This window comes from Pongo abelii, chromosome 22 (genome assembly GCF_028885655.2).
Source record: "Pongo abelii isolate AG06213 chromosome 22, NHGRI_mPonAbe1-v2.0_pri, whole genome shotgun sequence".
Lineage (NCBI taxonomy): Eukaryota > Metazoa > Chordata > Mammalia > Primates > Hominidae > Pongo > Pongo abelii.
This window is the reverse complement of record NC_072007.2, coordinates 23,119,340-23,191,211: the sequence shown is the minus strand read 5'-3', so window position 1 is coordinate 23,191,211 and position 71,872 is coordinate 23,119,340. Positions and strand designations below refer to the sequence as shown.

The window sequence follows — 71,872 nt, the reverse complement described above, 5'->3', positions numbered from 1 at the left end:
GAAGTTTTGTCTCAGAGGAGTACCCAGCTATGTGAGGTGTCAGTCTGCCCCTACTGGGGAGTGCCTCCCAGTTAGGCTGCTTGGGGGTCAAGGACCCACTTGAGGAGGCAGTCTGCCCATTCTCAGATCTCCAGCTGTGTGCTGGGAGAACCACTACTCTCTTCAAAGCTGTCAGACAGGGACATTTAAGTCTGCAGAGGTTACTGCTGTCTTTTTGTTTGTCTGTGCCCTGCCCCCGGAGGTGGAGCCTACAGAGGCAGGCAGGCCTCCTTGAGCTGTGGTGGGCTCCACCCTGTTCGAGCTTCCCGGCTGCTTTGTTTACCTAATCAAGCCTGGGCAATGGCAGGCCCCCCTCCCCCAGCCTCACTGCCGCCTTGCAGTTTGATCTCAGATTGCTGTGCTAGCAATCAGCAAGACTCCATGGGCGTAGGACCCTCTGAGCCAGGTGCGGGATATAATCTCCTGGTGTGCCATTTTTTAAGCCCATTGGAAAAGCGCAGTATTAGGGTGGGAGTGACCCGATTTTCCAGGTGCCGTCTGTCACCCATTTCTTTGACTAGGAAAGGGAACTCCCTGACCCCTTGCACTTCTCGAGTGAGGCAGTCCCTCGCCCTGCTTTGGCTCTTGCACAGTGCGCTGCACCCACTGTCCTGCACCTACTGTTTGGCACTCCCTAGTGAGATGAACCTGGTACCTCAGATGGAAATGCAGAAATCACCCGTCTTCTGCGTCGCTCACGCTGGGAGCTGTAGACCGGAGCTGTTCCTATTCTGCCATCTTGGCTCCACCCTCAGGGGATTTAATTCTTTTAAAATTCAATTCTGTTGAAATATTTACTTCAAGAAGCAATGCGTTTTTAAGAGCTAATCCTGATATATTCAAATCTTAACGACTTAAGTTGATGAAGTGGACTTCTTTAAATTAGTGATTCCCTAATTTGCCTGACTGTTGGAATTTCCAGGGCATATTGAAAGTACAGATTATCCAGACTCTTACCTCTGCAGATGTATTTAGTGGTTCTAAAATGGCACCCAGGAGTCTGGATTTTTCCCAGGGGCCATGTGTAATTCACATTGGTGAACAGGAAGTTTGGGAAATAGTGCCTTAAGGAGATTTTTCATTAAGCAGTCTTCATTTGAAATGAGGATCATTTATCTTCTAATACCCCATGCTTCCTCTGTCTCCTGCCTTCCTCACCTCCTGTTGTCATTCAGTTCCTAGAAGCTTTAATTGCATGAAAGGTCCTAGTAGATCTGTACCTACTAAAAACCACACTTCTGAAGCTGCGTGGCCACCAGAAGACACAGCTAATCTGCCATGTAAAAAAGGAAAGGTGGCATGTGCCCTGAGGGTGCAGGGGTGAGAGGCAGGGAAATGGAGACCCCCACAGCCAGCAGCAGTGGCCCTCATCACAGCCCTCTGGGAGATATGAAAGGAGGTCAGACGTTGGACAGTAGTCTTGCCTTCCTGCTATAGAACACATTGTTAACACCAAAAAAGCTGATCTCTTCTAGGGGAATTGTGAAAGCTGACTCTACAACTTGTGCTTTTAATTTCAGGAAGGCACAGCTTCTAAATGGCATCTAAGTTGCTGATATAAAAATGAAAATTCTGTGTGCTTTGATATTAGCAGGCTTTAAATACAAACCAGAATAAGATTAAATTGTTTCTTAATCAAATCGAATAATTTTCGCACTGGCAGTCCATTCGGCATCTGGCTCACATTTGGGCTAGGCTGAGTAGTCCGTGAAAGTCTGGAGGGAAATACAGAGGCCAATTCTCCATAAGCATTAGGCTCAGAAATACGCTGCTTCCCCGTGAAAAGTTTAAATTGGTTTGACACCACCTTCACCAAACCGAGGTTGGTCAACACTTTTCACCACTGCCACTGGACACTTTGACTTCCAATTTTGCTTCCTGCTCTATGAAGATACCCCCTTCCGTCCTTTCCCACATTCTCCCTATAACCTCATCTTCCTTTCATCCACTCTCTCTCATTATTGTCCATCTCTGCTTCCCAAAACCTTATATAGTACAGAAATTGACCAATCAAGATTACCATGTGGAAGAGCATCCATTTGCTAAATAAGGCAGCTGGCTCCTGGGGGCAGAAAAGTGATTGGACACAGAGATAAAAATCATAATCCCTGCTCTCCTGGACCCACTGTCCAGTGGGGAGACAGACACATAAACAAATACAACTTGATAACTACAACAATCAAGTGAACTATATAATTTAGACCGGAGAAAGAGAGAGCAAACGTTATCATAAGACAGTGTGTCCACTACTTACTGTGTAACAGATTTCCTCATAAACCACTAGGCTTGCCAACTTGTTGCATAAGAAAATTGGAGGGTCAGGGGATGGGAAATACATATGCCTCTTGGCATTTCATTCCGTAAATACATAAATAATGTAACTATTAATGATATCATCATGTTGATTCAATAAGTTTGAAACCAAAATTGATAGTAATCTTTAGAAGAAATTGTGTATGTGTCTATGCATGTACACACATAGACATACATATTGCTTTCTGAAATTTTCAATGACTTTATGCTTCTTCTGAAGCAATTCGAGTTTAGAATTTGAGACCCATGGGTCAAAACATCTTCTTGAGTATACTGAAGAACATTTGGATTAATTTCAGACATGTATTTTGGTTTATATAGTGTTTTTTATCCATGGTAACTTATTTACTGTTTAAAAACATACTGAGAACAAACAACAGCAGCAACCCTGAATTGAGTGAAAGTCCTGAGAAGGGCTTTGCCCAATCAGTGCATGTGCGTGTTTAAACTAATCTCCTGTCTGAACCTAGGAAGCAGCTGAATGAGCTAGCAGATGGTCTGTCTGGCTGTATTATAAATGATAATTTATTTTTATTTGTTTTATTAATTCATTCATTCATTCATTTATTTTGAGACAGGGTCTCACTCTTTCACCCTGGCTGGAGTAGGGTGGCAGAATCACAGCTCACCGCAGCCTTCAACTCCCAGGCTCAAGCAATCCTCCTGCCTCAGCCTCCTAACTAGGACTACAGGTGCACACCACCATGCCCAGCTAAGTTTTAAAAACTCTTTTTGTAGAGACAGGGTCTTATTATGTTGTCCAGGCTGGTCTCAAACTCCTGGACTCAAGCGATCCTCCTTCCTTGGCCTCTCAAAGTGCTGGGATTATAGGTTTGAGCCACCACACCTGGCTAGAAACGACATTTTAAAACCAAATATTAGCTACACAGATGTATGATTCTCCCTTGTTGTTTTATTTAAAAATAGGAATGCCTTAGGTTTTTGGCTCATTTTGTTTTATCAAAGATCTTAAATGCAGTTGAGAATATTTTTGTTTACCCTCATAATAGCCTGAGAATTTAGGATGAATATAATTATTGCTATTTTCACAAGTAAAATTGGAATGAGAAGATAAAACAGTGGAATACAGGTTTAACTAAGAACAGCAGAGGCAAGCCATCTATAGAATATTAAAATTTCTTGCATGTGTGTTACCAACATTTTCTCACGCCTGAAATCCCAGCACTTTGGGAGGCCGAGGTGGGTGGATCACCTGAGGTCAGTAGTTGGAGACTAGCCTGGCCAACATAGTAAAACCCTGTGTCTACTAAAAGTACAAAAATTAGCCAGGCGTGGTGGCAGCCACCTATAATCCCAGCTACTCACAAGGCTGAGGCAGGAGAATTGCTTGAACCTGGGAGGCAGAGGTTGCAGTGAACCGAGATCGCACCATTGCACTCCAGCCTGAGGACCAAGAGCGAGACTCCATTTCAAAAAAAAAAACAAAACAAAAAAACCTAAATAAACCAAACCAAACCAAAACAACAACAACCAAAAACAACATTTTCTAAGACAAGCAAACCTACTAAGCTTTATAAGGCCCCCATCACCCCAAGTATTATCCTTTCCATGTACCCCAACATTAATGACAGCAACTGGTACTAGCCATGTGACATACAATCCCAGCACATTGTTGGGCTCTGACGTTTTCTAGGAATTTTTTCTTTACAGCCTTATTGATATTAAGGTCTATTTTCTCAAGACCTGGTTTTTATAAACTGTATGTTTTTGCAGTTGAGAGAAAATGATCTCAGGTCAGTCAATCCACTGTTGACCCACAAATGAAATGAGGTAGGATTATTGTTAAGATGGAGAGGTGTCTGCGTCGTCCTACACTTTTTCCCAGCCTCCAGGTGACCATATAATTAAAATATCCTTGATTTTTCTATGTAGTTTAAGTTGCTTTTAATTCTAGAAGCCCTCAATCTTTCTCCATTCAATTTAAATGAAAAGGCATTTGAGTATCCAGAACACACTCAGCACTCACAGAAGCAAAGCAAGAAAAATGGAAACATTATACTCAATGCCCATGTTCTACCCCAGAATCAAATGAGGCATTAATACTGAGAGTTGTGATTCTGAATAAGTCTTAACCTTGTGCACATCGTAGTTGTTCAAAAATGTGTCATATCAGCAAGGTGGTAACAGTGAAGATTTTCTACAATCAAAATAGTATCATTATGTTCTGTTGTATAAAATAGAAATAAATGTACCACATTGATCAGAAAAATCACCCTAGAATATTCTGGCAGCTTAATTTTTTTATTATTATACTTTAAGTTCTAGGGCACATGTGCACAACGTGCAGGTTTGTTACATAGGTATACATCTGCCATGTTGGTTTCCTGCACCCATTAACTCGTCATTTACATTAGGTACTTTTAATGCTATCCCTCCCCTAGCCTCCAAGCTAGGACAGGCCCCCGTGTGTGATGTTCCCTGCCCTGTGTCCAAGTGTTCTCATTGTTCAGTTCCCACCTATGAGTGAGAACATGTGGTGTTTGGTTTTCTGTCCTTATGATAGTTTGCTGAGAATGATGGTTTCCATCTTCATCCATGTCCCTGCAAAGGACACAAACTCATCCTTTTTTGTGGCTGCATAGTATTCCATGGTGTATATGTGCCACATTTTTTCTTTCTTTCTTTCTTTCTTTTGTTTTTGTTTTGTTTTATGGAATAAAAGTTCGGCCTTTTTACTGCATGAAACTAAAATTGGGAAAGGTGGGCGTGGATGGGGTGGGAGGGGGTTGAGGGGAGCAGGAGATGCCCTCCCCACAAGCACCTGGATAATGACACCTCACTTCTTGCGTAATTTCTGGCATCTTCCCGCCTGCAATGCCGGCTGTCTCAGCGTCTTGGAGAAGGGGAGAATCACACACTCATCGTCATGCTTGGAGAATAATTGTCATTCTGAAAGGAGTGGAGGAAGTTCCCTCCTAGCTTGCCGTCATCTCGAGGGGTGCCTGGAAGATTGCTAATACTATTTACGTTGTTAGGAGAATTTTTTGGAAGTCATCTATGTCGCCTGATCCTAACAATCCGTTCATGTAGTGTGGCTCCATGCCGCCCATGCTGCCCATTGGACCATCCGAGCCGGGACCCATCGGGAAGTTGGACCGGCTGCCTCCAGGCGGCACTGGATTAATCATTGTGTAGATGTTGTCGCTGGAATTTGTTGAATCTGAGGGACTGGGCATAGTGGGTGTTCCTGGAGGGCCGCCACCACCAGAGGGTCCCACATAGGTACCAGGTGATGAGGAGGAGTATGGAATTGAGTTAGCACTGTTAGGATTGGACCAGGGTCTGCCGGCTCCCAGGCCCATGTTAATCCCAGGCATGGCGGGGCCGAGGGAATTGGGTGGTGGTCTCATGCTGCTGCCGTAATTCTGTGGGCTGGGACCCATGGGCCCCATGCCTCGGTGAGGGTTCATTCTCTGCATTGATCCTCCCATGTGGGGGTGGCCTTGTTGTCGTGCGGGATCCATGGAATTGGGCAGCAGGGGCTGTGTCCCAGGAACTCCTCCCGGAGGCTGGTTTCCCATTCTGATCGGGGGGCCTGGAGCCGCCTGCGTATCTCGGTGACATAAAAGGCTGACTGTGGGGTCCCATTGTGCTGCTAGGATTGTGAGGTGGAGGCTGTGCGTGCGGCGAGGGCAGTGACCCCGGAGGAGCCTGAAAGAAACCTGGCGGGACTCGGCCTCCCGGCATCCGATCGTTGGGGGGAATGTTGCCAAGCACGGGGCTCGGGGCAGCTGCTGCACTATAATCAGGAAAGGCTTTTGCTTCACTTGAATGTTCACAAGTGTCTCTCCTTTTAGGAGCTGCACAGTAAAGGTCCTAAAATACACACCACCACGAGTGCAAAAACCCAGGCGGTTCTCCCAACGTGATGTTTTTTCCCAGCGAATCTCGGATAAGAAGGTCTGTGCAGATTTCTGTGCTCCTACCTGCAGTAAATATTCGTAGACGTATAAAGCTAACTTTTCCCCAGCCTGCTCGTCCGAGGGCACCAAGGAGCCTTTGCCTTTGGCAAACATGGTTTGCAGGGAAGAGGGCGCCAAACCTCGCCACAGCCGCCACGCCCCGGCTCTCCGGAGCTGCCCCTCGCTCCCTGCCCCCTCCCAGGCGCTCGCTCGCTCTCTCGCTAGCTGGAGCTCTCCTCGCCGCGCTCCTCTCCCTCCCGACCAGGCGCTGGCTCCGCGCTCTTTCCAGCTGTCAAAGCATCAGCCCGGGCGGTGGCCCCATTGCCCTGGAACTCCTCCCGTGCCAGCTCCGCCTGGGATGTCGCCACCACCTCCCGCAAGACCGCCCGCTCTCCGCTTGCTCGCGGGCTCGCCGGGCTCCGCCTGCGGCGCCCTCTGCGCCTCCAGCACCGCTGCCGCTGGTCTCATGTGTCACATTTTCTTAATCCAGTCTGTCGTTGATGGACATTTGGGTTGGTTCCAAGTTTTTGCTATTGTGAATAGTGCCGCAGTAAACATATGTGTGCATGTGTCTTTATAGTAGCATGATTTATAATCCTTTGGGTATATACCAAGTAATGGAATTGCTGGGTCAAATGGTATTTCTAGTTCTAGATCCTTGAGGAATCGCCACACTGTCTTCCACAAGGGTTGAACTAGTTTACACTCCCACCAACAGTGTAAAAGCGTTCCTATGTCAAGCAATGGCAACAAAAGCCAAAACAGACAAATGGGATCTAATTAAACTAAAGAGCTTCTGCACAGCAAAAAAAAAAACTACCATCAGAGTGAACAGGCAACCTACAGAATGGGAGAACATTTTTGCAATCTACCCTTCTGACAAAGGGCTAATACCCAGAATCTACAAAGAACTTAAACAAACTTACAAGAAAAAAAACAAACAACCCCATCAAAAAGTGGGCAAAGGATATGAACAGACACTTCTCAAAAGAAGACATTTATGCAGCCAGCAGACACACGAAAAAATGCTCACCATCATTGGCCATCAGAGAAACACAAATCAAAACCACAATGAGATACCATCTCACACCAGGTATAATGGAAGCTTAATTTTTAAAGCGCTATATCAATAATTTAAGCACATAGATCTGTCAGCTAGAATAAATGTTACATATTTAGTTGACAATAATTTTTTGTTCTCTTAGAGACGTGTAGATAGACTTTGGGTTTATCAAATGGTTCTTTTTTTTTTTTTTTTTTTGAGATGGAGTCTCACTCTGTCACCAGGCTGGTGTGCAGTGGTGCGATCCTGGTTAATTACAACCTCCAACTCCTGGGTTCAAGCGATTCTCCTGCCTCAGCATCTCAAGTAGCTGGGATTACAGGCATGTGCCTCCACGCCCAGCTAATTTTTGTATTTTTAGTAGAGATGGGGTTTCACCATGTTGGCCAGGATGGTCTCGATTTCCTGACCTGAAGATCCGCCCACCTTGGCCTCCCAAAGTGCTGGGATTACAGGTGTGAGCCACTCCGCCAGGCCAGTTCTGACATATTTTTAAGAAAGATTAGGCTGATGCTATGATAACTCATTTATTCATGATACATGTCATATTATAAGTAGGAGAATTCAATATTCATGATTTTGAAGCAATTTCAGAGTACTATAATCACCCCAATTCACAGACTTCAGAATTCATTGGAAATCTCTGGAAATAATTAGCAAGTTATTAGCACAGACTCTAAACAGACCTTCGAAATGCATTACATAGATTTGCTAAAAGAGATTGTCAGTCTGCCAAAAGTAGTCACTTCGGTTTGATTTGCATTGAATGAAAATTTTAAAATGTAAAGCTAAAGTCTTCAGGATCACTGCACTGGGCTTCTATGGGACAACACTGAACAGGGCTGCCACTGAAATGCCTTGGATGAGAGCCTCAAACTTCCTGAACATTGCATCCAGCACACTACTGGGAGAATGACTGAGACTCAAAAATGTGTGCAATGAATGTACTTACGAGCTTCTTGGAGAGGAAGTAAACAGGTTGTATGTAATTACCTCAAATTAGCACTACTACAGATAAAGTCATAATATTGATAAAGTAATTGATAAAGTAATAGTAGTGCTAAAGTCATACTAATAAAGTAGTACTAATAGCCCTATACTAGTAGTAATAATAAAGTGGTATTGCTATTGATTCTATTGGTCTATCTACCTGCCTATCTCTCTAGATGGGAGGGCATAGGGTTTGGCTGAAGAGATTGGGCTTAGCAGTGAAGAGCAAAGAGCTCATGCACGCTTTGAACAGGTATGCCCTCAAACTTGGTATCGTGTGACTGTTCTGAATTCCAGAACCAAGGCTAAAAGGTGGAAGTTTTGTTTGACTATTTGTGTGTCACATTTTCCTTTTAGTCTATTGTCTAACATGTGGTGCTAGAATTCTTTTCATTCTGACTACCTTTTAGGTGGTTAGATGACGCTGTTATTGACGAGATCACACCCAAGCTGATCAGAGATCCGCCCAATTCTTGCACCTACAGCAAGGCCCTGGGAGCAATGGTGGTGCAGCAGGAGAGCAGAAACCTAACCATCACCATCATAAGGCCCTCCATTGTGGGAGCAACGTGGAGCGAGCCTTTCCCAGTAAGCCCACTCACCAGGATTCTGTGTTTTGCTTCCAAATTAAAGTTCTTCTAGCCCAATTACTTTCTGATGTCATTTCTCCCCCTCCTCCTCCTTCTCTTCCTTCTTCTTCTTTCTTCCTCTTCCTCTTCTTCCTCTTCCCCTTCCCTTCCTCCTCCTCCTCCTCTTCCTCCTCCTCAGGATTTATAGCTAAATGCAGCCAATCAAATATGAACCCATTATACTAGGGCAAAATTCCACTTTGGGATCAGGATTTACCCAGCATGCAGCTTCTCTGGCAGTTACCCTGACTGTCCTAGAGTTGGATGGAGATCTTAAATTAGCTTCTAATTACTCTAGCCTCAAAATTCCCATGGGTGATGGTTTCATATCTTGGCTTTCCCACTATAGTTTAAACATACCGAATGTTCTTAATGGTCAAATTGGTAGTATTGCAACTGCCAGGGTAAACAAGCGTTACAAAGTGCACAGAAGGATCTCAGTTTGATAATACTATTTTTTCTAACCTCAGTATAGTGCTATGTCCTTTTGAAAGTACTTTGAATTATACTATCTTCTTTTTTTTATTATACTTTAAGTTCTAGGGTACATGTGCACAACGTGCAGGTTTGTTACATATGTATACATGTGCCGTGTTGGTTTGCTGCACCCATTAACTCGTCATTTACATTAGGTATTTCTCCTAATGCTATCCCTCCCCCATCCCCCCACCCCATGACAGGCCCTGGTGTGTGATGTTCCCCGCCTTGTGTCCAAATGTTCTCATTGTTCAGTTCCCACCTATAAGTGAGAATATGCAGTGTTTGGTTTGGTTTTCTGTCCTTGCGGTAGTTTGCTCAGAATGATGGTTTCCAGTTTCATCCATGTCGCTACAAAGGATATGAACTCATCCTTTTTTATGGCTGCATAGTTCTCCATGGTGTATATGTGCCACATTTTCTTAATCCAGTCTATCATTGATAGAGATTTGAGTTGGTTCCAAGTCGTTGCTGTTGTGAATAGTGCTGCAATAAACATATGTGTGCATGTGTCTTTATAGCAGCATGATTTATAATCCTTTGGGTATATACCCAGTAATAGGATCACTGGATCAAATGGTATTTCTAGTTCTAGATCCTTGAGGAATCACCACAATGTCTTCTACAATGATTGAACTAGTTTACAGTCCCACCAACAGTGTAAAAGTGTTCCTATTTCTCCGCATCCTCTCCAGCACCTGTTGTTTCCTGACTCTTTAATGATCGCCATTCTAACTGGTGTGAGATAGAATTATACCACCTTCTTTAAAGCAAGTCTGTGAAGCTTTGGGGCAGATAAATTCCAGCTCCACCACTTACTGACAATGCAATATTTTGGGGTTGTCCCTTCCATAAAACAGGAGGGATACTATTTTGGAGAGCTGGTTTAATAAGACAATGTATGAGGAGTGCTCAGTCTCTAGTAAAAGGCAGGTCCTTACTAATAGGCTCATGGATATTAATCCCTTCATCTTCTCCTCCCACCTCTCTCCTCTCCCATTATACACACACATTTTGACTTTTACACTATGAGGCAAACAGACATAATAAGGTCAGCTGAATGGCTTAGGGTTTAGGAAACAAACTCAAAAAGACATTTCCCTCTAACTGTTCTTAAACATAATCTTCCCTGTAACATCTTTAAGCAAGTCAACACACACACACACACACACACACAACATATACACACACATATATGTGTATCTGGCATGGACTCTATAGCTGGTCAAAAATGTCAAGAAATGGGCCATTACTACCAATCATGTCTCCAGTATTCTCCTGAGGAGGCTAAAGTCAGGACTGAGGTGGAGAAGTACGGTTGGTGAATTGCTTAGCAGATCATGATAAAAGAACGAGGTTCAATGTAGCCCTTAAGATGTCATAAAACACCACAAAACCATTCATGACTCCTGCTACGAACCACGATCCTGGCAAAATTTTAATTCTTGCATAGTCAAAATGCAGAAAATAGCCAATACTTTGCCACTGATCTTTTGGATCTTAATAATACTGAATTAGATATTTCTATTGGCTGGGGTCTCAGTGCTCTTGTTTGAAATTTATTAAGATGAGACTGCAGATGTTCCAAAGATACAACGATCTTCTGAAATGTGTAACCAATAGAAATCTTCTTTCTTTTAGGGTTGGGCTGATAATCTAAATGGACCTAGCAGACTCATTATTGTGGTATGTTTAAGGAAGAAGAAATAACTCTCTAAAATGCAGTGGAGGAATAGTAATAAAATTCTTAGTGCTGGCTTAGCCTCACTGATCCCAAAACATAAATGTTACTTTACTAACAATTGAAGCATATTATTTCAATTATGCTGATTGTAATACAGAGGCAGGAAGAAATGATTTTTATTCTTCAAGGATTTTTATCAGAAAAACCAAGGTAATGTACTATCAATTACCATTCAGGAATTCTTCTTTAAAAAACTTTTTTTAATTAAAAATATTAGTCTTAATTGAGTGTGGATAATAGAAATCCCATAATTATCTTATTTTTATTAGATACCTTCTCAAAGTAGTTTACACTACTTTATTCTCCTTTTGTAGTTTATAATATAATAAATGTGTCTAAAACAGTATGTACAACAGACTAATAAATGGTTCTGTTTAGCTAAGTCTACTCTAGTTATACCATGAAAATGTTGGGTCTAAATTTCTAAACATTACAAACAACAATTTTTTGAAGTGCTCTGATTTTCCTAAGAATACAATACTCCTGACTCTCTTAAGTTTACACATGTAAACGAGAAGGAACTATATATGAAAATATCATACCTCTTCTTTAGCTATTAGAATTTTTCATCTGAGGTTTTATATCATCACCAATTTAGTGTCACTCCTTTGCTCTGCAAACTTCAGCTGTCAATATAGAGTTAACACTTTTATTTTCCGGAGATTTTTAGACTTTAAAGAACTCATTCAAGATTGTTTAAGAAACAAAGCAGGGAATGAATTGAAGACTTTCATTTTAAAAGTAAGTGCAGCAAAATTATGAAGCTTAAGTCTGATGAATATGAAAGGCAGACAGCACCAAATGCTGGTGATGCTGGTAGGAATGCAAATGTTACACCACTTACGAAAACAGTTGGTCAGCTTTTTACAAAACTAAGCAAACTCTTATCACATAATGCAGCAATAATGCTCCTTAGTATTTACCTAAAGAAATTGAAAACATGTCCACACAAAAACCTGCACAATAATGTTTATAGCAGCTTAATTCATAATTGCCAAACTTGGAAGATGTCCTTCATTAGGTAAATGGATAAACTGTAATACATCCAAATAATGAAATATTATTCAGCATTAAGAAGAAATGACCTATCAAGCCATGAAAAGACATAAAGGAATCTCAATTACATATTTCTGAGTGAAGCCAATCAGGAAATGCTACATACTGTATGACTCCAGCTACATGACATTCTGGGAAAGGCAAAACTATGGAGACAGTTAAAAAGAATCAGTGGTTGCCAGGAGCTATGGGGGACAGAGGGACGTGCAGATGGAGCACAGAGGAATTTTAGGGCAGTGAAATTCTTCTGTATAATACTATAATTATGGATATTATGTTCAGATTTTTAAATAAATAAAACTGAAATTTAAAATAGAATAAGAGGGAAACAGGTTGATTTCTTTCAACTGAAATTCATGATCACAAAGCTCATGTCTTTATGTTTTCCAGAAAAAAATATTCCCTGCTCCATTCACTCTCATCCTTTCCCAGAGTAACAGTTCATATTTATTTTCTCTCCTTTCCATCTTCACTCTTTGCTGATGAGTTTATTTTCTATTTCACTTGTAAAAAAAAAGTGATTATTTGACAAGAATTTCAAAATCTCCAGTCTCTACATCTGCTCATCTTTATATATCTATACCTACATTCTGTTATCTCTCCTTTTCATATGGGTGAACTGTCTTTGCTTCTAAATAATGTCCACCCCTCTTACTGTGACTAGGTGCTGTGTCTTGTTGTATTAGGATTCTCTAGGGGGACAGGACTAATAGGATAAATGTATATATAAAACGAGTTATTAAAGAGTATTGACACACACAATCACAAGGTGAAGTTGCACGATAAGCTATCTGCAAGCTGAGGAGCAAGAAAGCCAATCTGAGTCCCCAAATCCCAAAAGTAGGGAAGCCAACCGGGCAGCCTTCAGTCTGTGGCAGAATGCCTGAGGGCCCCTGGCAAACCCCTGGTGTAGGTCCAAGAGTCCAAAAGCTGAAAGAACTTGGAGTTTGATGTTTGAGGGCAGGATGCAACCAGCAGGGGAGAAAGGTGGAGCCAGTCCAGCCCTTCCATATTCCTCTACCTGCTTTTATCTTAGCTGCGCTGGCAGCTGATTAGAGGGTGACCACCCAGACTGAGGGTCGGTCTGCATCTCCCAGTTCACTGACTCAACTGTTAATCTCCTTTGGTGACACCCTCACAGACACACCCAGGAACAATACTTTGCATCCTTCAATCCAATCAAGGTGACACTTAGTATTAACCATCACACCTGTTATCTACTCATGCCTGTCATTTCAGCAATTTTCTTGCTTCTTTTTCTGCATCTGAAATTTTAATTTCTCCACCAAGTTCTTCACATCAAAAAACAAAAAAATGAAGTTATTTCATTTAACCTGAAAAAAACCAAAAACTCATAAAGAGCTAATGAATAAATTTATCTCAAACATTTGATAACTTTAATTATAACTTTAATATTCACAAGTTATATCTATCAATAGATTGTCTTAGGAAAAGAAAAAGACTTCCCATAAACTAGAAGAAAATGTAAAATATAACCAATATATAAACAGCAATGTGTTAAAGAATAATATATAAAGAATACAAATAACACAATTAAATAATGAACAAAGGATATAGACATTATACAAAATATGAAAACATGAATAGACAATATATAATGCTTAATATTGGTAATCAGGGAAATGCTATTAAACATAAAACAGGATGATGTTTTACATTAGCCAGCTTGACAAAAATTGAAAATTTCAATCACAACTGTCAGAGAAGTTACAGAACAAAGGAGACTCTTATACATGACTTGTAAGTAATGAGATGGGGAAGGGGACATAGAAGTCACTGCCTCACAATCAATGGCGGTTACTTAATTCACTAGTCAGTAATGTGTGCTGTAAGTTTCACAATCATTTTGTGCTTTTTGTGAGAGTAATAGTTTAACAAAAGTATAATTTTTATTAATCTCACAATAAATTTGACCTAACATTTTATGTGATTGAATTCCTTTACACCCCATTATTTTATTATGGCTAGTTTCCTGTGTTTTATTTTATAGATACATATAATAACTCTAAAAGACGGAAAGATTTTGTTACATCAGTTACTTCTGGGAATGAAAGTGGGAGGAATTTTTTTTTTTACTATGTATTACTTACCTTTTAAATTTTACACTAGGATAATGTATTACTATATTCTGTAACAAAATTAAAATATAACATTTTAAAAAGTTTTAAATTAAAGTAAAAAGTTCAGTAGATGAGAGATTCTGTCTCTAATCAGGGGCTAATGACTGATTCCACTATAAACAATTAGAAAACTAGACAAACTATATAAAACAATCATTTTCAAACATTAGACAATCAGCAACTAAGGACTGTTTTTCTCCAGTTGACAAGAGAAACAAACAATGTAAGCCCTACAATAGCCCCTTATTTCTGCCTGGGGATACTTACTGGACAACACCATTGACAGCAGAACCCAGACATTTCTTGGAGAAATCCCTGAGTTGAAGAGAGAGAAATATTATTTTAGGAGGGCTAAGTGAGCATCTCAAATTTAAAGTAATGAACTATACAAAGAAAGAGCTCCAGAAATCAGCATAGGTTTCCCCTGAGTGACCCAGGGACTGGCTAATTGAGTGAGCATCCAGCCCTGGATCTCATGTCTAATTTCCCCTTCTGAATGTCCAGGATCACTACCTTGAGCTGTCTTCATATCTGCAAATGACAGATTCATCTCTGCCCCTCAGGACTGCATAAACCTGTGCAAATACTTTCTACTTTTTATGAAAAGCACACATGATTTCACAAGCAAATAGCATTTCCTGTGTTTTGGAGCATTAGCTCAAACTTTGGAATTCAGAGTTATGGGTTAGACCCTTTACTCACTTCACCTTTCTCTGCATACTTGTGCCGGATTTTTCCTCTTTTTTATTTTTATTTTTGTTTGAGACAGAATCTCACTCTGTCACCCAGGCTGGAGTGCAATGGCCTGATCTTGGCTCACTGCAACCTCCTCCTCCCGGGTTCAAGAGATTTATAAAAGAGCAATATAAATTCCTGTGGAATTCCCCTTTTACTTAAGAATTAAATATCAGCAAATTAGTTTAACAAGGCTGTTTTGTAAGAGACTGCAGTTGCATTCAAAAATTGGAATGGGAACAACGACTTGTAAAAATTCAACATTTTATTTATTTATTTATTTGAGAGGGAGTCTCACTCTGTCACCCAGGCTGGAGTGCAGTGGTGTGATCTTGGCTTACTGCAACGTGGGCCTCCTGGGTTCAAGGGATTCTTCTCCCTCAGCCTCCCAAGTAGCTGGGATACAGAAATGCACCACCACGCCCAGCTAATTTTTGTAGGTTTCACCATGTTGGCCAGGCTGGTCTTGAACTCCCCACCTCAGGTGATCCACCCACCTCAGCCTTCTAAACTGCTGGGATTACAGGCGTGAGCCACCACACCGGACCAAAAGTCAACATTTGAAACTACCACCTGTTATATTTACTGTGTCTATGATTGGACATATCTTTTTTGGTGGCCAAAAAATTATAAAACGGACACAGAATAGTCTCTTCAAAAAATTAAGGATGTTCTTTCTTCTTAAAAAGATTATAAGGCCGGACACGGTGTCTCACACCTGTAATCCCAGCACTTTGGGTGGCCGAGGTGGGCAGGTCACCTGAGGTCAGGAGTTCAAGACCAGCCTGATCAACATGTTTAAACTCCGCCTCTACTAAAAATAAAAAAATTAGTCGGGCCTGATGGTGGGCGCCTGTAATCCCAGCTACTAGGGAGGCTGAGACAGGACACTCGTTTGAACCTGGGAGGCGGAGGTTGTGGTGAGCCAAGATTGCACCACTGCACTCCAGCCTGGGCAACAAGAGCAAAACTCCATATAAAAAAAAAAGGTGTGTGTGGGGGGGAGGATTATAAGTATAATTCGAACTGGCATCTAAATTAATTTGGTCGGTATGTGTGTGCGCGTTGTGTGTGTGGATGTGTGGATGTAAATGGCAGTAAAAGGTAAAAAGGGAAGGCGGTAAAAATGGAGATGGTCTAATATTTTCAATACATTTTTTATTTTTGTTTTCTTTAGTGTTTTATTTATATATTTTTGGCAGCAAAATTGTGTTTACTAAAAAAAAATCTGGACTATGAACACACTTCACTGCTTTGAAGAACTCCAAGACAAATAAAAAGACCAATCAATATTAAAAGCAGTATAACTGCTTACTTTCTTAAAAACACATAAAAAGAATCAAATGCAACAGTGTAGGAAGACAATCACTCCCATGTCAGAAGTCACGACTTCTTCCAAATAAAGAATATGACCCATCTGCCATAGTGAATCAATATTTATTTCAGGACATGCCATGTCAAAATAAAATAGAGTCAACCCTTGCCTTTAGCAATTATATTGTGTTATAAAAGCACTTTATAACTCCATCCCATCTTTAAGTATAAGTTACTGGTATGTGGGCTAATGATTATCTGTAAGCATTTCTCTATTCAGATCCATAATCCAAGTGCTCTCTGAATATTACAAGGTGACAATAAGTGGGAAGTGGAGGAGGAAGAGGAAAGAGAGGGGACTAAGGTTCTCCCAGTTTAAGGTTTTGTTGCAATGAGGGCATGAGGATGTATGAAGATATTTTTGTTGTCTTTTCATCTTTATACTGTGTTAAGTAACGTTTACAACATAAATTCAGCAGGCTTTTCCTGACCTGTAACTGGAAGTTTTCTTCCTGCAAACAATGTATTTACAAATGTGTTTATTAGCTTACACAGCAATCTCACAATAACTAGTAAAGATTAAAAGGGCACACTTCTAGTATATTTGTTTGCAGTGTTTTAAGGGAAATACATATTGCCATGGTGAAGCTCTAAATAGAGTCAACAAAACATCTAAAAATTGAAAGTTGTTAAAAAAAAGCAAAGAAATATCACCAAAGAAAAAAGATTAATCGTAGCTTAAATATAAAACTAAATCACTAGTTAATTAAACTATACAGATCTAATACAAACCAAAACCAGCCTGAAAGACCCAACCTTAAAACATGCTAAAAAATAAGGCATAAATCTGCATAATATTGAGTTTTATTTCCATTCTCTCCTTTCCCTCTAGTATGTATGCTTTACCTGATCTGCCTCTAGGGACTTACAAGAAAACGGTTTCCGGTTTCCGTCTTCAATTTGACCCTCAAATGTCCTGAGCAAAGTTTTTGCTATTCTGCTGAGGGTTCTTTTGTTGGTAAGCTTTAGGTATCATTATTTCTGCTAATTCAGTAGTTTTGATCGTAGGGCCAAATTTAAATTCTTCCACTGGTTCTTCTGGAAGGAATTAAATTTTTACAGTGTCTTGCCTGATAGTATTATTTTTTTAAAAAAGAAAACCCAAGCAAAATCTGTTGCTTAAAGAGGTTTCTTATTTCTTAAACAAACAGAATAACTCTTAACAATTTTAAAACCTTGGGAGAAATAGTTCATTAGAACTTCATTATCTTACCATGAAGAATTAAATACTAAAAACCTATTATTCATGAAGCACTTGGTTACTTTTCTCTCCCAGAATCTAATAAAGCACATGTGAAAGGACCATTTGTTTTAGTCAGAAATACATTTTATGTTCTGCTACTTGTAAGTACTCAGTATGTTCTTTAGGACTCATTTTGAAGATGCACCAGGAGGCTTTTCTCATTCAAGCACTGCCTACCATGATCGCTGAATTTTGACCTCAAAGAAGATCTAAATAATTTATATCAGTGCTCAAGAATAATTCTGAACATCTTGGCCCATAGCCTACAGCAAGTGGTATCTGTAAAATTAAAGGATAATTCCAGTGGGCTTGGTCGGACTGCTGCTTTGCCATCTCTTGTTTGTTTTGAGGAAGTGGGGGGAGGCTAGGTAAGAACAGGGAAATAGGGAATGGGGTAAGGGAGAGGTGAGAAAAGCAAGGAGAGATAAAGCAGGCTGTGAACATGCTGCTCGTTAACCAAGCCATACTCATACTGTAAAGATTTCCATCATTTTGAAGTACATTATCATAACATTAAAAAAGAAAAAAATGTTAAGAAAATGTATGTAATTTTTAAAGTTATCACTAGAATATGCTGAAATATTTTGGCTTTTTGTAAAATATAAATAATGAAGACGCTGACTTTTTTTGTGCTTGTGAAGCTAATAGATCATCTCCACGAGACAGGCAGCAATGATGAATTGCAAAACGTTATTACTGAAGGGAAAAGGTTCAAGCCAATATTCACACTGCAGTCAATGAAAGAGTAAGGGGGCTTCTGAGGAAGGGTTGAAGATGACATGGGAGAGTAGCAGGAACAGCCTCTTTCGCTGACTGGTTGCTCCTGAGGCTTTTCCAGTTTTATGTCACTCATGTCTTCTCTGCTTCCGTCCTGTGTGCTTTCCATTCCCGGCAAAACTGCTGCTACACGTCGAAAGAGCTGCTTTACATTGTATCCAGCTTTTGCACTAGTTTCAATAAACATAACATTCAGCTGTTTGGCTTTCCTCTCTCCCTCCTCAATTGACACTTGCCTCTTGTCAGCAAGATCTGTTTTATTTCCTACTAGCGTGATGATAACATCACTTCCTCTTTCTGTTCTGACATCATCAATCCACTTTGTAGTTTGCTGGAATGAGTTAACATTTGTGATACCGTAAACTACTACAGCTGCAGCAGAATCACGGATGTAACTGGGAATGAGGCTACGGAGACGTTCCTGACCCGCAGTATCCCACAGCGGAAGCCTGATTGTTCCATCCTCCAAGTACATAGTTTTTGATAAAAAGTCAATGCCAATCGTTGCCTGATAGGTGTTGTCAAAACTGTCATACATGAATCTGGTGATCAAAGATGTCTTTGCAACGCTTTGCTCCCCCAGGAACACCAGCTTGAATTTCGTCAGCGGATTCCCGAAGTCTCCGCCCGCGGACATGGTGGAACTAGAGGAGCTGGCGCCGCCGCAGCCCAGAGACCTCCCAGACCGATGCTGCTCCGGCCGGCTGACGAAAAAGGCGCGCGGAAGGGCGGGCGCCGAGCTCTCTCGGCCCCTGCAAGGCCCGGTGGAGGAGCCCGGCTGGAGGAGCCCGGCTGGAGGAGCCCGGCTGGAGGGCAGCAGGACTCTCCACAGACTGGCAGCCGCCGTCGCCTCCCGGCAGAGTAGCCTAGCACCGAGCGAGGCCGGCGGCTGGGAAGGGAAGGAGGGCAGTGTCGGCAGGAGCCAGGGGTGTGCTCTGGCTTCCCAAGGCTAGGGCCGTTCCCTCCTTCCGCACCCGGCTCCAAGACTTGCGGGAGAATGGCGTAGGGTGGCGGAGCAGGAACCGCAGACGTATCTGGGACCTCTCACGAGCGGCGCCTCGGCTTCCACAGCCGCCGCCGCCGCTGCAGCCCAGCCTGCTGAGTGCGCCAGCCTCTGGCGCGGCGCGGGGCGAGCCAGGGCGCCTCAACACATTTTTTTAAATACACAAAACATATGTACTAAAAACAATGGGGCGGTGAAAACAAAATATTGCAAACTAGAAAAAAGACAAAATTGACATTTTAAATACTTTATTATGTATTATTAAATATATATTAAATAGAAATGTTATAAATTGTAGCGTCCCTATCTCCCAGTCTCTGTGAGAGGTCAGAAACCTAACTTTCCTAAGGCGCAATTAAGCAAACACTTGTGGCCTAATCACATGGACCAGCCTGTCTCCTGACATCATGCAGGAAGTTTCAGTAGCTCCTGCAAAACTCTCCCACCTTGCATTTGAACAGATATGTCAACTGGTACAATTACACAAGAATTGTATAAGATATTAGACTGAATCTCACAATCACACTCAGCCTGATTAACCCTTCTCCTGCATCTTGCTCACCTAAATGTATCTACATTTTCTATGAACTGAATAGCTTAGAAATGTATGTCGTCCATGTAGTATAGTGTAAGTTATTGTAATATAGAAATATGGACTGTCTTTAACTCCCATTTTCTGCCTAGGAAATGCCAATATTTTTTGAGTATGGCAAGTGTTTCCAAGCATTCAGAAGTGGAGAGTGTAGCATATCCACTGCAGAATGAGGTCTGCTTGTCATCCTCTTAGTCTCCACTGCTATCCCTCCCTCATCTCTCTGTTTCATTGATGAGTATAGAAGATCAGTCACTTTTATATGAAATGAAAATTGGTGAAACTAAGGTGTTGATTTGATTATCCAACCAACCATTTATTGAGTGTTCATTACAAGTCAAATTTTGTTCTGGAGAACAGCTCAGGAAATGAATGTTTGACATCGATGTACATAACAGAGATACGAACATACCATTAAAAAAATCAGACCTCTTATGACAATCCAGATTCTCATGCAACTTTTGTGAAGCTCTTTCAAGATGAGAATGTAACAATTCAAACAAAATTATTTAAACAAGTCATTCTTGAGACAGAAAAATGGAATTAGAAGATCATATATGGCTATTTCACTAGCTGAAATCTTAAGTACTGTTTTTAGTCAATTGACAGCCATATAATTCTTAGTTTTATATACTGATATTCACCAGAAATTAAAAACTTTAAAAAGTATTCCTGTCTCATTCTACTAATTTTAAAATTTCATTTATTTGGTTATATTTCTTCATTTTACCTGGCCTTTAATACTTCTTTCCTGCCCAGCATTGTTTAATTAATATCTAATTTGTTTACTTGGTTTAGTTACTTTTGACCATGCTTGGTACACTTCTTATGGGGCAGGCATGTAGAAATGTTTACAAGTTTATGGTCCTCACTATTCCAAACCCCTAATGGCGGCACCTAACAGACACATACCACAATGTAAACACATACACACACACCCCTGCACACCCATACTCACCCACCTACACACACACACCCGCACACACCCATACTCACCTACACACAGACACACACCCATACTCACCCACCTACACCCAGACACACCTGCACTCAGCCACACACACCCAGACTCACCCACACACACCTGTAGTCCCCAGCTACTCCCAAGGCTGAGGCGGGAGATGCTTGAATCTGAGAGGCAGAGATTGCAGTGAGCCAAGATCATGCCTCTGCACTCCAGCCTGCACGACAGAGCAAAACCCTGTCTCAAAAAAAAAAAAAAAATTAGACAATTGTGGTAGCCCATGCCTGTATTCTCAGCTACCTGGGGGAGCTGAGTTGGGGGGATCACTTGAGCCAGGGAAGTCGAGGCTACAGTGAGCCGTGGTCATGCCACTGCACTCCAGCCTGGGTGACAAAGCGAGATCCCTTCTCTACAAAGAAAAAAAAATAAAGAAGTTATCCACCATGGGCACTGAGTCCAGTGATAACCACATACTTTCCTCAGCATAAATCTCCCAGTAGAGTTGCTTTTAGAAAATAGATGTCATCCCAGCACAGTGGCTCATGCTGTAATCCCAGCACTTTGGGAAGCCAAGGTGGGAGAACTGCTTGAGCCCTGGAGTTGGAGACCATCCTGGGCAACGTAATGAGACCCCATCTCTACATACAATTTTAAAAAGTAGCTCCCTCACCCACAGCTGAGTTTTAACCCCATCCTCCCACTCCCCACCCCTCCCCCCACCCTCCAGGACCAGGCCCTGTACTCACCTCTCCCGTTCTGTCCGGGGAAGCCCTGAGGGCCAGGAAGACCCTGATCCCCATTCTCTCCCTGCTCCCCCAGGGGGCCCAATCAGTCCAGTGAGACCTGAGTGGCCCCTAGAGAAGGGAGCAGGTGGTCGGGGAACACAGGAAGAGTCACGTGGATGGGGGAGAAAGGCCAAGACACAGAGAATGCCCTGGGCACAGGGTCTGTGGGTGGCCCTCACTGAGCACAGACCCCAGGGCCTGGCAGCTGGGGGCTTGGAGCAGAGCAGGCCCCTCAGAGTCAGTCCCACAGGCTTCAGGGCTGAGGGTGATGGGAGACACACCTGGCCATGTGTCTGTCACTCACCTTCTCTTCCTCGGCTCCAGCATCGCTCCCGAAGCCAGGAAGCCCTGGGGGTCCCTTTGGGGAGACAGGAAGTCCCTCTCTCCAGAGAGAGGAGGAAACTTGATTCTCCCATCGCCTCCCACTTCCTGCAGGGCCTTAGCTGGCTGCCCCAGGGTGCCCACCCTCACCCCTCACCAGCCCCATCCCAGTCACTCACCACAGGACTGGAAGGCCCAGACTGGCCTGTGGCTCCAGGTTGGCCTTGCTGACCCTGCAGATTTGAGGGGACCTCAGGGATGGGGAGGAGCACCCCACATTGCACTCCTCCCCGGGCTTTTCACCCTCCTCCCCAAGCCCAGCCCTTGCCTGCAGTGACTCACACTGAGCCCCAGAGCCCCTCAGACCATCAGCACCAGCTGGGCCTGTGGAACCCAAGGCACCCACAGCACCTGGAGGCCCTGAAACGCACACAAGGAATGTGTCCTGAAAGGCAGCGGAGGGGATGTGAATTGGAGCAGGGGATCAAAGTGGAAGGGGTGAGGCAGGGAGGAGGGCCCGAAGCCTGGGAGCCCCAGGGCAGCAACAACTATAGGAAACCCCTGTCCCCAGGAGGAGTCAACATGGGATACGTGGTTGGGGGTGGGTAGACATCTGGAGACAGAGGCACCTGAGGGGCAGGAAGGCAGAGAGGAGGCTCCAGCACCCAGGGGCAGCCTCTCTTTCACCTAGGCTTTACTCCTCATCGGCCCTGGGGACCAGGCATGCCAGCGGGACCCTGCAAATGGGACAGGAAGGGAGAGAACATGAGGCCTGGGCAGCCAGGCACCACTCTTCCCCTTCCTGTGCTACACACACACACACACACACACACACAGACACTGCACACATGCACATACTATAGACACATTGCAGACACTGCACACACATGGCACACACACACAGATGCAGAGGTCCTGTTGTGAAAACGCAGAGGCATCTGTGCATTTGGGGAAGAGCCAGTCGCCCACACCCCACCTGGTGGCCCAGGTTAACCTCTAGCCCAGCAGAAAAGCTGGCCCGTCCCTCCTCCAGTATCATTGATTGGTCAGTAAACATGACCACCGCTGTTGAGAACATGTTCACCAAACCTCAAGAACAACATACCCAGGATGTCACAGACTCATAAACCCATGTGCTCATGTCCCTGCCCCCCCATGCACACATCAGGGACAGCACAGATACCAGGCATCTCCCTGCCCGCCCCACAAGCCATTGCCCAATCTCTACCACATGGCCCAGGGACTGCCTCCCAAGGTCCCAGAGCCCACCTCACTCACCCACTTGACTAGTGGCCCAGGGGGTCTATTCTCCCCAGCAGGACCAGGGAATGCCTAGGAAGAGAAGAATTGGGATGGGTGCGTGTTTGGCCTCCAGCCAAGGGACCTCTCAGGAATGGGATATAGAAGAAGGCTAAGGGGCTGAAGGCTGGGGCTCAGTGGGGGTGGTGGAGTCACTGGTCATTCACAGATTGTCCTGGTTTGCCATCCTTGCCACAGTCACCCTTAGCACTGTCCTGGCCCTGCAGGGGTGAAGCCAGGCCAGAGGAGGCCACAACCTGTCTGGCATCACCCCTAAAACTGCCAATCCTCCCATCCCCCTGCCTCTCCTGCCGTGTCTCCAGCTTCCCAGTACCCAAGCCCATTAGCCACACGGAGGTTCCTCATAGAAGCCCCATCCTCTTTTCCCTTTCCCCCTCCCTAAGACACCTGAGTCACCTTCTCCAGGGGGGTCAGGGTCTCCAGAAAAACCAAGACCCTGATCCAAAGAGAGAACAAGAATCAAGGTCACAGCCCCTTAAGCCCATTCAACACAGACTACCACAGGCACACGCCACCCTCTCCCTCTGTACAGACAGTGCCTGCTGCCTTGCCAGATCTGTCACACAGACCCTGGCTGATGGATGAAATGAGTACTCAGACACAGGTATGCAGTGTAAGGCAGCTAGGTGACTGCCTGGCTCCAGTGGCCAGAGAGCAGCTGTGAGAAGCTGGAGCTGCTTGCTTTTATTCCGTGCAGGCACGATGGTGAAAACCTGGAGCCAGCACAACCTGTAGGTAATTAACATTTATTGTTCCCCTTTCAGGTAACATCAGGCGCACAGATGATCAAAGGTCAGTTCCTGGTTGATGTAAGTGAACAATCTTGTTTAAGAAAAATTCCCCCACACTCCCTTGTAGCTACTCCTTGCCCTCTACCTCAGGGTTATAGAACAGCTGCCTTCAGCTAATCTCCTCCTGGGGCTCTGTAGAACCTTCCGACCTTTCAGAAGGTTTGTGTCCTTTCCCTATAGTTTTTCCCACCACTCTGACCAGTCCCCCACACCGCCTCCCTAGGAAGAGGGTCTCTTTTATCAGAGTGTGATGAGATTCCTGAGGGGTTATTAGACCCTGTTTCATGAAGGAATAGAATGTGGAGAATTGTTAGGGCTATAATGATGAAATGTAAGATGAAATGGAAGGTGAAGAATCGTGTAAGAGTGGCTTTGTCAACTGAAATTCCACTTCAGATTCACTGGACAAGGTCAGTTTCGACATATGGAGTAGCTGATATTAGGTTTGTGATTACTGTAGCACCTCAGAATGACATTTGGCCTCATGGAAGTACATAGCCTATAAATGCTATTGCTGTGGTTGTAAGCAAGAGAATAATGCCAGTATTTCAGGTTTCTAAATATGTGAATGAGCCATAATATAACCCTCGGCCAGCATGTAGGAAGAGGCAGATGAAGAATGTTGAAGTACCGTTAGCGTGAAAAAAGCAGATAATTCAGCTGTAGTTCACATCTCGGTTAATATAGGTGACTGAAGAGAAAGAAACTGAGGTATCTGGTGTGTAACATATGGCCAGATATAACCCTGTCATGATCTGAAGGATTAAGCAGGTGCCAAGAAATCAGCCCAAGTTTCATCATATAGAGATATGAGATGGAGTGGGGAGGTCAATGAGTGAATAATTAATGATTTTTATTAGTGGATTTGTTTTACGTATTATGGTCATTAGTGTTCTTATAGTTGAAATATAACAATGGTTTTTCTTATCATTAGTCATGGTTATAATCCATGTGGGAATAATGACATATGCTTTGTTCTTATTAAGTGTTCTTTTGGTTATGGAATTTGTAGGTTTTTCTTCTAAACCTCCTATTTATGGGGTCTTAGGGTTAATTATTAGTGGTTCTGTGGGTTGCGTTATTGTACTAAATTATGGTGGGGTTTTTATGGGATTAATAGAGCTTTTGACTTACTTGTGGAGGGATGATGGTTGCTTTTGGCTGTACTGTGGTGATGGCTATTGAGGAGTATCCAGAGGAGTGAGGATCAAGCATTGAGGTTTTAGGAACTTTATTATTGGGTTTAGCAATAGAGTTGGTGTTAATCTGATGAATAGCTGAGTATGATGGGCTGGTGGTTGTAGTTAATTTTAATAGTATGGGAAGTTGAGTAATTTTTGAGAGTGAGGGGCCAGGGTTGGTTGGTGAGGATTCTGTGGGTGTGGGTGCTTTCTATAATTGTGGGTGTTGATTGGTGGTGGTTGCTGGTTGAACGTTGTTGGCTGGTGTTGATATTATAATTGAAATTACTCAGGGAAGCAGATTAAATACTTAAGAGTAAAGTCGAAAAGGATGGAACAAAAGAAGAGGAAATAAGATTAAATTAGGCCCTTTTGAGTAGTTATAGTAACGGAGGCTGTGATTTGGGTTTGTGAAATTGTTTTTGGTATGGACTTTTCTAGTCAAATTAGATCTAATAGAAGTGATGCAGATTTTGGCTTGTAGATAGGCTTGAGTGAGGGGTTATACGGTGAATTGTGATTGAGTAAAATCCTAATATGTTAGAAAAGTTGAATATTTGTAATGGGTGTTTTATTTTAAGATTATTAGTTATAGAACTCAGTTCTATAGCCAGTAAAAGCCCTAGGATGTTTATGCCTAGGGCGGCAAGTTTTAGATGAGGTGCTATTGTTGTTTGGGGGGATGAAGCAGGGGCAATGCTATTGTTGAGGAGAAACCCAGCAAAGATGCTGTCAACTATAAGGTGTTTAATTGGATTTACTAGGGAAGGATTATTTTCATTAATGTTGATTAGGGTTGGGAAGTGGGGTTGTCCTATTAGGGCAAAGAAAATAATTTGGATACTGTAGACACTTGTTAGGGAAGTGGCAATGAAAGTAATAGAGAGGGCTCAGGCGTTGGTATATGACGTGTTTGTGGTTTCGATGATGAGATCTTTAGAGTAAAAGCCTGTAAGGAAAGGCGTACCCGTAAGTGTTAGGCTGCCAATAATAAGGGAGGAGAAAGTAAGGGGTAAAGTCTTAAATAGTCCTTCTATTTTTCAGATGTCTTGTTCATCGTTGAGGCTGTGGATGATGGATCCTGAACACATAAATAATATAGCTTTGAAAAAGGCGTGGGTGCAGATGTGTTGGAATGCTAGGTGTGGTTGATTAATGTCAATTGTGGTTATTCTAAGGCCTAGTTGACTTGAGGTGGAGAATGCAATGGTTTTTTCAATATCATTTTGTGTTAAAGCACAGATTGCTGTAAATAAAGTGGTAATAGCTCCTAGACATAGTGTAAGGGTTTAGATTAACACATTATTTTCTATTAAGGGGTGGAAATGAATAAGTAGGAAAACTCCTGCCACAACTATAGTGCTAGAGTGGAGTAGGGCTGAGACAGGGGCCGGGCCTTCCATGGCGGAAGGAAGTCAGGAGTGGAGGCCAAGTTGGGCTGTTTTTCCTGCTGCTGCTAAGAGAAGGCCAATTAATGGAAGATCGGGGGTAGGATTTAGGATAAATATTTGTTGAGGCTCTCATGTATTGGAGGATGTGAGGAATCATGCTACAGATAAAATGAAGCCAATATCACCAATGCGATTATGTAGGATCGCTTGAAGGGCTGCTGTATTAGCATCTGCTCAGCCATGTCATCAGCCAGTTAGTAGAAAACACACAATTCCTACACCTTCTCATCCAATAAAAAGTTGAAAAAGGTTGTTGTTGGTAACTAGAATTAATATTGTGGTGAGGAAAATCAATATTTGAAAAACTGATTAATATTAGGATCTGACTTTATATATCATATTGAGAATTCTATAACAGATCAGGTGACAAATAGTGCTACTGGAATAAACATTATGGAGAAGTAGTCCAGTTTGAAGCTTAATGAGAGTTTAAGGGTTTGAATTATTATTCAATACCAGTTTGAGATGATGGGTTATTGGTCTGTATATATAAGCATTGTTGTGGGAATGAGGCTAATGGTGAAGGTGCATGCGATAGCTATTTTTACGTAATATGGGTACGAGTTCTTCTTGTAAGGGTTGATGAAGGTAATAATAATTGGTAAGGTTAAGGAGATTAAGGTTGTTATGGCAATACGTGATTATTACTTTTATTTGGAGTTGCACCAATATTTTTGGTTCCTAGGAGCAACAGACAGCTCTTATCCTCTGAAAGTTGAGAAAGCCACGTTGTTGGGCATGGGGGCATGAGTTAGCAGTTCTTGCACACTTTCTTGGTAAATAAGAAGCAGCAGACTTCTACTATTAGATCCATAATCTAACGTTTTGATTAAACTGTATTTGTAGGGTATAGACTGTATAATAATTTTAGGGTTTAGAGATAATAGGAGAATAGGTGAAAGGTGTATAAATATTAATTTAGTTTCTCATGTAAAGGAGGGCTTAATACTGTTAATATAATAAGTAAGTGTTCATTGTTGTGTTGTGACAAGCATGTGAAGGAAATAAAGGGCTATAATTAATATATTACATCCTATAAGCATAATGGTAATATTTGATCAGGAGAATGAAGCCACAATTACGAGGAGTTCTCCTATTAGATTAGTGGAGGTGGGTAAGGCAGGGTTAGTAAGGTTTGCTATAAGCCATCAAAAGGGCATTAGTGGAAATAATGTTTGAAGCCCTCGAGAGAGTAATATGATTCGGCTGTGGATTCGCTTATAGTTTGAATTTGCTAGGCAGAAAAGTAGGGACGAAGTAAGTCCGTGGACAATTATGAGGATAATTGCACGGTAAAGCTTCAGGGGATTTGAATAAGGATAGCCATAATAACAAGTGCCATATGGCTTACGGAGGAATATGCAATAAGTAACTTTAGCTCAGTTTGTCATAGACAGAGCTTGTCATAACTATACCTCATAAGGATAACATGAGGAAGGGATAGACTATATATTCTGTCAGGGGGCTGAGGATAAGGGTTAAGTCGCATTATGCCATAGCCGCCTAGTTTTAGGAGTCCTGCTGCAAGTACTATTGAGCTGGCAATAGGGGTTTCTACATGGGCTTTAGGAAGTCATAGGTGAAGTCCGTATAGGGGTATTTTTACCATAAAAGCCATTATACACACCATATAAAGTTGTTGGATCAGGAAATTAATAGTTCTTGGGTATTAAATGTTATTATTATTATGCTCAGTGAGCCTAGGATATTTTGGGTGTAAGTAAGTATAATAAGTAGGGGGAGAGATCCTACTAGTTTATAAAGTAAGAAATATGTGCTTGCATTGAGGCATTCTAGTTGCCCCAGCAGGTAATAATAATTAAGGTGGGGATAAGTGTAGTTTCAAAGAGAATATAAAATATAATTAGTTCTGTGGCTGTAAATGCTGTAATTAGAAAAACTTGTAGGGAGATCAATATGGAAATATAGAGCTTTTTCCATGGGAGTGATTCACTGGAGAGGTGATACTGGCTTGCTATAATTATAAGAGGTAATGGCCAGGCTGTTAAGATTAGAAGGTGTGATGTTAGGGGATCAGAGGAGAAAGTTGATGAGAAGTTGAATAGATTGTCATTGAATTGATTAAAGAATAATAGGGCAATAAAGCTGATAATTAGGCTGTGAGTGGTTATACGGATTCAGAGTATAGGATTTTTAGAGAACCATGTTATTGGTAGCAGTATGATTGTTGGAATGATAACTTTTAGCACTGAAGTAAATTTAGGTTATGCACATAGTCTAAGCCATACGTGTTGGAAATTGAAACTAGTAAGGGAAGGCCCACTGCGGCTTCGCAGGCAGCAAATACTAGTAGGGTGATGGGTACTACGGTTGCTGGGGTAAAATGTATATTTAAAGTTATAAGGGTATTTATGATGAATAATAATAATATTATTCCTTCTAGGCATAGTAGGAAAAAAGTAGTATTTATATATAGTAATGCTGGCAGCTAGGACTGGGAGAGAAAGGAGTAGAAGAACTGCTGATGTTAGGTGAGATTGATAGATTAATACTCCCAGAAGTGATATGGTATATGCGAATATAATATTTATGTAAATGGGAGCATTTGGTAAACATGTTCTATCCTAACTAATGAGTCAAAATCATTTATTTTGGCTTAAACTACTTACCAACTCAGTTCAGTCTAATCCTTTTTGAGTTCATTCATAAGTTAACCCTAGGATTAAAATGATAACTAGCATAAGGGATGTACTAATTATTAGTGTCAGGTTACTTGTTTGAAGGGCTCATGGTAAGGGTAGCAGTAGGGCGATTTCTAAGTCAAATAGGAGGAATGTGATGGCTACTAGAAATAATTTTATGGAGAAAGGAATGCGGGTGGAGGATAACAAGTCAAATCCGCATTTGTAGGGGCTGGATTTTTCTGTATAAATATTAAGTTGTGGGAGCCAGAATGTAATAGCTATAAGTGACAGGGCTAGTAGGGTGTTGATTACTAGGGCTAATGTTAGGGTAATTACTCTTTTTCAGATACTATCGAAACTAATTGATTGGAAGTCAATGGTACTGTTTATACTAAAAGAGTAAGACCCTCATCAGTAGATAGAAATATACAAGAATAGTCATACTACATCTACAAAGTGTCAATATCAGGCGGTGGCTTCAAAGCCAAAATGATGGCTAGATGTAAAGTGATATTTTAATTGGTGGAGAAGGTAGATAGTAAGGAATGTTGATCCAATAATGACGTGAAGTCCATAAAAGCCTGTAGCTATAAAAAATGTTGAGCCATAAATTCCATCAGAAATAGCAAAGGGAGCCTTGAAGTATTCTGAGACTTGTAGGAGGGTGAAGCAACTGCCTAAGATAATTGTGAAAAGTAGTGCTTGAATTACTTGTTTTCGATTATTTTCTATTAGGCTGTGATGGGCTCAAGTAATTGAAATGTGTTCAGGAGGGGTACTTCCAGGGGGTCGAGGGGAGAAATGCCTGTTGGAGATCAGTGTCTTCCTAATTCTGGAGTTGGGGCTAGACTAGAATGGTAGAATGCTCAAAAGAATCCAGCAAAGAAAAATACTTCTGAGATAACAAATAGGACTATTCCATATCGGAGGCCTTTTTGAACAGTTGTTGTATGATGGCCTGGAAATGTATTTTCTCGGATAATGTCATGTCACCATTGATATATAGTCAGTGTATTGGTTAGTAGGCCTAGGGTTAAAAGAGTAATAGAGTTAAAGTGAAATCATATAGCTAGGCCGGATGTTATTAGGAGAGCTGAGAGAGCCCCTGTTAACGGGCAAGGGCTGGGTTTGACTAAATGATAGGTGTGTGTTTGGTGGGTCATTATGTACTGATATATAAACAAAGGCTTACTAAAAGCATAAAGACATAAGCTTGGATAAGGGCCACAGCAGATTCGAGCATGGTTAATAGAATTAGAATAATAAAGGTGATTGAAGCTGTGGGAAGGTTAATAGTTGATAATACTAGTGTGGTTCCTCCAATTAAGTGCATGAGTAAGTGACTAGCTGTAATGTTGGCTGTTAGATGTACAGCTAGTGCTGTTGGTTGAATAAATAGACTAATGGTTTCGATGAATACTGGTACAGGAATAAGTGGTATGCGTGTGCCTTGTGGTAGGAAGTGAGCTAAGGAGTTTTTAGTTTTAAAGCGGAAGCCCGTGATTACTGTGCCTGCTCATAAGGGGATTGCTATAGCTAGATTTATTGATGGTTGGGTAGTTGGTGTAAATGAGTCCAGTAGGAGTCCAAGGAGATTGGTTAAGGCAATAAAGATAATTAGAGGTATCAGTATAAGGGATCAGGCTTGTCCTTTAATGTTAAGTGTAATTATTTGTTTTAGGATAAGTTGAACTAGTCATTGTTGAATAGAAATTAATTGGTTATTGATTAGATAGTTGGAGGTTGGAAGGAGTGTGGAGGGGAACAAGATGATTAGTGCTGCTGTGGGTCTAGGATTGTTGGGGTGATAAATGAGGTGAACAGATTTTTGTTCATTTTAGTTCTCAAGGGTTGTTATGTTTTTGTACTTTATTTTTGGTGAAGGGGGTGTATGGTAGATGAAATTTGATATTTTTAATTGAATAATGGAAAATAAAGTTACAATTATTGATACAACAATAGGTCATGTGGAAGTATCTAGCTGAGGCATTCACTCTAGAGAGGTATGATTTCTCTCGATCTTTAACTTAAAAAGTTAACACTGGGGTAACTTTACAGTGATACTATGGTGTGGATATAGATCAAGTTTCAAAAGTTTTTAATGGAACTAATTCTAGAACAATAGGTATAAAACCGTGATTAGATCCACAGATTTCTGAGCATTGTCTGTAGTAGGGGCCTGGTCGTGTAGTGGTTAAGGTAAATTGGTTTAAGCATCCAGGGACTGCATCTGTTTTTAAACCTAATGAGGGAATAGTTCATGAGTGCAGGACATCTTCAGATGAGGTTAACAGCTGGATGGGAATTTCTTTTGGGAGGATTGTTCGGTTTTCGACTTCAAGGAGTCTACATTCTTCTGGTTTTAGGTCTGCTGTTAGAAGCATATAAGAATCGAAGCTTAACTCTTCATAATCTGTATACTAGTAGCTTCAATACCATTGATGTCCGATTGTTTTAATGGTGAGAGAAGGCTTATTGGCTTCATCTGTTATATATTACATACGTAGGGATGGGAGAGCAGTTAAGATTAAGATGATAGCAGGCAAGATAACTCAGACAGTCTCTATTTCTTGGGCATCTATGGTGCTATTGTTGGTCAGTTTTGTTGTGAGTATTAGAGAAATAATGTATAGAACCAGGGAACTAATTCAGAAAACAATTACAAGGGTGTGGTCATGGAAGGTAAGTAGTTCTTCTATAATAGGAGATGAAGCATCTTGAAGACCTAATTGAACTGGATGGGCCATTAAGATATATACGGCTTAACCTATAACTTAACTTTGACAAAGTTATGAAATAATTTCATTAATATCTTATTGAGAAGCTCATAGAGGTTATGGGATTGGCTTGAAACCAGTCTCTGGGGGGTTCGATTCCCTCCTTTTTCACTTAGGTCTTCATTTAGGTTGGGTCTTCAAATGTGTGATGGGTTGGTGGACAGCCATAAAGTCATTCTAAGTGGGTAGATGATTGCTCAACTATTAGAACTTTTCATTTTGAAGTGAAGGCTTCTCAAACCATGAAAATTATTAGTATTACTGCTGTTAGGGAAATAAATGAGCCTACAGATGAAATAATATTTCATGCAGTGTATGAGTCAGGATAACTGGAGTAACGTCGAGGCATACCAGATAGGCCCAGGAAGTGCTGTGGGAAAAAAGTTAAATTCACACTTACAAATATAATAGCAAAGTGAGTTTTAGCATAGATTTGATTGAGTATAACCTGAAAATAGAGGGAATCAGTGAACAAAGCCTCCCATAATGGCAAATACGATTCCTTTTAGTAAGACATAATGGAAATGGGCTACAACATAATATGTATCATGTAGTACAATATCCAGTGATGAACTGGCTAGTACAATGCCGGTTAGGCCTCCTATTGTAAAAAGGAAAATAAATCCCAGGGCTTAGAGCATTGTGGGGGATCATTTGATACTACTGCCGTGAAGTGTAGCTAGCCAGCTAAAGACTTTGACGCCAGTAGGAATAGCAATAATTATAGTAGCAGAGGTGAAATATGCTCTTGTATCTACATCTATTCCTACTGTAAATACGTGGCGGGCCCATATGATAAACCCTAAGAAGCCAGTTGATATTATGGCTCATACTATGCCCATATACCCAAATGGTTCTTTTTGTCCCAGAATAATATGTTACGATATGGGAAATTATCCAAAGCCTGGTAAGATGAGACAGACTTTGGGGTGACCAAAGAATCAGAATAAATGCTGATATAAGATAGGATCACCTCCACCAGCTGGGTTGAAAAAAGTAGTATAAAGATTGCAGTCAGTTAACAATATAGTAATGCCGGCAGCTAGGACTGGGAGAGAAAGGAGTAGAAGAACTGCTGTAATTAAGACTGATCAGATGAAGAGGGGTGTGTGATATGGGGACATGGCTGGGGGTTTATATTAATAATTGTGCTAATAAAGTTAATAGCCCCTAAAATAGAAGAAACACCTGCCAAATGGAGTGAAAAGATGGTTAAATCTACAGAGGCTCCCGCATGTGTTAGATTTCCTGCTAAGGGATGGGGGGGTAGACTGTTAAGCTGGTTCCAGCACCTGCCTCTACTATAGCGGATAGAAGTAATAGTAGGAAAGAGGGTGAGAGGAGTCAGAAACTCCATTATTTATGCAGGGAAATGCTATATGGTGGGGGGGGGGATTTATCAGAGGAACTAATCAGTTGCTGAAGCCTCCAATTATAATTGGTATTACTATAAAGAAAATTATGACAAATGCATGAGCTGTAACGATGACATTATAAATTTGATCATCTCCTAAAAGAGTACCTGGTTGGCCCAGTTCAGCTCGAATAAAGAGGCTTAAAGCTGTACCCACTATCCCTGCTCATGCACTGAATAGTAGATAGAATGTCCCGATACCTTTATGGTTGGTTGAGAACAGTCAACAGTTGGTGAACGTAAGTGAAGTGAGAAAAAGGTAAAATGGCTGAATAAGCATTAGACTGTAAATCTAAAGACAGAGGTCAAGACCTCTTTTTACCAGCCCCGAGGTGATTTTCATGTTGAATTGCAAATTCAAAGAAGCAGCTTCAGTCTTGCCAGGGCTTCTTCCCACCTTTCTCCCCCAACAGCAGGAGAAGTAGATTGAAGCCAGTTGATTAAGGTGTTTAGCTGTTAATTAAATTTTTGTGGGTTTAAGTCCTGTCAATCTAGTAAGGGCTTAGCTGAATTAAAGTGATTGATTTGCGTTCAATTGATGCAGAGTAGAATTTTGCAGTCCTTGGGTTTTTGCAGAACTTATGTATAATTTACTTGCTAAGAGCTTTGAAGGCTCTTGGTCTTACTTAACCTACATTTCTAGATTATAAATAGTGTCAGTGGAGATATTGGTAGGAGGAAGGTAGAGAAGATGATGAGTGGAGGGAGGAATAATACGGGTTTTGTGTTTTCGAACTGTCATTTTCTTTTTATATTATCGGATGTGGGGAATATTGTCACTGAAGTGGAGTAAATTAAGCATATATAAAAATATAGGTTGAGTAAAGTTATGATGGCTATGATGGTTGGGATAATAAGACTGTTATTTTTTGTAAACTCTTGGATAATAATTCATTTAGGTAGGAATCCTGTTAATGGAGGTAAAACTCCTAGGGATAATAAAATTGATAGGATTATAGATATTAATCATGTTAATTTGTTTCAGATGTGAGATAGTGATAAGATTGTGGTGCTTGAATTCAGGTTGAGTACTTGGAATGTAGTAATTGTTGGGATGAAATAGATAATTAGGGTAAAAATGGTAATGTTTGGGTTATACATTAGTACTGCTATTATTCAGTCTATATGAGTGGTTGAGGAGTAGGCTAAAATTTTACATAGTTGTGTTTGGTTGAGTCCTCATCAACTGCCCACTAAAAAGATAGATAGGAGAATATTCGTATTTATTGATGGGAAATTTTGATTGAATTGAATTGAATTGAAATAGGGGCTAGTTTTTGTCATGTAAGAAGTATGCCAGATGTTAGAGAATTTCCTTGGGTTACTTCTGGAACTCAGAAGTGAAAGGGTGTTATTCCTAATTTTATTACTAAGGCTATTATTATTATTAGGGATGAAAACTGATTAACAGTATTTATTGTTGTTCACTGTCCGGATAACAGATTATTGGAGAGAATACCGATTATGAGGACTATAGATGAGGTTGCCTGTATAAGGAAATATTTAGTGGCTGCTTCTGTGGAGCCGGGATTTATTTTTTAATTAAGATTGGGATGAGGGCTAGTATATTTATTTCTAAGCCTGTTCAGATGAAAAATCAGTGTGAGGCTAGCATTGTGATAAGGGTACCTGTAGAAATAGTAAAGTAGATGATAAGCTGAGCTAATAGGTTAATTAGTACAGGAAAGATGTAACAAACATTTTTGGGGTATGGGCCTGATAGCTTATTTAGCTGACCTTACTTTAGGACGTGGTGTGATAGGTAGCACGGAGAATTTTGGATTCTCAGGGATGTGTACAATTCCTGTAGTTCTAGAAATAGGACTTTAACCTCTGTTGTTTACTCTGTCAAAGTAATTCTTTTGTCAGACATATTTCTTACATTTGGGGTGGGATGCTGGAGATTATGATGGGTATTAAGATATATCATACACATAATGCTACTGTAAGTGGTAGAAAGTTTTTTCATAGGAGATGTGTAAGTTAATCATAGCGGAATTGGGGATAGCCTGTTCGAATTCATAAAAATAGGGAGGTTAAGAGGAGGTTAAGAGGTCTCGGTAATGAAATATGTAGTATAGAGTTCTGGTGAATACATAGAGTACAATTGTTCCTAGGAAAATCGTAGTAGTTAGGGAATTTATTATTGTAATATTCATGTATTCTGCTATAAAGAAGAGGGCAAATGGACCTGTGGCATATTCGATGTTGAAACCTGAGACTACCTCTGATTCTCCTTCTGTTAGGTCAAAAGGGGCTCGGTTAGGTTCTGCTAATGTAGAAATAAATAATATTATGGCTAGGGGTAGCCAGAGGGATTCTTGTGTTGTGATAAGTGTATATAAATTGAATGAGCTGCTTATCAGTAGAACTGATAATAGGCTGATGGCTAGGGTAACTTCATATGAAATTAGGCAATGGTTTGTAACGCGCCGATTAGTCATAGTTTGAATAGGTTGCTCATCCTGATCATAAAATAAAGTAGACGGCTATTTTGAGGGGTTGGCTAAGTCGTAATTATCTGGGTCGCTCAGGAGGTCAGGCAACGATAGTACTAGCATTATTAAAAGGAGGAGGAGAAAAATTAAACCTAGGATATCTTTGATTGTATAGGAAGGGTGAAAGATGTTTTTATCGAAGTGCCCCCTCTCCACTTCATGCACTCACTGCATGCCGTCCAGTGCTTTAGGGTATTAGCCACAGGGCCTTTCTCACTTTCTCTTTGGATCCCAGACCCCATGAATCCTCCCAGGAGATCCCATTCCCAGAGCCTCCCTCCCAGGCATCCCCCAACTCCTGGGCTCCCCACACTCCAAGATCCTTGCTCACAGACACCCATAATCTGAGGGCTGTCATTCACAAGGGATGAGGGGCCTCAGCCTCCATGCCCCCGAAATCGCAGGGTTCCCTTTGGGGCTGTCACCTGACCCCAGTGTCCTTTAGGCCCTGGTGGTCCTGCCTCTCCTAGCTGCCCCAACTCTACTGTATTCTCCCCACACTCCCCACATGGGTGCTGCAGAACAAGTGAAGGGCACAGATGGTCTGGGGGATCTTGAAAATCAGGGATGCAGCCTCTGCTTCCAAGACGCCTTCAGCCACCCCCTACTGCCCTCAGGGACAATGTGACAGACACAGAAAGTCCAGCCTATAAGGGGAGACCCTGGACTTTTTCCCTTGGAGGTAAGAGGGGAAGAGCTCATTGAGAGTATGGTCCAGAGCAGATACTCCTAGCCACAGAGGAGCTCCAGCTCAAAGAGGTCACAGGAAAAGTGGGATGCAGTGAGGGGGGTGAAAGGGGTTGGAAAGTAGGGCCCTGGAGCTGTCACTCTCCTTGACACCTGGCTCACCCTGGATCCCTGGAGATCCTGAATCTCCTGACTCCCCCTGCGAAGAGATTGAGGTCAAAAACCTATTTGCCCCCTCAAAAAATCCTGGTATTCCCCACATCTCATTCTTTTACGTCTCCCCAATCAAAATTGGCAGAAAACCAACTTTCATCCCTCAGTTGAAATACTTGTCCATTCACCCCCTTCCCAATGACCATCTCCCCAGGGGGACCCAGGTTCCCAATGCCTCCTGGGGCGCTTTGTGGGCCCTGAAGGAGGAGCAGAAATAGGGCTCATTGCTTAGGGAGGTGGGCCCATTTCTGGCTCAGAGGACAGGATAAGTGCTCCAAGGTCACTACAGTGAGACAGTGAAGGCCTCCCAGGGGAAGGGGCTTCTCTTGGCCCCTGAGACAAGACTAGAGTTTATGGCCTGGGAAGGGAGGCAGAGGACCAGACACATTAATCAGGAAGACCCTAGGGACAGAGGTGGGCTGAGTCGGGAGAATGGGGGGCAGGAGCTGGGGTCCTCGCTGGGGTGAGGAAGGAGCTGGCTCACCCAGGCTCCCTGGGAGCATGGAGAGAGAGGACACTCATGCCACACACACCCTCTCTCTGGGGGGTCCATGGAGGCCTTCACACCCGATGTTCCCTATGCGGGAAACAGAGTGGGAGGAGCTGCTCCTCAGTTGTTCCCAAAGTCAGGCGGTTGAGGGAGAGCTGGGGCTCAGTAGGCAGTGGGCAGGTGGAGCCCTGCAGAGACCACTCGCCTTAGCTCCAGACTTCCCAGTGGCACCTCGGGGACCCCGCTGACCCTGTGGACCCTAGAGAGGGGAGTGTTGTTGTCAGAAAAACCCAAACCCGTTTGGACCTTGAGCCCCCCGTTTCTCTCCCTTGCACTTATGAGGCCCCATTCTCCTCGAGGCCCTGACTTCCTTGACAGGCCCTGGTGGAAATGGAATGGACATCCCCCGGGGCGTGACTCCCCACAGAGCCCCTCCACACCCCTCCAGCCTTTCCCTCCACACCTTCTCCCTACCCCCAGCTTCCCCTGGCTCCGTTCTCTCTACTGACTCCAGGAAAGCCAGGAAATCCCAGGAGCCCCTGATGAGGAAGGAGAAGCGGGGAAATTGAGAAGTTATGAGAGGTCGGGCCCGGGAATGGGCAGAGGGGGCCAGCAGAGGCCATGCAGGCAGCGATGTGGAGACCTGGATCCTGCCAAAAACGAGGTGGTCTGGGACAAACCCCTGCTGCTCTCGGCCTCTCTCTCATCTGTAGATTGGGGGTAGATAAACACTCTTGACGGTCCCCCACTGCTCTGCTAGTCTGTGCTCCCTGGAATCAGAAGTCAGGGAAATGAAAAGGAGGAGGGGCACACAGCCGGTGTCACCCTGAGTTCCTGGCATCTGGGGTAGCCAGGCAGACCAGGAATACCCAGCTTGCCCTGTGGAGGGACACGGAGCAATTAGGAGTGAGAGGAGGCCCAGGTGCTACTCCCTGGAGACCCCGACCCTCACATGTGAGGGCCATACCCCATCCCGCAATGTACCCACACACCCCAGCTCCTAGCCCCTTCTCTCCTGCCCCATGGCCGCCTTTTGCAGTCTCCCCTTCCAGAGGGCGAATTTTCCCCAACTCTAGTGCTGGGATCCCGCTTCCCTGTGCCTGCAGCCCTGTCAAGTCCTCAGGGTCACTGTGATCCAGCTGCAGCCCACCTGCCGACCTCGGTACCATCTGTCCCAGCACCCACTCCTGCTCCATCCACCAAGACCAGTCACCCTGCAGGCCCCCTGCCCTTTGCCCATGTGGCACAACACCCCAACTCCCCAACCTGTCCCCTTCCTCCTGATGCTCCAGGGCTCCTCCTGCCTGGGATGCTGTGGAGCAAGGGTTGGAAGCAGCAATTCTGCAGCCAGACTGCCCTGAATCAGCCCTGGCCTGCCCGTTGCTGCTGGTGTGATGACCAAGCCTTCCTGTGCCTCTGGAGAGTCTCATCTGCAAAACAGGACCATCCACGCCCACCTCACAGGATGGAGAGGACACCTTAGCACAGTGCCTGCACATGGTGAGGGCTGGGGGGAGTCAGCCCTGGAGATCACAGGTCTCACTGCTGTTGGACACTCCCTTTTCGAAGCTGCCGCTGCTCTGAGTCTGGGCATGTTCACTTTGCCTGGGACCTGCAGCCACTGTGCCTCATCTCCAATCAACTCTTCACAACAGCGGCTTTTCCTTGACTTTTCCTATATGCTCCTCAACCCATCAGCAGCCAGAAGGTGCCATTTATAAAGAGACAAGCATAATTAATGCATGGCCATCTTCAATTGACTGGCTGATGTCAGCTGTGGGCACCCCCCATGCCCGTCCTGACCTAGTGCCCACATCCCTAGAGGTCCAGGCACAGACCTCTCTTCCTGTCGTCATCTTGCCTGTGAGCCCTGGGGAGCCCAGGATCTCTAGTCAGTTCAGTGTTTCCTTTTGCTCCTTGGGACCATCCTCTCCTCTGGAACCAGGGCTCCAGCCTCACCATGAGTGAGAGATTGGGAGAGGTGAGTGTGGAGGCCTGGGGATGAGGTCTGGGCCCAGAGGAGAAAGGGGCACCAGTGAGGCCGAGTGGGGCTGGCGGATCCCAGGAGCTGTTGCAGGAGAGGGAGCCTGTGGGGTATAGAGAGTGGTGATCCAGGGCCAGCACGATGCAGATTGTGGGTTTGCCGTCCTGCAGGGACGAGGCCCCCAAGGATGCACAGCACTGGAACTGAGGAGCCCGGGGCCTCCGAGGAATGAACTGGTGCTTGGGGGCTCCAGAGTGGAGAATCATTAGGACATGGAGTTGGGGCCAGTGTGAGGTCTCTACTCAGCCTGACACCTTTCACATCTATGTCACCTTTGAACCTCAGAAAGCCATCCCCTGAGAAAGGTGGAGGTGAGATGACCCCACAGTTGATAGAGGGCCGGGGACTCTAATGGAGGCTTCCGAGAACATGGGTGGAAGGGTGGGATCAGGAGCTGGAGGGCAGCCAGGGGCAGGCTGAGGAGCAGCAATGGCAGGAGTGAGGTGCTGGGAAATTCTGCTCACCTTTGCATCTTATGGCCCTTCAGACCCCAAATTCCATCTGCACCCTGAAATTAGAGGATGACAGAGTGGCCAGGGGATGGAGGTGGGTTGGAAGGAGTGAGCCCCTGAGACCCCATCTCACTCCCTTCAACACAGTCCCTTATCCCCAGCCTGGTGGTCAGTTACCTTGACACCTGGAGGTCCTGGGTATCCTAGAGGGCCCTGAGGTCCAGATGGACCCTGGAAGAAAAAGGCATTTGTTAAGGGTCCCAGGTTGTCACTGAGGGGGTCTTGGGGTGGGAGAAATAAACATCACAGTGCTGGAGTCTGGGTAGGGCTCCAGGGCACAGGAGTTTCACACCACGTGGACCCTTGCTTACTTACTCCTCCAGCATTTACTGAGCACCTCCTGTGTACTGGTGGGTCCTCAGCGCTGAGGCTGACCCATGGTCTGCAGTGACCGTGCTATGCCCAGCAGGGACAACTCCTCCCTGGCCTCCCACTGCCTGGGTGCTGGGGCTCCCCAAGCATGCACCGTCTTGGGATCCCCCTCCCAGCCCAGTTATCCACCATACTGCAGGTGGAGGTGGGCAGCAGTGCAGATGGGATCAGGGTCCCCGTGCTCTGCCCAAGGTTAGTGGGAGGGACTAGGGTGGCCATAGTTGCTAATCAGGGATTCCAAGGGGAGAGCCTGGGCAGTGTCAGATGGTGACAGCCTGGGACAGCTTCTTGTGTGCAGGGTGACAGCAGCCCCTGGGGAATGCTGGGTAGGGAAGGGTTGGGCTGGCTCATCCTCTGTCCCAGCCTGGGGCGGGGGGACTGCAGCCCCTGTCTGTCCCCTGGTGCTGACCCCTCGAGAGAGTCCCTCCACATCTGCAGCCCCGGTAACTGATCCCCAGTAGGGGCCCGGCTGGCCTGGGCTCTGTCTCCTGGCTCCTGAGCCTCTGGTGTAGCTGTTGCCAGGGATGCCATGTCTGTCCTTGGGGCCAACAGAACCAGGCCCAGAAGTGTCCCCACCCCACATCCCCCCAGAGCAGGTGTGCCCCTGCACAGCCCAGCCCAGCCTGTCAAGAATGGGTCCCAGCGAACAGGGGCCTCTCACCCTCATCTGCCCAGCCTTGGGGAGCCTGGGATGGGATGGGTGTTGGGGTCTTTAGGCCTGTGGGCAGCAGACACCAGGTCCCCAGTGACCAGACTGTGGCCAGGTTGGCTGAGTGCTCACTGCAGCCTGGGCCGAGAGTGGCCCTGTCCCATTGCCATACTCACCAAACCCTGTGAGGCCAGTGGGGGGAACCTGGACAGTGCGCCTTGTCCAAGGTCCCAGGAAGGGGAGGTGGTTGATGTCCTTGAAGGAGCATAAAACATCCTCACTCTGGCCACCAGGATGGGAGCAGGGAAGCCCCCATGTCCACAGTGCACGGCCGGGCACATGGTACTCCCTGCCCTTCCACCTGCCCCATCATCCAGGCTTGGCCAGGGGCCTGCCCAGTGCTACTCCCCTCCCTCAAGTCCCCAACACCTGCACTGTCCTCACTGACCTGTGAGCCTGTGCCCATTGTCCACTGTGTCCCCAGCCATGGCCATGAGAGGGACATCTGAACCATGGCAACCGTTGGTGAATTTTTGTCAGCCGGGCAGCAGCTGTACCCCCAGGCTAGCTCCCAGTCGCCCACCCTGCACTTGGGTTGCTCCCGATGGGTGTCCAGCCCTGCCTGGGCCAACTCCATGCAGTGGGGTTTTCCAATTCCCTGGCCATCTGTGGCCACAGCAGAGGGCACCTGCGACTTTAAACTGGGGACCCACCTTGGGGATCCCCTCTGTCTCTTCCCAGGTTCTAGGCACAATGCTGTCCCTCCTGCCTCCTCCTGGCTTCTGGGCCTTGGCACCCACGTCCCCTGACCCTATGCTCCCTGCTGGACCCATCACCACCCATTTTGCCACCCCAGCGCTGCCACCTTCAGCCCACACACGTTCCTCTGACTCTGAATGCCCGAGTCCAGGGCTGGAACAGTTTCAAACATCACACCCACATCCCAGATATTAGAAAGACAAGGGAAAAAAGAAGGGGCAAACAGCTAAAATCTAGGTCATCTGAGTCTGTCCAGTTTTTCCAGAAGTCTTATATGTTGGTATCATTCCGTTGGCCACAAGGTCTCATGACTAGCTCTAGCCAGAAGGAAACTGAGAAGGCAAATCTTTAGGCTTTACAGCTTCTCCAGCAGAAGGAGTAAAAAGAGGTTATAAATTGATTTTGTGTTGCTAATACACTGTGATGATTACCCAGATGATTTTATCTAAATAATTTTCTAACTGGACAATATTAATATTAGTAGGTATCGTGATGAATCATGCTGTATCCCCAGGCACTCTGCCGGGTTATTTACACGCATCACTTCATGAAACTTCACTCTAACCATATTTTGTAGATATTAGTATTATTCCCTTTATGGATCAGAAAAGTGATGGTAATTAACTTGCCTAAGGACATAGAGTTGGTAGATATCAGAGAAGGGATTAAGAACCCAGAACTATTTTACTCCAAAGTTTGTGCTACACATCCACTGCTTCTTCCAGTGTAAAGATGTAGCACTCAACTGTAATGGACACATTAACTGTGATTCATTAATGATGATTAATTAACTCTCCTGTATCCAAACAATGCCAGTTACAATCAGAAACTCCTATAACCAGATAATAAATCAAATTTACCTACATATCCAGAATGTTTTTTTTACACGATCAAATCTGACTTTAAGAAAAAATAAATTTCACCTAATGTGGAATAAAGTCGTGTAGCATTTTTAAAAATGTACCGAAGGCAATCAAATGAAACTGGTGTTATGAGCCATATTTTTGTTGGCAACTGTTATCACCCAAACACACATATTCAAAATAATTTCATCTTATTCAAAGATTCAAGATTCAAAAATATTTGTTAAAACTCATCTGAAAAACTCATCTGCAGCATCAACTTTTTCCTATTTTCCTATGGTATCCCCACATCTAATTATTTTAAATAGCAATCTCAGTAAAATTATAAAATTAATAAAATTATTTTCTCCCACCATGCTGCAGATTCTTCCATGTTTGCACTTTAAAATCAACTAATCGAAAATTTGAAACACAGTGTTGCCTGTTACTTTTTCTGAGTCTATGAAAATATAAATTGTCATCTTTTCTTGCTGTTATTTTGCTATTCAGCGGGTACACAAATGCACATGACAAAATGAGGATCACCTTATCTGTAAGACTGAAAATAAGGCTTGTGTTTCTCCCAAGTCGTGCTTGCGTTTCTCACTGGCTATCAGGTGTCCCATCCCAGCCCCTGCTGTGTGCAGGGACCCCTCTGGGCAGCTGAGTCTTGCTCATTCCAGGACCTGGCAGCTACCCTGGAAAAAAACCATTGGCAAAGCTGTGCGGGCCCTCTTTGGAGACCGGAGGGCTTTCCTGGTGCCCTGCCTGGGCAGGCAGCTTCCTCACAAACACAGCACACTGCTGGGGGCAAGCTACTGGCTTCTCCTGCCTCACACAGGGCGGCTTACGCCTGGTCCTACCAGGTCATCCTCCTCCTGGGCAGCCATCTCCAGAGTGCCTTGCCCAGCCCATGTGGCCCCCATCGCCATAGCCCCAGGTGCCACCATTGTCCTGGGTGGTCAGCTCAGTACCACCCTCACTGGCAGCCCACCCTCCCGTCCCACAGCCCAGATTTCCTGGCATTAAGCTCAGTCTCTTGCTGCTACAGGGAGCAAGAACTGTGCCAGGAAGCTGGGGGGTGAACCAGGTGGAGGAAGAGGACCCTGCCCTCAGAGGAGAGGCAAGGTCTGGGCATCCAGGGCCAGACTGGTGTCTGCCAGCTCCAAGGCTGACAGCATCCTGAGGGGACAGCGGGCCCCAGATGCACGGAGAAGGGGCTGCTGCAATGATAAACCCCGGACAAACACAGGAGTGATACAATTGTAAGAATCACGAGGCTGGGCATTGTGGCTCACACCTGTAATCAGCGCTTTGGGAGGTCCAGACAGGCAGATTGCCTGAGCTCAGGAGTTGGAAACCAGCCTGGGCAAGATGGTGAAACCCCGCCTCTACTAAAATACAAAAAATCAGCTGGACCTGGTGGCCGGCGCCTGTAATCCCAGCTACTCAGGAGGCTGAGTCATGATAATTGCTTGAACCCAGGAGGCGGGGATTGTAGTGAGCCAAGATCGCGCCATTGCACTCCAGCCTGGACAACAAAGCGAAACTGTGTTCAAAAACAAAAACAAAAAGAAAGAAAAACTCACGGATGATGGGGCAGCGCACATTAAAAAGGAGGATCCTGTGGCCAGAGAGCTGCTCTGGGTCCCGAGTGTGGGTAGCACAGGGAGGCACGGCTCTCCTGCCAGGGCTGCACACTCTGCAGTGGCGCAGAGCGCCCGGGGTGCTCTGAGCGCAAGGCCCCCAGACATCACCGGGCATCCTGCACAGCGGGGGTGCGGCCCTGACCCGAGAGCGGGGCAGGGGTGCGGAGGACAGGATCTCCGATGCCCCTGCTCCTCGGGCGCCCGCAGTGCTGAGCCGAAGCTCGGCGGGGCTGAGCTCCAGCTGGGGGCGGGGAGCCGGCAGCCTCTAGGCCCGGGCTCCCTCCAGAGGCAGCGTTGCACCCTGACCCTAGCTTCCGCCTGCGGCGTCCAGACGCCGAAAGCAGGGAGCCTGAACCCAAAACAGCGATCAGAGAATCGTGTGTGTGAAGGGTTTCTTGTGTCCTCCCTGTTCCCCTGTGGAAGCGACTGGAGGTGCCTCGAGCCTGCACACAAGATGCTCTCAGGAGACCCTGAGCTCCCATTGCGCCTGTGAAAGGAAAATATTTTGGGCCCCCCAAAATCAGTAAATTAAGCTGGGAGCTGCTTAGGGCAAACCTGCCTCTCATTTTATTTAAAGTCACTCCCCTGCTCACTGAGATAGATGCATATTTGATTTGCCTCCTTTGGAAAGGTGTTTGTGCTGGGCAGCACCAAGGCGCGGTGCAGGGAACGGTTCAGGACTGCAAGCAGATGCGGGCCAGGCCGGCGTCCAGGAGCGGCCGGCGCAGGTACTGCTGTGTGGTCAGCGGCGCCAGGGGCAGTCGGGGCGTGGGCACCTCCAGGTCATGCTTGCGTTTCTCCAGGGCGATCTCAGGCTTCCACAGGGTCTCCAGGGAACACTGCTGAGAGCGGACTGACAGAGCGTCCAGAAGGCTCCTCTTACGGCAGCCCTTTTGCTGTCTTGGTTCCCGTGGATCCCGTTGCTCAGTCGGCGCAGGGGCTCCGTGTACTTGGGCAGCGGCTTTAGCTTGTCCAGGCACTGCTGCTGCTCCGCCTGGCTGGAGCCCGCTGGGCTCACGACTGAGCCGCGTTTCATAGGGGCGTTTAAAGATCCAGGTCATGGGACACTGAAGTTCTGGCGGTGCGCCATCCCTGGGCTCTGGGAGGGTTTCGGTGAGGGGCTGGGCAGGAAGCTAGCCACTGGGCGCTGGGGCAGGGCCGCAGCTGATGTTGGAGTTGGGCTGCGAGACCCGGGCTGGCCGGGTTGTGAGGACGGCTGTCGGGGAGGGGACATCGACTGCAGGATCTGCACCTGTTGGCCCTGCGACGGCGAGGACAGCATGGGGAGGCTGCTCTGGCTACCATGGACTCCGGCAGCCACCACCTGGGGAGCCTCAGCGGTCCGCACCACTGTCAGCTACTGCATCCCGGACTGCACCGGCTGCAGTGGGGCTGCACTTGCAGCTGCTGAACTACCCTTGGAGCTCAGACAAATTGCAGCGGTTGTTGGGCATACATCTGTCCAGGGAATGCTTGCACTTGCCGCACCAAAGTCTGGGTCTGTGACTGACTGTGGCGGGAGCTGCGATGGTTGGTTCTGAGCAGCTGGAGGTTGCCGGGACTATGGCAGCTGCTAGTGGTGGTGTGGTTGATGTATCTGCTGCAGCTGCTGGGGCAGGACCTGGGAGGGGGCAGGCTGCAGCAGACATTGCATTGGTGGCTGCTGTATTGGCACAGGGCCTGCAAAGTCTGTTGCTGCTGCTCCTGTAGCTGCAGCTGTGCCCTGTGCTGCTGCGTCTGTTGCTGGTTTTGATGATTCAATATAACTGGAAATTTTATCGGTCTTTTCTATTTTTTAGTCTCCATTTCTGTTCTGATTTTTTGTTTTGTTTTGAGACGGAGTCTTGCTTTGTCACCCAGACTGGAGTGCAATAGCGCGATCTCAGCCCACTGTAACCTCTGCCTCCCCGGTTCAAGCGATTCTCCTGCCTCAGCCTCCCAAGTAGCTGGGATTACAGGCACCAGCCACCATGCCTGGCTAATTTTTGTATTTATAGTAGAGACTCGGTTTTGCCACGTTGGCTAGGCTGGTCTCAAACTCTTGACCTCAGGTAGTCCGCCTGCCTTGGCCTCCCAAAGTGCTGGGATTACAGGCATGAGCCACCACCCTGGCTTCTGCTCTGATCTTTGTTATTTCTTTTCTTCTACTGATTTTGGGTTTGCTTTGCTCTTGCTTTGCTATTTCTTTAAGAGGCAACATTAGGTTGTTTATTGGAAGTTTTTCTACTTTTTATGTAGGTGTTTATTGCTATAAACTTCCCCCTTAGCACTGCTTTTGTTGTATCCCATAGATTTGATTACTTTGTGTTTCCATTTTCATTTGTCTCAAGAAATTTTTTAAACATTTTCTTCTTAATTTCTTCATTGACTCAATGGTCATTCAGAAGCATGTAGTTTAATTTCCATGTGTTTGTATGGTTTTCAAAGTTTCTTTACTTATTTATTTCTAGTTTTATTCCAGTGTGATCAGAAAAACATATTTAATGTAATTTCATGTTTTAAAAAAATTTTTTGAAACGTGTTTTGTGGTCTACCATATGGTCAATCTTTGAGACTGTTTTATGTGCTGGGGAGAAGGATGCGTATTCTGAAGCTGACGGATGAAATATTCTGTAAATATGTATTAGGTCTGTTTAGTTTACAGTACAGATTGTCTCATGATTCTTTGTTGACTTTCTGTTTAGATGATCTGTTCAATGCTGAAAGTGGGGTGTTAAAGTCCCAGCTATTATTTTATGGGTGTTTGTCTCTCTAATAATATTTGCTTTATATATCTGAGTGCTCCAATGCTGGGTACATATATATTTATAATAGTTATAGTCTCTTGAAGAATTGATGATTATATAATAAGCTTTATTGTCTCTTTTTACAGTTTTTGTCTTGAAATCTATTTTATCTCATATAAGTGTAGCTACTCCTGCTCTTTTTTGGTTTTCATTTCATGGAATGTCTTTTTCAACCCCTTCATTTTCTTTTTTTTTTTTTTTTCTTTTATTATTATTCTTATTATTATTATTATTATACTTTAGGTTTTATGGTACATGTGCGCAATGTGCAGGTAAGTTACATATGTATACATGTGCCATGCTGGTGTGCTGCACCCACCAACTCGTCATCTAGCATTAGGTATATCTCCCAATGCTATCCCTCCCCCCTCCCCCCACCCCACAACAGTCCCCAGAGTGTGATGTTCCCCTTCCTGTGTCCATGTGTTCTCATTGTTCAATTCCCACCTATGAGTGAGAATATGCGGTGTTTGGTTTTTTGTTCTTGCGATAGTTTACTGAGAATGATGATTTCCAATTTCATCCATGTCCCTACAAAGGACGTGAACTCATCATTTTTGATGGCTGCATAGTATTCCATGGTGTATATGTGCCACATTTTCTTAATCCAGTCTATCATTGTTGGACATTTGGGTTGGTTCCAAGTCTTTGCTATTGTGAATAATGCCGCAATAAACATACATGTGCATGTGTCTTTATAGCAGCATGATTTATAGTCCTTTGGGTATATACCCAGTAATGGGATGGCTGGGTCGAATGGAATTTCTAGTTCTAGATCCCTGAGGAATCACCACACTGACTTCCACAAGGGTTGAACTAGTTTACAGTCCCACCAACAGTGTAAAAGTGTTCCTATTTCTCCACATCCTCTCCAGCACCTGTTGTTTCCTGACTTTTTAATGATTGCCATTCTAACTGGTGTGAGATGGTATCTCATTGTGGTTTTGATTTGCATTTCTCTGATGGCCAGTGATGGTGAGCATTTTTTCATGTGTTTTTTGGCTGCATAAATGTCTTCTTTTGAGAAGTGTCTGTTCATGTCCTTCGCCCACTTTTTGATGGGGTTGTTTGTTTTTTTCTTGTAAATTTGTTGGAGTTCATTGTAGATTCTGGATATTAGCCCTTTGTCAGATGAGTAGGTTGCGAAAATTTTCTCCCATTTTGTAGGTTGCCTGTTCACTCTGATGGTAGTTTCTTTTGCTGTGCAGAAGCTCTTGAGTTTAATTAGATCCCATTTGTCAATTTTGGCTTTTGTTGCCATTGCTTTTGGTGTTTTAGACATGAAGTCCTTGCCCATGCCTATGTCCTGAATGGTAATGCCTAGGTTTTCTTCTAGGGTTTTTATGGTTTTAGGTCTAACATTTAAGTCTTTAATCCATCTTGAATTGATTTTTGTATAAGGTGTAAGGAAGGGATCCAGTTTCAGCTTTCTACATATGGCTAGCCAGTTTTCCCAGCACCATTTATTAAATAGGGAATCCTTTCCCCATTTCCTGTTTTTGTCAGGTTTGTCAAAGATCAGATACTTGTAGATATGTGGCATTATTTCTGACGGCTCTGTTCTGTTCCATTGAGCTATATCTCTGTTTTGGTACCAGTACCATGCTGTTTTGGTTACTGTAGCCTTGTAGTATAGTTTGAAGTCAGGTAGTGTGATGCCTCCAGCTTTGTTCTTTTGGCTTAGGATTGACTTGGCGATGCGGGCTCTTTTTTGGTTCCATATGAACTTTAAAGTAGTTTTTTCCAATTCTGTGAAGAAAGTCATTGGTAGCTTGATGGGGATGGCATTGAATCTGTAAATTACCTTGGGAAGGATGGCCATTTTCATGATATTGATTCTTCCTACCCATGAGCATGGAATGTTCTTCCATTTGTTTGTATCCTCTTTTATTTCCTTGAGCAGTGGTTTGTAGTTCTCCTTGAAGAGGTCTTTCACATCCCTTGTAAGTTGGATTCCTAGGTATTTTATTCTCTTTGAAGCAATTGTGAATGGGAGTTCACTCATGATTTGGCTCTCTGTTTGTCTGTTATTGATGTATAAGAATGCTTGTGATTTTTGCACATTGATTTTGTATCCTGAGACTTTGCTGAAGTTGCTTATCAGCTTAAGGAGATTTTGGGCTGAGACAATGGGGTTTTCTAGATATACTATCATGTCATCTGCAAACAGGGACAATTTGACTTCCTCTTTTCCTACTTGAATACCCTTGATTTCCTTCTCCTGCCTAATTGCCCTGGCCAGAACTTCCAACACTATGTTGAATAGGAGTGGTGAGAGAGGGCATCCCTGTCTTGTGCCAGTTTTCAAAGGGAATGCTTCCAGTTTTTGCCCATTCAGTATGATATTGGCTGTGGGTTTGTCATAGATAGCTCTTATTATTTTGAGATACGTCCCATCAATTCCTAATTTATTGAGAGTTTTTAGCATGAAGGGTTGTTGAATTTTGTCAAAGGCCTTTTCTGCATCTATTGAGATAATCATGTGGTTTTTGTCTTTGGTTCTGTTTCTATGCTGGATTACATTTATTTATTTGCATATATTGAACCAGCCTTGCATCCCAGGGATGAAGCCCACTTGATCATGGTGGATAAGCTTTTTGATGTGCTGCTGGATTCTGTTTGCCAGTATTTTATTGAGGATTTTTGCATCAATGTTCATCAAGGATATTGGTCTAAAATTCTCTTTTTTTGTTGTGTCTCTGCCCGGCTTTGGTATCAGGATGATGCTGGCCTCATAAAATGAGTTAGGGAGGATTCTCTCTTTTTCTATTGATTGGAATAGTTTCAGAAGGAATGGTACCAGCTCCTCCTTGTACCTCTGGTAGAATTTGGCTGTGAATCCATCTGGACCTGGACTTTTTTTGGGTGGTAAGCTATTGATTATTGCCACAATTTCAGCTCCTGTTATTGGTCTATTCAGAGATTCAACTTCTTCCTGGTTTAGTCTTGGGAGGGTGTATGTGTTGAGGAATTTATCCATTTCTTCTAGATTTTCTAGTTTACTTGCATAGAGGTGTTTGTAATATTCTCTGATGGTAGTTTGTATTTCTGTGGGATCGGTGGTGATATCCCCTTTATCATTTTTTATTGCATCTATTTGATTCTTCTCTCTTTTTTTCTTTATTAATCTTGCTAGCGGTCTATCAATTTTGTTGATCCTTTCAAAAAACCAGCTCCTGGATTCATTTATTTTTTGAAGGGTTTTTTGTGTCTCTATTTCCTTCAGTTCTGCTCTGATTTTAGTTATTTCTTGCCTTCTGCTAGCTTTTGAATGTGTTTGCTCTTGCTTTTCTAGTTCTTTTAATTGTGATGTTAGGGTGTCAATTTTGGATGTTTCCTGCTTTCTCTTGTGGGCATTTAGTGCTATAAATTTCCCTCTACACACTGCTTTGAATGCATCCCAGAGATTCTGGTATGTTGTGTCTTGGTTCTCGTTGGTTTCAAAGAACATCTTTATTTCTGCCTTCATTTCGTTATGTACCCAGTAGTCATTCAGGAGCAGGTTGTTCAGTTTCCATGTAGTTGAGTGGTTTTGAGTGAGATTCTTAATCCTGAGTTCTAGCTTGATTGCACTGTGATCTGAGAGACAGTTTGTTACAATGTCTGTTCTTTTACATTTATTGAGGAGAGCTTTACTTCCAAATATATGGTCAATTTTGGAATAGGTGTGGTGTGGTGCTGAAAAAAATGTATATTCTGTTGATTTGGGGTGGAGAGTTCTGTAGATGTCTATTAGGTCCGCTTGGTGCAGAGCTGAGTTCAATTCCTGGGTATCCTTGTTGACTTTCTGTCTCGTTGATCTGTCTAATGTTGATAGTGGGGTGTTAAAGTCTCCCATTATTAATGTGTGGGAGTCTAAGTCTCTTTGTAGGTCACTCAGGACTTGCTTTATGAATCTGGGTGCTCCTGTATTGGGTGCATATATATTTAGGATAGTTAGCTCTTCTTGTTGAATTAATCCCTTTACCATTATGTAATGGCCTTCTTTGTCTCTTTTGATCTTTGTTGGTTTAAAGTCTGTTTTATCAGAGACTAGGATTGCAACCCCTGCCTTTTTTTGTTTTCCATTTGCTTGGTAGATCTTCCTCCATCCTTTTATTTTGAGCCTATGTGTGTCTCTGCACGTGAGATGGGTTTCCTGAATACAGCACACTGATGGGTCTTGAGTCTTTATCCAGTTTGCCAGTCTGTGTCTTTTAATTGGAGCATTTAGTCCATTTACATTTAAAGTTAATATTGTTATGTGTGAATTTGATCCTGTCATTATGATGTTAGCTGGATATTTTGCTTGTTAGTTGATGCAGTCTCTTCCTAGTCTCGATGGTCTTTACATTTCAGTATGATTTTGCAGTGGCTGGTACCGGTTGTGCCTTTCCATGTTTAGCGCTTCCTTCAGGAGCTCTTTCAGGGCAGGCCTGGTGGTGACAAAATCTCTCAGCATTTGCTTGTCTGTAAAGTATTTTATTTCTCCTTCACTTATGAAGCTTAGTTTGGCAGGATATGAAATTCTGGCTTGAAAATTCTTTTCTTTAAGAATGTTGAATATTGGCCCCCACTCTCTTCTGGCTTGTAGGGTTTCTGCCGAGAGATCCGCTGTTAGTCTGATGGGCTTCCCTTTGATGGTAACCCGACCTTTCTCTCTGGCTGCCCTTAACATTTTTTCCTTCATTTCAACTTTCGTGAATCTGACAATTATGTGTCTTGGAGTTGCTCTTCTTGAGGAGTATCTTTGTGGCGTTCTCTGTATTTCCTGAATCTGAATGTTGGCCTGCCTTGCTAGATTGGGGAAGTTCTCCTGGATAATATCCTGCAGAGTGTTTTCCAACTTGTTTCCATTCTCCCCGTCACTTTCAGGTACACCAATCAGACGTAGATTTGGTCTTTTCACATAGTCCCACATTTCTTGGAGGCTTTGCTCGTTTCTTTTTATTCTTTTTTCTCTAAACTTCCCTTCTCGCTTCATTTCATTCATTTCATCTTCCAGGGCTGATACCCTTTCTTCCATTTGATCGCATCGGCTCCTGAGGCTTCTGCATTCTTCACGTAGTTCTCGAGCCTTGGTTTTCAGCTCCATCAGCTCCTTTAAGCACTTCTCTGTATTGGTTATTCTAGTTATACATTCTTCTAAATTTTTTTCAAAGTTTTCGACTTCTTTGCCTTTGGTTTGAATATCCTCCCGTAGCTCGGAGTAATTTGATCGTCTGAAGCCTTCTTCTCTCAGCTCGTCAAAGTCATTCTCCGTCCAGCTTTGTTCCGTTGCTGGTGAGGAACTGCGTTCCTTTGGAGGAGGAGAGGTACTCTGGTTTTTAGAGTTTCCAGTTTTTCTGCTCTGTTTTTTCCCCATCTTTGTGGTTTTATCTACTTTTGGTCTTTGATGATGGTGATGTACAGATGGGTTTTTGGTGTGGATGTCCTTTCTGTTAGTTTTCCTTCTAACAGACAAAACCCTCAGCTGCAGGTCTGTTGGAGTACCTGGCCTGCCATGTGAGGTGTCAGTCTGCCCCTGCTGCGGGGTGCCTCCCAGTTAGGCTACTCGGGGGTCAGGGGTCAGGGACCCACTTGAGGAGGCAGTCAGCCCGTTCTCAGATCTCCAGCTGCGGGCTGGGAGAACCACTGCTCTCCTCACAGCTGTCAGACAGGGACATTTAAGTCTGCAGAGGTTACTGCTGTCTTTTTGTTTGTCTGTGTCCTGCCCCCAGAGGTGGAGCCTACAGAGGCAGGCAGGCCTCTTTGAGCTGTGGTGGGCTCCACCCAGTTCAAGCTTCCAGGCTGCTTTGTTTACCTAAGCGAGCCTGGGCAATGGCGGGCGCCCCTCCCCCAGCCTCGCTGCCGACTTGCTGTTTGATCTCAGACTGCTGTGCTAGCAATCAGCGAGACTCCGTGGGCGTAGGACCCTCTGAGCCAGGTGCGGGCTATACTCTCCTGGGGCACCGTTTCCTAAGCCCGTCGGAAAAGCACAGTATTCGGGTGGGAGTGGCCCGATTTTCCAGGTGCCGTCTGTCACCCCTGGAAGGGGAACTCCCTGACCCCTTGCGCTTCCCGAGTGAGGCAATGCCTCGCCCCTGCTTCGGCTGGCGCACGGTGCACTCACCCACTGACCTGCGCCCACTGTCTGGCACTCCCTCGTGAGATGAACACGGTACCTCAGATGGAAATGCAGAAATCACCCGTCTTCTGCGTCGCTCACGCTGGGAGCTGTAGACCGGAGCTGTTCCTATTCAGCCATCTTCGGGATTCAACCCCTTCATTTTCAATCTATGTGTGTCTTTATAGGTGAAGTGGATTTCTTGTAGGAAGCCGATAGTTGGCTCTTGTCTTTTAAATGATTGAGCTACTCTGTGTTTTTTGATTGTATCATTTAGTCCATTTACCTTCAGTGTTATTATTGATAGGTAAAGGCGTACTATTGCAATTTTTGCTATTTCTTTTCTAGTTGATTGTTTGGTCCTCTCTTCCTTTCTTCCATGCTTCCTGTGTTTCTTTGTATAAAAGTGAGTTGCTCTGGTAGTATGTTTTAACTGCTTGCTTTCTATTTTGTGTATACCTATCATAGGATTTTGGTTTTTGGTTACCATGAAGCTTGTAAAGAACATCTTATAACCAATTATTTTAATCTAATGACAACTTCTTTTTACTTTCTTCTTCTGCAGAGTTTGAAGGTCAGAGGTGAGAGCTTAGGGTCTTCCTGGGTCATTCCTGATCACGTGCCAGACCCTGAGCATCCACATTGCCTTCTAGGGTCCCAAAACTATTGTCACAACCCTAAATTCCAAAGGGAATCCTTTCCAAGTCTTCCTTCCTAGGGTTTTTCAGCAAGACTATTTTTGCCCCAACTGATATCCTTTTCTCAGATGAGTGGGGTCAGCCATTTCCATTTAAATGTTTTTAACAGGCATTTAGTTATTGATTTGAGATTTTTCTGCTTTTTCATTGATGGAATTCTGCTATAAGCTTCCTTCAGAGCATAGTTTTCAATTAATCCTGTACGTTTTTTTTAGGTTTTGTCTACTTTTTCATTTATCTTAAAATACTGTCTTATACTACTTGTGGTTTCTTTTTTGACCTTTTATTATTTTGGAAGGTTTCTGCTAATGTTCACATTTTTAGGAGTTTCCCAGATTTCTTCCTTTCATTGATCCCTAATTTGCTTTTATTATGATGAGAAAATATTCTTTGTATTATTTTAATCCTTCAATTTAATTGATGTTTGTTTTATGGCTTTGCATAGTGTCTTAGAAAATGTTCTGTGTGCATTTGGGAAGAATACAGATTCTGCTGTTGAATGATGTGTTCTATATATACCTGTTAGGTGTATTTGGTTTATAATGTTGTTCATATTTTCTATTTCCTTGTTATCTTGTGTCTAGTTGTTATACCCATTAGTGTAAGTAGGGTATTAAAGTCTCCAACTAGCATTGCTGAATTATTTCATTTCTGTCAAGTTTTGCTTCTTGTGTTTCTGTACTCTTTCCCTGAGTGCATATATGTCAATAAGTTTTACATTTTCCTGATTAATTTACCCTTTGTCGTTTTAAAATATCCTTATTTCTCTTAATATTTTTGTTGTTGTTTTAAAGTAAGTTTGTCTAATTTTAGGCAATTACTTTTGTCCCTCTAAGAAACAGTCTATTCGGAAGGTGCCGTGATTGTCCCTGGCAGGGAGGGTTGGTGCCTGGACTTGGGGGAGATAGCAGCAATGCTGTGTCCACAGGGCTGAGTGCAGCTGCCTAACAGCAGGGACTCACAGTAACAGTGGCCAGGACACCTTGGGCACACTGGCCACAGTGATGCCAGTGAGGAATATAACAGAGTCCAGGATGTGATACAGCAGGGACACTGCCATGATGAAGAAAAGGGTGCTGGTGGAGATGGCCATTCCCGCCACAAACCAACACAGTGCCCCCTCTCAGCGGCAATGGCGTCTTCTCATTTCCAACTCCTGAGATCAAGGAGGCAATATGACCAGTGATGTGCGGTCACCGTGCCAATCGCCATGCCGTGGCGATGCCTACCAGGGAAGTAGACATTTTATTCTAGGGATGTTCAGCTATGAGGGACACACAGCCAGCTTATAGCTCTCCCTCAGCACTTGCATGATCCGTGAGTGTGTGAGGTTATGAAGGCCAAGCATTTGTCATCTAGGCCCTTCAGTTTCATGCTTCCTCTACGACAAGCTTTGTAACAAGGTTGTCACAAAGAACAGACATGAGGCCCCAGAAGGGAGAAGGGGTGTGGGTGGGCATGCAGCCCGAGAGCTAGCAGCCTCACCTCCCAGACAGGTTGGAGAAGAGAAACAGATGTTCTTATTCCCAAGAGGGTCTCGTGTGCAACTCAGAGGAGCTGGCCTAGGGCTCAGACTCCCCCATGACAGGCGAGTTACCCACCTAGAAGAAATGTGGAAAACAGATCAAAATTAGGCACCTTGTTCCTTGCTTCTTACACTGAGGTAGGGAAAGGTGGAACACCAGCTGCTCTAAGCACAGTCCCCAGGGCTGGTTCTCCTGCCACTTTCCCGACACCCCTGAGAAGGCAGCACCTTGATATATGCAGGGATCTGGTCTCCTCTTTAGCCTCCACAATGTCCACACCCCAGCTGCTCTGCAGCGATGATCTCCTCAGAATCTCAGATGACAAGAGCTTGCTGCAGAAGAAAGCTGTGACAGGCGCCTCTGATCCTAGAAGGACCCCAGCCCTCCTCTCCAATCTGTGCTGCAGCAAACTCCAGCATGGAGGCCTTGGAACCTGAAGCTGTCAGATTGGCAAAAATAAAACTGAAGGGCAGGCCAGGGCTAGGAGCTGAAGACTCTAAGAACTATTCTTTCTTAAGTTCAAAGAGATGTTCTTGGAACCAGAAAAGGCTGCTGTCAGGCAGATCTAGCAAAGCAAGAGCCCTGGACCTCATAGAAAGGGAAACAAGGGTGAGCTATACTGGGTGGGCATCTGGGAAGAACACTGAAGGTGTTACTAATCTCATGAGGGTCAGGGAAATTCTAACCAGGTGATCTCCTGCTTTGAGCTCGGCAGGAGGCATCCTTTGCACCTAGAACCTTCACTCCAGCCGGCAGCTCCCTGAGCCAGGGCCAGCATGGCTTTCCTGCCTTGGACACCTATCAGGGTTCCTGGGGAGAGGGGAGTGCTAGGTCCCCTCGCTGAGTGTATTTTGGGACTCAGACTGTCTCAGAACAGTCACAGATCAACAATCCCAGGTGGGTCTCCTTTGCTGTTGGTTAAGAAACTCCCTGACCTTCTACAGGCTCCTCCCAGAACCCCCCAGATAACTGTCCACAAATGTTGAGAGCAGGCATAGATGTTGGACCGTGATTCACATTTTCCTGGATGGGAACACGCTTGATCACCAAAATCCTGTGAGGAACAGGGTTCAGAGAGATGTAACTTGCCCAAGATTTCTCAGACAGGGAAGGGCAGGCCAGGGCTTGAGCAGGGACTCTCGGCTCCTGGGGCCCAAAGCTCCTACTCTGCTGAGGCTTCCTCACCTGGGAATCACCAGAGACCAGAGGAGGGGTGGCTGGCACCCACCTGAAGATCATCTTAAAGAGGTGGACACGATGTCAGTGCTTTTTATCTCTTGCCAACAAGTAAAGATCCCTATCAAAATGACAACTAGGACAAGTACAGAGCCAAGTACACCTGGGTGAGGAGCAGGGGCATCAGCCAGAGAAACAAGCAGCAGCAAGGACCCAAGCCTGGAGGCTGGAGCTCTCCATAGGAGGATGTGTTGCTGGCAGCTGTGACCTGGTGTAATTTACAGGCCACAGCATTCACCTATGTTAAGTACACCATTTGTTGACTTTTTTGTAAGTTTGCAGAGTTGTGCCACCATCCTGCACTCCAGCCTCAGCATCTCCATGCTGCCAGCGGCTGCCCCCTGCCCCTCTGCAGTACCCTCTGCTCCATCCCCAGCCCCGGCACCACCGATCTGCTTCCTGCCCTGTGGATGTGACTGTTCTGCACATTTCACATCAATTTAATCCTGTGACACGTGGCTTTCTGCCTCTGGTTTCTGTCTCTCAGCGTCATGTGGTGGACTCAATTTTGTGATTTGATTTCCCAGGTCTCATCACCACACATTCTCTCCATGTTAAAGGGAAAGGCTAGCTTGGAGGAAACAGAGCCTAAAGATACTTCACATGGATGCAGATTTTCTTCCTCTTAAAAATGCAAGGTGCTTCATATCTGTCTCTCTTTTGTAAAATTCATGCACAGACTGCCTGTGAGACATTGGAAAGGCAGGTACCATTTCTGTTTTACAGCAGAAGAAATGACTGTTTTTCCCACACCCATGCAGTGACAGCCTCTGTTCTCCCTGTTACTGCCTGAGCAAAACCAGGAGGGGACACTCAGGAGCCTTATATTGTCCAGGGACTGTTGGGAGTGCTGAATCCCACATGCGATCCAGCACAGGAGGGCGCCCGTCCACAAGAGGAGGGAGAACCTTCCACCATCTGCTTGAGGAAACTGACAATCTCTGGTGTCTGCTTGGGAGGCGTGAGGACATTGGGCCCGTGGTGGGCCAGCAGCTTGGCTGTTCTGGTGCCGGAGAGACCCTGAGAAGGCCAAGCAAAACACACGCACAAATAGGAAGTAGACATTTCTTCTCCTTCAGGGGTTGGGCTGCATATTTTTGCAGCTTAGGGTTAGGCATCCATGTGCCCAAAGAAGGTCCTGGGAAAAGGGGGCTATGCCTCATCCCTCCAGCTGCCTACCCTTTTTGAAAGAATATGTAATGCTTAATACCAGTCAGGCAATATGCTGTGTATATTTCCTTACTTATTCTTCAAAATAACCCTCCAAGGAAGGGACCATTTGAGGTTATCAGAACTCTCCATTTAGAAAATCACTCTTTACATCCTCTCCAGCACCTGTTGTTTCCTGACTTTTTAATGATCGCCATTCTAACTGATGTGAGATGGTATTTCATTGTGGTTTTGATTTGCATTTCTCTGATGGCCAGTGATGATGAGCATTTTTTCATGTGTCTTTTGGCTGCATAAGTGTCTTCTTTTGAGAAGTGTCTGTTCACATCCTTTGCCCACTTTTTGATGGGGTTGTTTGTTTTTTTCTTGTAAATTTGTTGGAGTTCATTGTAGATTCTGGATATTAGACCTTTGTCAGATGAGTAGATTGCAAAAATTTTCTCCCATTCTGTAGGTTGCCTGTTCACTCTGATGGTAGTTTCTTTTGCTGTGCAGAAGCTCTTTAGTTTAATTAGATCCCATTTGTCAATTTTGGCTTTTGTTGCCAAGGGAATTGAACAATGAGAACACATGGACACAGGAAGGGGAACATCACACACCAGGGCCTGTTGTGGGATGGGGGGAGAGGGGAGGGCAAGCGTTAGGAGATATACCTAATGTTAAATGATGAGTTAATGGGTACAGCACACCAATATGACACATGTATACATATGTAACTAACCTGCACGTTGTGCACATGTACCTAAAACTTGTACCCTAAAACTTAAAGTATGATTAAAAAAAAAGAAAATCACTCTTTATATATTTTCAAACAACACATTGGTAAACATGTAATGCTGCTTTTTTCAGCATCTCTGAGTGAATAGCCAGTCTTTCACATACACATTGACAGAGAAATCTCTCAATGAACTTAGAAATTCAGAAATTAGTAAGTATGGAAACTTAGTTGCATAGAGAAAAACAGTAGATAACATAGATAGCTGATAAGAGAAGATTTTGTACAATTACTGTGAGATATTCTTTTTTTTCTTTTATTATTATTATTATTATACTTTAGTTTTTATGGTACATGTGCGCAATGTGCAGGTAAGTTACATATGTATACATGTGCCATGCTGGTGCGCTGCACCCACTAACTCGTCATCTAGCATTAGGTATATCTCCCAATGCTATCCCTCCCCCCTCCCCCGACCCCACAACAGTCCCCGAAGTGTGATGTTCCCCTTCCTGTGTCCATGTGTTCTCATTGTTCAATTCCCACTTATGAGTGAGAATATGCGGTGTTTGGTTTTTTGTTCTTGCGATAGTTTACTGAGAATGATGATTTCCAATTTCATCCATGTCCCTACAAAGGACATGAACTCATCATTTTTGATGGCTGCATAGTATTCCATGGTGTATATGTGCCACATTTTCTTAATCCAGTCTATCATTGTTGGACATTTGGGTTGGTTCCAAGTCTTTGCTATTGTGAATAATGCTGCAATAAACATACGTGTGCATGTGTCTTTATAGCAGCATGATTTATAGTCCTTTGGGTATATACCCAGTAATGGGATGGCTGGGTCGAATGGAATTTCTAGGCATTAGCATTCAGGACATAGGCATGGGCAAGGACTTCATGTCTAAAACACCAAAAGCAATGGCAACAAAAGCCAAAATTGACAAATGGGATCTAATTAAACTAAAGAGCTTCTGCACAGCAAAGGAAACTACCATCAGAGTGAACAGGCAACCTACAAAATGGGAGAAAATTTTCGCAACCTACTCATCTGACAAAGGGCTAATATCCAGAATCTACAATGAACTCCAACAAATTTACAAGAAAAAAACAAACAACCCCATCAAAAAGTGGGCAAAGGACATGAACAGACACTTCTCAAAAGAAGACATTTATGCAGCCAAAAAACACATGAAAAAATGCTCACCATCACTGGCCATCAGAGAAATGCAAATCAAAACCACAATGAGATACCATCTCACACCAGTTAGAATGGCGATCATTAAAAAGTCAGGAAACAACAGGTGCTGGAGAGGATGTGGAGAAATAGGAACACTTTTACACTGTTGGTGGGACTGTAAACTAGTTCAACCCTTGTGGAAGTCAGTGTGGCGATTCCTCAGGGATCTAGTACTGTGAGATATTCTTAGAAATTGACTTTTAAAATTTGAATTTATGGTAAGGCATTTTAAACTTTAATCTGGAACAAATTTAAAATTTCTGAATAGAGAAATTTCTGATGACTCAGGGATAGTAAAAATGGGTGGGGATAATGTTTCAAATCAAGGAAGGAACCTCATTTTATTCTGAACGTGTTAGTTTTGACTGTTTTCACCCTGAAACTTTCACTACTAAATATATTTGAAAGCAAGTCTTTTTTCCTCATTTAACATTTATTTCATACACAGAGAATAATACTGTGGGTCTGGGATTCAGATTTTCAAATGAAGCATGGACTCTGAGTGGCCCCTTGTCCTTGCGAAAGTGCACTGGTCTAGAGAACGGCAGTTGGACCCGAGAGTGTGGCACGTGTTCCTGTGTTCATTTGAATATTCCGTGATGACCTGTCACGGAGATCATGTGATGATGTATATCCTGCCCTCCATCCCAACTGCCACCAGGTTTCAACTGCCACCAGGTTTCAACTGCCACCTGGGTGACTGCTGGTAAAGATGGGAGGTGGCCTTTGCTGCTTTCCATCTTCTCACTGCAGTTTCTTCACATGGGCCACTTGTACTTAAAATGTCTTCTAAATTTATGTTTTTTACTTCCCCAGCTCCAATTGGTCTACAGATTTACAAATTTGTTTTGTAGTTTTATGACTCAATTTGTATTTTTGATCCTATGAAGTTTTTGCCTCAAATATTTTTCTCTGTTTATAAAAGTGTACTGTTTCCTATGCCAGTTTTGTACACACTCTTCCATAGAATAGATCCAGAAGAAACACAACAATACTGCCTTCATCATATCAGGAGATCCTGATACCAAATACGGTAAGAGACATTCCATGAAAGGGGGATTACAGGCCAAAGTCTTCTGAATAGAGATGTGAAAATCTTAAATCAGATATTGGAACAGCTTAAATCCAGAGTTTTTTTTAGAAAATAAGCAGATTTTCTGATGGGAAACATAATAGCCTAGTTAAGAGGTTTTGAGGGATTGTTTTAAATTAAAGACATTTTTAAAAGATAAATACAATCAAGTGGATATAAAAAGTTACAAAATAGAAAAAATCATTAGAGGTTATAAAAGGTTTATGAAAATCTTACTTTGTAGTCAAAATTGACTGGGGTAAGATAGATTTATTTACAAGGTCTTATTAAAATTAGCTACAATATTAAAAATACACTAATACCAAACTAAAATTTTGGTTTAAAAAATAAGCTTTTCTTAAGATATTAATTTGTTCTCAATGAAATTACAAGAGGTAATAATTTTTCATTGTGAAATCTATTATTTTTTAAACTTCTCAGATTTATACCTCAGAAGTTCGACTTTTACTGTGTCTCTTTACATGTAATTTACAGGTCCCATATTATTGCCTTCTGTTTCTTTTCTCCTGTAAAAGGTGCATCTTTTCCAGGCTGGGATGATAATTCTCTCCTTCAAATTTTTATCAGCTCCTTTAACTCCGCCCCCCCACCTCCCGCCCACCGCAGGTTCTAATTCTGCTGCTGTAATACTAAAATGCTTATTTTTAAAGGTCTAAAATACTAATGTTTGTCTCAGATGCAACACGATTTTGTACTCTTGGCTTTTTGATATGTCTTAATTGTTTCAGGTGACCAGGAAACCTCCCATGCTGTTCGTTAGAGCCAGGTACCCGCCTGCTCAAGTTACTAGCTCTTCTGTTTACATTCCTTCTATAGTACAATATTCACTCATGACTGAACATATGCTGTGTCTTGTTAAATTCGAGTGCCCTTCTCATCAGGTGTGACTTTGAAGTTATTCAATAAACTTCATTTAGACACTGCCCACTCTCAGGCAGGCCTTAGTTCAGCCTGCTCAGATCAGTAGTCAGAAGACAGTGGGGGTCACAGATTTAATTCCTTAAATCACTTAAGCACCAGCCTTGATGGCCACATTTCAGTTAACTTCCACACTCAGAAGAGGGAACTGAGGCACAGAAGGGTCTATAGAACTTCTCAGGTTCATGTAGCTTCCAAATAAGGACTTGAGCCCAGACCTTTGTGCACCAGGCCCCGTGCTCTTGATCACTCCCATCTGCCACCTTTCTACCTTGTCTCATCTCAGTGTAGGGATTTGCCTACACAGTCGGCCTGCACAGTTTTAAGTGCAACCCACAGTGCAAGTTCTTCCTAACACCCAACTCAGATTCAGGAGGCTTATTTCTGCAGATGGTGAACAGGGGACAACGGTTCAAACATTGAACTTAGTGGTCCCCAGCCTTTTTGACACTAGCGACTGTTTTCATGGAAGATAATTTTTCAATGGACTGGGATGGGGTGGAAGGATGCTTTCAGGATGAACCTAGCACATTTATTGTGCACTTTATTTCTATTATTATTACATTGTAATATATAATGAAATAATTATACAACTCTTATAGGAGGGCAAACCCTACTGTGAGCTGCACAGGCCAGGGATCTAGGCCACATGCACTTTATGAGAATCTAATGCCATGGCTAATCTGACAGGAGGTGGAGCTCAGACGGTGATGCGAGTGATGGGAGCAGCTAGAAATACAGATGAAGCTTTGCTCTCAGCCACTGCTCAAGCCTGGTTCCTAACAGGCCACACACCATCGCTGGCCCAAGGTTTGGGAACCCCTGACTTAACCCATTTCCCATTTAGAAAATAAAAGTGCAGCTCGCTGGCAGCACAGTGTTCTCGGGGAACACAGAAAATGGGTTAAACTGTGAATAAACGATGCCTCATTTCTCTGTGGTCTTCTGCAGCAAGATATCAACAGCTGTCTTTATTTAATCCATTTCCCAAAGTGTAAGATGCAAGATCCTGAGGGCTCCAAAGAATCCACTGTCCATCACAAATCGATGGTCCACCAGCTCAGTTTTAGAGACGTGATGCTCCACTGCAGGCCTCATCCTCAGGTGCACCCTGGCAGTCAGCCATCTGATGGTACTATGGAAATTCAGTTACTCACTCTAGGGAGCAGAAGGATTCCAGATTCTTCAGGGTCCCAAACTTCAGACAACTCTAAAATTGCTACACTATATTCTTCTTTATTTCATGTGTGCCAATTTAAATGTACAAGTCAATCACTAGTGCTACAAATGCAGAAGTAAAGATGTATTTCCACTTCAAGTTTGGTTCACTTTTGATAGTAAAGAACACCTCAATGCAAGGTTTAGATATTAATGCAAGGTTTAGATATAATGTCTAGCTGATTGTTAGACATTAGCTAAAATGGAACTCTTCCTGAGATAGTGTTGCCACATTTTCAAACAAACGGACATCATGTGAAACCTGTAAATTAACCTAAAAATGGAAGTAGTACAGAAAGTTCCCATATACCCTTCCCCCTCAGTATCTTTTTTGTGATCACATCTTACATGAATGTGGTGCATTTGTTATAGTGGTTGAAGCAATAGTGATATCTTCTTCTTAATGAAAGTCTAGAGTTTGCCCTAAGGCTCACCCTGTGTTGTTCAGCCTATGGATTTTGACAAACTCATAATGTCATTTATCACCCAGACAGAAGAGTTTCACACCCAAAACATGACCAGTGCTGAGCCTATTAATCCCTTTCTTCTTTTCCTGGGACCCCTGACTACTATTGATCATTTATTTTATTGCCTCTATAGATTTTCTTTCCCAAAATTCTATAGAATTGGAATCATAAAGTATGCAGTCACTTAGGACTAACTGATTTCACTTAGCAACATACATGCAAGATTTCATATCTTTTTGTAGCGTAACGGCGTACTAATTTTTATCAGTGAATCATATTCCATTGGGTCCATGTAATGGTGTGGGTTGGTGCACTCGCCTCCTGAAGAGCATCTCAGCTGCTTCCAGTTCAGGCAATTAGGAATACAGCTGCCCTCATTCTTGTGCAGATTTTGCAATGGGTGTAATTTTAAAATTTAACTGGGTAAATGTTTAGAATTTTAATCAGTTTTTTTGTATAATAACACTGTGTTTTCCTTTGTAAGAATTAGGTAGAATTCAGTAAAATCTACTGGGCATTTTTAAAAAAGTTATTGTTGATTTAATTTCTATAATAGATATAAGCCTGCTCAGATTATCTGAGTCTCCTTTGGGTAGTTATGGTTTCTGCCTTTGAAGGAATTTTGCTGTCAGATTTGTGAGCATAGATTTATTCTAAGTATTCCTTTATTATCTTCTTCATATTCATGGGATCAGCAGGAATGATTCCTCTTTTTATTTATATTATTTATAAATTGTGTCTTCTATCTTTTCTCTGTGGTTAGCTTGGCTGGAGGTTTATCAATTCTGTTTATCTTTTCTAAGAAGCAGCTTTTGGTTTTGTTTAGTTCTCTGTTTACTTTATTATTTCTATTATAATGAATTTTTTTTTCTATGTTAATGTTGGGTTTACATTACACTATACTTTGTTCTCTAGTTTCGCAAGGTGGAAGGTAAGAAAACTGAATTAAGATTGTTTTTAGTTTCTAGATAGCATTGTGAATGGAACTGATGTCACAGAAGTGTGCATTTAATAATCAAAATAATATGTATTGTGTATTTTTCACCACAATAATGATTTAAAATCCAGTAATATAGATGGTAAGTGCAGAAGGAACATATGTAGATTCAGGAACATTAAACATTGTAACTTTTTTTAAAAAGAGGATATTTACCAGGCCTCTTTCTGTGGGGAGACCCTGTCCTGGAGTGATGCCGTGCATTTGTGTGCTGCCTGGGTGAACACTGCCTACTTCACAGTGATGAGGGTGGCTTAGCCAGAGACCCGAGGCTCTGTCCCCCAGGGCTCTCCTGATGGTCTCCTTTGCCTTCCTTCACCACCAAGGAGGGTGGCCCAGCAGCAGCTCAGCCTGTGCTCTCACCCATCTCCTCCACACACGCCAGTCCTTGTCCTCAGCACCCAAGGTTGCCAGAGGTCCTTCAACAGCTCCCGTAGCTGACAGTGACTCTACGTTTCCTAGATTTCAGGGACCACCTGGCAGGGGAGCGGACCAGAGAGACTTCCTCGGAATAGGCTGTGGCTCTTCACAAGGTAAAGTCTTCTTTCTTTGTCTGAGATGACAATTTTATTTCTTTAGGTTTCTATTTCATTTGAACTAAGATATGCAAATCTTACCATGGACATTGTAGATGAGTTACAGAATTTCTTGGTGGGCAAATGTATGTGAGAGCCCATTACCAAATTGGAACTTGGTCCAGGTGGCACTCATAGATGACAGCTTCAGTGACAAACTGCATGGCAGAGAGCATTTTCCTCAGGAGAAATGTGTTCTTCTTGAAAATAGTGTTGACTGTGCAACCAAAATCGTTTTGAAAATCTTACACAAAACTCTTGGGCCTTTCCACAGGTGTCTTCTATGCTTTATTTGGGAGCCATTGCCTTGAGCGCTATTTCCCAGATGGTTTTCTAATGTCACCAACTGAAGAAAAGACCCATGCACATAGGACACAGCATGATCTGATGCTCACAGCGTTTTCCTTCCTCTCTGAAAACGGACTCAGCGATACTGGCAAGCAGTACTTACTCTGAGATCACCCATTTGCTAAGGAAAAATCTTAGCATTGAGAAAGGTGACACTTTCCTCCCTACTTTTGCTGGAGAGACACTTTGGTTATGAGTTATTTCTAGCATAACACAGTTTATTTCAGAAGTCCAGCTCAATAGCAGACCAAGGCGTGAACAACACATGAAAATTTATGTTGGGAAAATATATATTGTATGTCTGCTTGAACTGTGGGTTCTTGATTAATACAAAACTGGTTAATGAAGGTTGTTACCTTCAGGAAAATGCAAATCTAGTGGAGGGACAAAACTCGCAGAAACAGTATTTCATCATAGCCACCATGAGGCAGTATATTATGAAGCATGTCAGTGATGAATGACTGGCAGGCTGGTCTGTCCTTGAAGCTACACTCTGTTTCTTGCTTTTGTTGCTTCTGCTGTCTCTCTCCTAACATCTGCATATTCCTCCACTTTGTGGTGGAGGAAGCATTAGGACTGATACAGGGGATTTCCAGTGAGTGTATAATTCAGTGCAGAATTGGCAGGAATATATTCCATGGTTAGGAGCTGGAGAAAGTAAGAAATAAAATAGACCTTGAAGAATGGGTAGGATTTTCAAAATCAGAGATAAAGAAGCAAGAAAGAGAATTCACTTTTTCAAGTTTCTAAGCAATCATATATATATATATATATATATACACACACACATATATACTTACATGCATAGACATTTTGCTGGTTTCTGTCTTACTAATGTATACTATACTGTGTCTAATCACTCTGAGGGCTGGTATTTCGTGTCTGTTTCAGACACTCAGGAATCATTTGTTCAGCTTGTTCTATATGCTGGAAACTGTTGCAGGGATGGATATATGCAGTCCTTGTCCCAAAGCAGCTTATGACTCCAAGAGCAAGGGATAGAATATGAACATGTGTCTTAGGGTTACTTCTAGGGGTAAGAATGAGTTCTGTGGCCAGATGCCTACAAGAAGTGGGGAGAGGGAAAATGAGATGCAAACTATCCAGGCAGGAGGCATTGCAGTAATCAAAGTGAACTATGAGAGAAGCCTGGGCTGATGTAAAAAAAAATAAGCTTTGTCATAAGTGGAATCATCAGATAAGTCTTAGAAGGCTGTATTGCAGCCACAGTTCTGATTGGCTACCAATCAGAAGAAGAGGGAAAAGAGAATTATTCTTGGCTTGAGTACCTGAGTAAAGGATCTAACCATTCCCAGACAGGTGGCCCACAAGAGAGAAACAGGTTAGAAGGAAATACCATGAGTTGTGTTTTGGTCACGTTAGGTAGAGGACATTTGAATGCAGAGTAAGTCAAACTCTTAGGGCAGGGGAGTCAAGAATGCTCCATTGCAGTGGTGTCAGCAAAACGGCGGGGAAGGCAGCTCTAAGCTCCCATCCTTCCACAGGAATGTTGAATAAACAACCAGACACTGTCAGAACCAACTTTCTCAGAACTGGGAAAATAATCAAAGGTGTACGGCAACCAAAAGAATGCTGGATCAACACAAAGGCAACTTAAAAATGATATGAAAGCTGTGTGGCATTTTTGCTTGTCCCACAAGTCCAGCTTGGTGATAGTCTTGAAGACAGCAGGCTGGATTCCCAGGCTGGGACCCTTATCCCTGGTTCCAGAGAGGAGAGCAGATCTGATTCACAAATGATTGTGCTTGTCTGTTTTAATCTTTCCAGAGGCTGCCTGAACAAGGTATTCATCATCTCTGTTTTATCTGACCCAGAAACCATTCTGCTAGGAAAAACAGTGGGCATTGCTTGAAAACAGTGTTCTGTGGTTGAAAAACCCGCAGTCACCTTGGGCTGGTGGGAATGTAAAATGGCGCCTCTTCTGGATCATCGTTTGGCGATTTCTCAAAAGGTCAAACATAGAATCACTATTTGATCCAACAATTCTACTCCTAGGTATATCCCCCAAAAAATTGAAAACAGGGACGCAAACATACGCTTGTACACTAATGTTTATAGAAAAAATATTCACAATAACCAAAAGGCAGAAACAACCCAAGTGTCCAATAACAGAAGAATTAATAAACAGTGTGATATAAACATAAATGGAATATCTAGCCATGAAAAGGAATTAAGTATTGGTACATACTGCAACATGGATGAATCTTGAAAACATTTTGCTAAATGAAATGTCAGACACAGAACACATCTTGATGCTTTCACTTGTATTAGGTACCTAGAACAGGCAATTACAGAGATAAAAAGTAAATTATAGCTTGGGGCTGAAGGAAGGGTGAAATTATAAGTTATTGCTTAATGGGTACAGAGTTTTAAGTTGATGAAATATTTTGGAGATAGTTTGTGGCGACGGTTGCAAACCATGTAAATGTCATTAATACCATTGATTTGTGCACTTAAATGGCTGAAATTGCAAATTTTATACACACAACCCTGACATATTGCCAGGATTAAAAAAAAGTAACAAAAATAGTGAAATAAGGAAGAATGATTTCCTAGACAAGCGCAAAAATCCCTTGTAAGATAACTCTTCAAAACCCCTTCCAAAATGATGCAAAATTAAGCTACTTTTACATTTTTAAAAGAAAATGCATGTAATCTTAACATCAAAACCCTTAACTAAAAGTAAGCATTTATGATCGCAGTGTAAATTAGTTCAACCATTGTGGAAGACAGTGTGGCAATTCCTCAAAGAGCTAGAACCAGAAATATCATTTGACCCAGCAATCTCATTACTGGGTATATGCCCAAAGGAATATAAATCCTTCTATTATAAAGATACATGCAGATGTATGTTCATGGCAGAACTATTCACAATAGCAAGACATGGAATCAACCCAAATGCCCATCAGTGACAGAGGAGATAAAGAAAATGTGGTACCTATACACCATGGACTACTGTGCAGCCATTTGCAGGGACATGGATGGCATTGGAAGCCGTTACCCTCAGCAACTAACGCAGTAACAGAAAACCAAACACCGCATGTTGTCACTTATAAGTAGGAACTGAACAATGAGAACACATGGACATATGGGGGGGAACGACACACACTGGGGCCTGTCAGGAGAGGGCGCAAGGGAGAGCATCAGGAAGAATAGCTAATGGATGCCGGGCTTAATACCTAGGTGATGGGATGATCTGTGCAGCAAACCAACCCGGCACACATTGACCTATGTACCCTGCACATCCTGCACATTTGTACCCCTGAACTTAAAAGTTGAAGAAAAAAGGCCGGGCGCGGTGGCTCACGCCTGTAATCCCAGCACTTTGGGAAGCCGAAGCAGGCGGATCACGAGGTCCGGAGATCGAGACCATCCTGGCTAACACGGTGAAACCCCGTCTCTACTAAAAAGAAAAATACCAAAAATTAGCCGGGCTTGGTGGTGGGCGCCTGTAGTCCCAGCTACTCAGGAGGCTGAGGCAGGAGAACTCCGTGAACCCGGGAGGCGGAGCTTGCAGTGAGCCGAGATCTCGCCATTGCACTCCAACCAGGGCGACAGAGTGAGACTCCGTCTGAAAAAAAAAATTGTTTTTGAAGAAAAAAAGTAAGCCTTTAATAAAGCTCTTAAAGAGATATTTTAAAATAAAGGAAATTTTTTTTTCAAACAAAATATGACAATAACAGCAATTTCCCTAATCTCTTTCCTGGGCATCTCTGACCTGAGAGTCCTGTTGAACCCCCAGCTGCTCCCCCAGGCCGCCCCACAGCCCCCTTAACACTCCAGCCTGTCCGTCATGTTCAGAAGGAGCTGCTCAATCAGTCCTGGTGTCTTTCTCAGCCCCTTCCAATTCTCTTTCTCACCTTTGACCTAACCAGCAATTCTGAATCCTGGAATGGGTTGGGTAGAAAGCTGTGCTTGCTCACAAGTTACTGGTTTTGACCCTGTCACAATGTTTGTTCATTATGTAAATGTTCTATGACTGCTTACTTGCTCAATCAGGCTGTCTATAGATAAAGAAAAAGGCCCATCTCCCAGTTCTGATTTGTGTGCAAAACTCCCAATATGGAAACTGGTAACTGCTTACTTAAAGATGAATATACAGCACTGTCATTTATTTTATTATGCAATCTTTATTTTTCTAGAACTTTGAGAAGATAACACATAAGTTCATATCAACATATAATCATTCGGCACAGCTTCCTGGAAGGAATAGTAAGAAAAACATGCTTTGGAGGAAAACTCACCTCAGGACACAAAAATGCATGGCTGTGCATAATAACAATAAAAATGTAATCCCCAAACAAGTCTCAATGTTTATATTGACCTGACCTTTCAGAAAAGACTTAACGTATATAAATGCACACAACATGCAACAAGAGAATTCGGGGAGGAGCAGGGAATGTGGAGAAGAAGACAGCGGGAAAGATCAAATAAAGCCAGGAGTGGAGTTCAATACAAATGCATATGCTGCCTATTTAAAATGGGTCGAAATTTTGACGCTAAACTTTCTTGCAGAAAACTCTGAAAAGCTGGCATATACATTTATATAATTTGCAAGCTGCAGGACAATGCAGGCTGTGTGCCTAACTCCCTGATGGTAAGATAATGCAGATGTCCCCAGTGATAGGAGGTAATAAGCCAATTTTGTTTTTGTTTCCTCTCTAACGATGTATTCTGAATGACATTTTCTGCAGTGGCATACTCTTAGGCCCATAGCCAGAGTAATATGCAGTTCCCAGCATGTTAGCTGTGACACCCTCCTTTCCATTCCACTCAGGAGAACATACTAGATTACAGATGAGTGAGAATAATGTTGAATGATTAGCTTTCTAAAGTAATTTCTTAACTCTAACATTAATAAAATTAAGACTCACAGCCGGGTGCAGTGGCTCATGCCTGTAATCCCAGCACTTTGGGAGGTCGAGGCAGGCAGATCACTGGAGGTCGGCAGTCCGAGACCAGCCTGACCAACACGGAGAAACCCTGTCTCTACTAAAAAAAAAAAAAAAAAAAAATTAGCCGGGCATGGTGGCACATGCCTTAAACCCAGCTACTCGGGAGGCTGAGGCAGGAGAATCACTTGAACCCAGGAGGCGGAGGTTGCAGTGAGCCAAGATTGCACCATTGCACTCTAGCCTGGGCAACAAGAGCCAAACTCCATCTCAAAAAAAAAAAAAAGACAAATTTTGATCCTTCAGCATTAGTAACAGATTACTGCAATATTTTCATATTCCAACATGATGTTTGAGAAGCATAATGTTTGTGAACAGTGTTAAATTATACAAAATCTAGTTATGTACATGGGAGTTATCAGTAAGGATATTTCTCAGTTTTTCTCCAGAATGCATTAAGAAAAAAGTAAATCAATTATTGGCTTCCTTTAGATTGCGTAGAGAAATAAGTACAGTAAATATCTCACTTCCCTCACTTCCTTAACCTTCCCTGCTCCTGCAGGCTGAATATTATTATCTGCTGCTTTACATGGCCTGATAGTATTTGGGTATTAACAATATGATTGTGCACTGCTATTGCCTCAAGAATGGTCTGGCTCTTTGAATGCGTTGGAAACAAACAAACAAACACTCTCTTAAACGTGATACTGTATTTCACCAGCAGAGGGCAAGCTACACTCAGTTGTGCCTTTATGTGACTAATTCTGTACAAAGATTTTGTACACAAGACATAAAGGCCATTTCTTTCTAATTGAAGTAAGTAGCCAGAAATCTAATAATATCTAAAGAGATCTATCAGATTAAGCTTTAATTTGAGTTCATCTTGGTCTCAAGGGGATTGAATTTAGTGGGTGGAACACAGCAACAAGAGGCAGACATGCAAGGACTGGGGTTGGCAGTACCTGGAAATATCTTCTTCCCCCTGGGGAAGAAAAATTTTAAAAGGCTAGAAAGTCACCAGGGCCTCAGCTTAGTGGGCTGACCTTGAAATTTAGCTGGACTTTAGGCAGTAAAATCATGTCCTGGGCCATTGTGGCTGAGGCAAGTAATCAGTGGAAAAACTTGGAACTTGGGGCTGAGAACTGTTAAGAGATGAGATACCCATTTGGTGGGTTGTGGGTCTGAATTCAGGGACAGGCTCAGTAAGTAGGCAATGGGACACCTGTGCAGGAAGCGCCTCTATCCCAACAGCCAAACAGATTAGGGGGATCTTGCTGGGATGAGGCCAATGTCTGCATGAATTCCCCCAGACAGAACAGTCCCTATTCTTTAGTACTGGCTCAGTCATGCACCTTGACCCTAAAGCCAGAGTCTGATGGCCCCACTCAGTCCCTCCAGCCCTGGTCCATGACAGGACA

General features: G+C 43.5%; 2 protein-coding genes, 1 long non-coding RNA gene and 3 pseudogenes across 3 annotated transcripts; 1 reads left to right on the top strand and 5 right to left on the bottom strand.

Annotated features, from left to right (window-relative positions):
* Positions 1 to 4,605: 4,605 nt before the first annotated feature.
* Positions 4,606 to 7,195, bottom strand: LOC100442310 (single-stranded DNA-binding protein 3-like). The gene is given in 2 exon segments (XM_063720849.1): positions 4,606 to 5,366; positions 5,369 to 7,195. Coding segments are annotated over 2 exon segments (1,164 nt in total). The 5' UTR covers positions 6,390 to 7,195; the 3' UTR covers positions 4,606 to 5,223.
* A 9,755-nt stretch (positions 7,196 to 16,950) lies between these two features.
* Positions 16,951 to 19,609, bottom strand: LOC100441942 (ras-related protein Rab-6C). The gene has a single exon (XM_054542818.2). The coding sequence runs from the start codon at positions 19,139 to 19,141 to the stop codon at positions 18,377 to 18,379; it is 765 nt and encodes a 254-aa protein (XP_054398793.1). The 5' UTR covers positions 19,142 to 19,609; the 3' UTR covers positions 16,951 to 18,376.
* A 6,209-nt stretch (positions 19,610 to 25,818) lies between these two features.
* On the bottom strand, positions 25,819 to 28,986 carry LOC129052409 (NADH-ubiquinone oxidoreductase chain 5-like; annotated as a pseudogene).
* Positions 28,987 to 30,676: 1,690 nt separating this feature from the next.
* On the bottom strand, positions 30,677 to 31,393 carry LOC129052410 (ATP synthase subunit a-like; annotated as a pseudogene).
* A 13,566-nt stretch (positions 31,394 to 44,959) lies between these two features.
* Positions 44,960 to 55,125, bottom strand: LOC100443771 (mediator of RNA polymerase II transcription subunit 15-like; annotated as a pseudogene).
* A 5,417-nt stretch (positions 55,126 to 60,542) lies between these two features.
* LOC129052408 (uncharacterized) lies at positions 60,543 to 69,940 on the top strand. The gene is made up of 4 exons (XR_008517413.2): positions 60,543 to 60,958; positions 65,081 to 65,151; positions 65,468 to 65,690; positions 69,705 to 69,940. It is a non-coding gene; the product is annotated as an uncharacterized LOC129052408 (long non-coding RNA).
* The last annotated feature ends 1,932 nt before the right edge of the window (positions 69,941 to 71,872 follow it).

Excerpts from the sequence above, each read along its gene's own strand:
- LOC100441942 (XM_054542818.2), bottom strand. The coding sequence starts at position 19,141 with ATGTCCGCGGGCGGAGACTTCGGGAATCCGCTGACGAAATTCAAGCTG.